The 72,089-nt window shown below is 36.8% G+C and overlaps 1 protein-coding gene across 1 annotated transcript; it reads left to right on the top strand.

Annotated features, from left to right (window-relative positions):
- Positions 1-63,441: 63,441 nt before the first annotated feature.
- On the top strand, positions 63,442-71,442 carry LOC112050404 (uncharacterized). The gene is made up of 6 exons (XM_024088667.2): positions 63,442-63,654; positions 65,404-65,564; positions 67,530-67,664; positions 68,533-68,740; positions 69,146-69,290; positions 69,709-71,442. Exons 1-6 carry the CDS (start codon positions 63,567-63,569, stop codon positions 69,872-69,874), a joined length of 903 nt encoding a protein of 300 aa, XP_023944435.2. The 5' UTR covers positions 63,442-63,566; the 3' UTR covers positions 69,875-71,442.
- Positions 71,443-72,089: the final 647 nt, after the last annotated feature.

Here is a 72,089-nt window from a genome sequence, read left to right as displayed (position 1 = left end):
ACCTCAGGTACCGGATGACATTTGTAATTTGTATCATAGTATGTGGATGACATTTTGTCAATTAATTTGTTTTGAATTTTGATGGGTTGATAATAAAAACCATAATAGGAAATAGGTCGAGTTTCACAAAACGTCACATAATTCAAAACGGGCATCGTAGCGCGACGTGGACATACCAACAAAACCCAAAGTGAACATATAAAGTGTAAAGTGCACCCTTCACTTGTCTCGTCGTAGTCGGTTTAAAGGCTGCCCTCTTATTGAATTCCTCAAAGGAAATTCCCGGGCGCAATAAAGACATTCCTCGGAAAATGCGATTCTAAACTGAGCTAGTCACATAAAGAGACTTATAATTTGAAATGGTAACCTTGGGCTTTATTATGATGTCAATTATGTGGATGTTTTGAAAGGAAAAGGAAAAAAATATGTATAAACTAATTAACATTCTACAAAGATGATATTATCATAATTTCGTCATTATCAGCTTATTTAAGGATCCCCAGGGCCTTCCTCTTTATAGAGGTCGGCCTCCGTGGCGAAGTGGTATGCGCAGTGAAATACAAGGTCCTGGGTTCGATACCCGGCTGGGCTGATTAAGGTTTTCTTAATTGGTCCAGGTCTGGCTGAGGGGAGACTGGCTAGTTACTACCCTACCGGCAAAGACGTACCGCCAAACGATTTAGCGTTCCGGTACGACGCCGTGTAGAAACCGAAAGGGGTGTGGATTTTCATTCTTTTCCTAACAAGTTAGCCCGCTTCCATTTTAGATTGCATCATCACTTACCATCAGGTGAGATTGTCGTCAAGGCCTAACTTGTAAAGAATAAAAAAGGAGATTGAGCTTGGACCCACCACGCTGTCCCTCATCAATTTTCAATAAAAAGACATCATTATCTGGTGATAAATATTTACTGCTGGACATAAGCCTTTTGCATCCATAAGAGTATATCCATCCAATCATATTACCCACGACTCCTTAGTGCCCCGAATTCTACGAACAGTGCGTGTTGTGTTGACGTATGGATCTGAAGACTTGGTCGCTAACTAATTGTCTCATTCGAAGGCTTGTAGTCACTCAGCGATCAATTCAGAAATGAGGGGATCCACAGCAGAAGAACCAAATTTACTGACATAGCTCAACGAGTCGCAAAGCTGAAGATGCAATGGACGTTGGAGTCCCAATTGTGCTGGTCGCTGGAATGGCGACCCCGCACAGGAAAGTACAGTGTTGGTCGATTCAGACTGAAGATGTACGGTAGCCGCTGGATACAGGCGGAGGCGTGGTATTTGCGACCATCAGTTCGGTGTGTCGTGACATTTTAATGTCGACCCCCCATTGTTCTGGGAGATCATCATTCTAGTACTTTTGGACCCCCACATCGTGTTCTTTGAACTATGTGTCTCGTGCTCGCCCATTGACACTTCAGATTCTGAAATTATTTATCCACTAGAACTATGCAGGAATAGCAGGCCCAGAGCTTAGCTAGTACTAGATAGATGATGTCATTTTTAGTGTTCTATAGTCCACAAGGAACCCTTATAGATTCGCCATGTTTGTCTGTCCGCGGCTTAGCGCACACTATTACTACTAGAAAGCTGTAGATTAGCATGAGTACTCGTATAAATATTTGAAATTATGGATGATTTTTTATCGTCAATCCCATGGTGTGAGGTATCGCTATCGGTATTTTTGTGCATTACATGAGGCATTAAAATGTTTGCTTAATCTACGGAACCCTACACGCACTTCCCGGTTTTATTTAATTATTATTATCGTTAAAGTATGTATAAAGAGGTCCCTCTTATTGAAATCCTTTCAGCAAATTCCTGAACGCAATAAAGACATTCTTCGACAATCGCGATTCCGGAGCTGACATAGTAGGAGCCAGAGTTTTTCTTTTTATCATTCTCATTCTGATTAATGTTTGTGATAATCAAATTCCATAATTTAACTTAATATCAAGTGAATTTGCTATGATGGAAGCATCAACATCTATACTAATATAATAAAGCTGAAGAGTTTGTTTGTTTGTTTGTTTGTTTGTTTGATTGAACGCGCTAATCTCTGGAACTACTGGTCCGATTTGCAAAATTCTTTTAGTGTTAGATAGCCCATTTATCGAGGAAGGCTATAGGCTATATATTATCCCTGTATTCCTACGGGAACGGGAACCACGCGGGTGAAAACGCGCGGCGTCAGCTAGTCAATTTATATAAATAATATTGAAATGCCGTGATTTCAAAACAAATGTATATCAAATGGTTATAGTTATTTACACGAAAAACAATCAAGCTTTTTAAAAAAAATTGTCTGTATATGTCTTTCTGTTTGTTCGGGCTAACCTTAGGAACGGCTGAACCGATTTCAACGGGACTTTTACTGGTAGGCAGAGGAGGTTAATGAGCAATATATAGGCTACTTTTTATACCGAAAAAACATAGTTCCCGTGCGATTTATGAAAAATTGAAGTTGCAGGCGTCCGCTAGTTAATATAGAAAAAAAGGCAGTATTACATTCATAAATCATAAAACCACGTCTACGATGATCATACAAAACATACTCGAATAATATACCGCAAACAGACATACAAAAATGAAGCGAATAAGTCAGGGAAAAAAAATTAGGCAACATAAAAAATAAGAGGATCATGATATTATGGTCCTAGATCCTAGAGAGATGGTCAGACAATAGGGTAGTTGACTCTTATCAAAATTAATATAAACAACTAGCTGAAGCCGCGTGGTTTCACCCGCTTGGTTCCCGTTCCCGTACGAATACGGGGATAATATATAGCCTTCCTTGATAAATGGGCTATCTAAGATTGAAAAAATTGATCAAATCGGACCAGTAGTTCCTGAGATTAGCGCGTTCAATCAAACAAACAAACAAACTCTTCAGCTTTATAATATTAGTATATATATTACTTTCGTGTAGTACATAGAATAAGAGTCCGATAATTTATCGATATCAATTAATAAAAATTAAGGATTTTGTGAAAAGCTTAATTTAAAAATTATGTATTTATTAGATTTTCCCGAACGCCAAAAACTTGATGTCGTTATAAGAATAAACGTCAAACTAATTAAAAACTTAAATTTTTGTCAAACGTTTAGTGGTTAGTATTAAGTAGGGTTTAGTGTTTACATGACGTCATGTAACAGTCAAATGGAAATGTTGATCGATGGCGTTTGGGCACGTACTGTGAAAAAAAAAAATTAAAAAAAAAAACATTTTTTTGTATGTCTAAAAAAAACTTTTTTTCAATATACTAGAACTCTGAGGCTGTTAAATTTTTCCCTATTTTGTGGTAAAAATTTATAATGTTAAAAGGAAAACAAAACGTGTACAGTTCATCACATTAAATGTTAACTTGTATGGTAAATAATAAAAACAGTGGGACCGGTTTTCTAGTGATTGCTAAGAGTCAGCAAGAAAATAAACTCTAAAAAATTTAAGACAAGGACAAATAAATAATAGATATAATAAGACGGTTATTATAAAACTTATCAACTAACAATCAAAAGAAATACATATTTACAATAATAATTTTATATATTCCATATAATTATATAATATTATTATTATAAATATGTATTTCAATCGCGTGCACAGTTATTATTATCTCGTCTTATTTCTCTAATTTTTATGTCTCTTAAAATTCAAGTATAAATAAGGCCATTTAATTGGTTTAATATCTTTTAAGAATGTGTTTTGAAGATAAAAATATTTTATTTAATCCTCTTGCTCAAACAAACAAGCAAACAAGTAGGTACACAAACAAACAAAAGACCAAACAAACACACGAAAACAAACAAATGTGCAAACAAACACACAAACAGACAAGAACGAACGAACTTATTATAATATAGCACGCCATTGTTATTTGTAAAATTTTAAAGCTTTAAGATTATTTTACACTTTCTTTATCTGCGCTGATTACCACAATTTTATTTCAACTTAATTGCCGGAACCTATGCCTACCTATTTAGTTGATTAATATTTTACATAAATAATAAATCCTTGAATTGAAATTAAAAGTAGGGAAAATCAAAACAATTACATTGGCAACACTTACAAAATGAAGTCATCGGTTTCTATGACAACTAAATTCACGTAAAAATTATTCATTATTTTAACATAAGAATATTTATTTGTGCTACTTACACGTGAAATGTGATCCTATTCAGTTTCTTTTTTTTTACCAACGGCATTTTTACACGAAGGAATAGCACAAGACGGCTTAATTTAATTAAATTTGTCACCTGTATAGCACGTCAAACAACACGACAAACACAGAGTGAGTAATCGTAAAATGTGTAGTTTAAATGGCTTCACTTCTTTGCGCTATCACTCCTTCTGGTGGTTTTCTGTATTCTGAGCCAAAAATAGATAGAAGAGCATAGGCAGACAAACTTTTAGCTTTAAATAGCAAAGGTCTAGCCATCGCAGGCTATTTATCTATTAGGATCAACAGCCTGCAATAATTGTCAACTGTCATAACATTGCCAATTACTTACACTAATTCAATTTATCTCTGTCCCCATAGTGCCAATGAGTGGTTGGCGGTAATTATGATTGAAGGCTGTCAGTGATTAATTAATAATTAATTATAAGCTGTCCCATAAAATAACACACGTTGCTTTTCAGTAATAATTTATTACAAAAATGCTAATTGCTTAATCAATGAAACCAAATTTTAATATTAAGTTTTCATACAGGTTTTCATACTTCTTAGAAGCAAAAATGCGCTGCATACCCTGAGGACTCCTTACAAACTCCTCCTTACTGTATTGCAGAAGGAAATTATCATATTGTGCATACCCTTGCTGAAAATCTGTGCACGCCACTGTAAATAGGGATACGGTTTCTCGTGATATCCTGTAGAAGTTGTAAGAAGTATCAAAAAAATAAGATTTATACTAGGACGATTGAGGGTCTGAACTCTGAACTCTTGAAATCTGCTATATTCCGAACCCACCACAGTCCTAAGACCTAACTCCATAATTATCTACCTTACAGATCCATTGTAGATAGGCAAACTGACAACCTTACTAAGTTTGCCTGGCTAACGTACTTAAATATAGGTCCAAATTCTTAAAGAAGAAAGAAGAAAAAAAAGTGTACGAATAAAGTTTACTCTTTCAGATCGACTTACATACACTATGTACGTCTCAATAAACTCCTGAAAAGTGAAAGGTGCGCAACCGAGGAGCAGCAGGCCGCGGTCAACCTTGAAAAAGGTAATTCAAGGTTGGAAAAGGAAGTCGCTGATTTGCTGTTATAGATATTTTCAGAATTTTTCAGACATTATGAATATCGCTCGTAGGCAAATTGTCTCGCCGAAATAATTTATTCTTGACAGCCTTGACGTCCACGTCCATAAATATGTCAACGTCAAATAAAGTAAATGCTCTCTGTATCAATAGATTTATGGGCTACTGTTAACACAAATTACAACTCGATGCTTTTGGCACACACTTTTACTCTATTAAGTATCCTTTATAAGTTGTTTTTGACGTTAAAAAGTCTATATATTTATGTAATAATTAGTATTTACTCTTCCTAAATACACAACTTGACATTGTAGACAATATTTAGGTATTATATGTGTAAATAACTCTCGTTGTTTAATATGCGAATAAATAAAATTAAGACTAAATAATTAAGATAATTATGCACATTTGCCCGCCTCAATTTTGATGCACTAGTGCCCTATCTCTAGTATTAAATGTCGTTTATTGTAATAGTTAGTGCTAATAATATGAATTAATAGAACTTAAAATAGTAGATTGTAAGACAAGGCGAGGTATTTTTAAGGCACGAGCCGTAAGGCGAGGGCCGCTAAATAGAAACCGAATTTGCCCCTAGTGGCTGAAATGCTTGTTTAGCCCCGCTGTGGAGTGGTAATATGGCAGTGTTTTTAAGCAAGAGTAGTGAAAAGCAGTTTTTTTAAGTGTTGGGAATTTTTTATTTGTTTAATTTTACAATAAAATTAAAACAATGTACCTATCTATATTAACTAGCTATAGCGATTATATTACCTACAAATTATAAAAATAAAAAAGGAAATATACTAAATTTAAATTATATCTAAAGACTCAGCCATCATAGAATTCGTCCGAATCAATATTCATTTCTAAACTGCCCAGAAGGCTGGCAGTATTGCCACGTTGTATGGCAATACTTGGAAAGTTCATTAGGATGATTTAATAAAACCAATTTTAAGTACTAAAAGTTCATTAATTTATCCAGTTCACTTATAAATACGTTGAAAAGTATAATAACTCTCACTCAGATAATGAAACTAAAATCTCAGCTATTTTTCAGTACCATTGGACCTCGTCAGCGGCCATTGTGCGATGCACTAGTTTAAAAAGTCACCTTTTAAAAAGAACGTGAAATCGGATTCGACGTCAATAGTTCATTACGACGCTTTCATTGTGCTTTAATAATGACTACCTTAGTGTGAAATCTCTATTCATTTCTTACGTTATCTTAATAAATACTTATGTGTAATAGAATAATATTTACAGCATAGTTTACAGAGGAAAATGTCAATAATTCTTTTTCTTTCCCGTAGGGAAAAGGCAAAGGTATTACTCCGTACAGCCATGACTTAAGTATCTTGTCCGATTTGGCAGGAAGGCATAAAGCCATGTCTTTGATGTTATATATTCTTATCTTAATTCACTGTAAGGCAAACGGCCATTTTTTCAGTATTTTGAAAACAATGTAGTATTCCAAGTGGATATAGACCGATAGAACCCATGAAGCAAAATATTATGTCTTAATACCTCATAGAAGAAAGCTAACCACTGGACCAAAGAGATACAATATATACGTTTGAGTTTGAATGCATTATAAAAAATCATTCGAAATTCAATTATTGGTAAAAATTATTGGTAAAAAAAAATCTTAATTTAGTTTTGAAATTTCGAACTTGTAAAATCGATTTTACAAGTTGGTTGATACCTAATCACTGAACCAAGGAGTATAATATGTATTCGTTCATCATTTAAAAAAAGAACAACACGTTCAAACTGAAACAGTTCATAAAAAAACATTCAAATTTCGAATTGATAGAATTTATTGATGCATAATTTGATAGTATACCAGTTGATCCACTAGGCTTATCTTTGACGTATGCTGGTTGACAAATATGAAATTAAGATTCTATGTACAATGTCATCCGGTGTTTACTGGTGGATATCACACAGTCTGTCGGTAAATGACATTTTTTCAATAGATTTGATGTTTACTTTAATAGGTTCTTAATAAACAGAAAAATAGTGAATAATTATAGAATAGTTGGTGGTACCTATAATCACGACCACTTTCATTCATCATTAAAAAAAAGAACACGGAGCTCAAACTGAAATAGTTCATAATAAAAAAAAAAACATTCCAAATTCGAAATTCAATTGCTGAAATTGATCGATTAGTTGGTAGTACCTATAACCACGACCACTTTCATTCATCATTAAAAAAAAGAACACGGAGCTTTAACTGAAATAGTTCATAATAAAAAAAAAAACATTCCAAATTCGAAATTCAATTGCTGAAATTGATCGATTAGTTGGTAGTACCTATAACCACGACCACTTTCATTCATCATTAAAAAAAAGAACACGGACCTCAAACTGAAATAGTTCATAATAAAAAAAAAAACATTCCAAATTCGAAATTCAATTGCTGAAACTGATCGATTAGTTGGTGGTACCTATAACCACGACCACTTTCATTCATCATTTAAAAAAAGAACACGGAGCTCAAACTGAAACAGTTCATAAAAAAAAACATTCCAAATTCGAAATTCAATTGCCGGAATTTAATTTCGCAAGTTGGTGGTACGGTTGGGCCGACACACTCTGGGACAGTTTTCTAAAGTGCCCCTCTTCAGCCGTTCACATTTACTTAGCTCCATACTATTTCAAATAGTTGGCAACACAGGTGCATACTTGACTCTCGAACTTGGCAACGGAGTAAAAGCATTCTGTCCACCTGTGATCCCATTCACGTATTACGATGCTACGCTATATAACACTACTTTGCTGAGTTCGCGCTTTAGTGTTCTAAAGTTTGTGAAATATCGGGATAACTATCAACATAATAGGAACTATATTTTGCCGCATCGTAAGATATTTTAATAGGCTACTCGCCTGCTGTATAAAACTAAGAACATTTTTTGCACATAGACAGTTTAGATGCCTAGAAACTCTAATCACATTTTTATTTGTGAAAATAATCTCGTAATTGAAATATTTTTATAAAACAAAATTGTATTTTTATCACGTCACCGCAAACGCCAATCATAAACTGTGACGTCATTCGATACAAGGCATCGGTTTGTGATTGGCGCTTACGGTGACGCTATATATCACATCACTGCAAACGACAATCACGCTGTTATCTCTATGAATGGCGTCACTTGCTAGTGTTGTGTTTCGGCGGCAAAAATTTTACGTAGATATTTTTTCATTTATATTAAATTTTTTACTGTTTATTATTGACGGGACAAAATGAAATATAGCTTATAATACTTCCATAATTCAGTTTAAACACTGTTTACAAAAGAGGCGAGAGTAGCCTATTGGCATAAGGCAAAGACAATTTTTTTTATGGAAGAGGGGATTTGAAGCTTTAACCCACACCTCTGCTCCAATGCAGGTAGTTGGGCTGGCGATGTTAATATCTGAACTTTTAACGAACACTAAGTATGGTGATAAAATACTGACTTGAGTTTGGCTTGGCTTTTGAATTCTTCGAAAAAAAAAACAAAAGGTATTGCATAAGCCGATGCCTGGCTTTGATCCCAGGACCTCGTGATTTGTAGCCATTTATGCTAATCACTTTTAAGTTATCACAATGTAGCATATTTTTGACGGCCTCCGTGGCGTAGTGGTATGCGCGGTGGATTTACAAGGCGTCCTGTGTTCGATCCCCGGCTGGGCCGATTGAAATTTCATTTATTTCAACTAGGCTTAGTTTACAAGCACTTATGTCATGATTTAATGGTGGTAATTAAAGTCGAAAACTTTAAATTAAAGTTACGAGGGTTCCAAAGCGCCTCGGTCTGAGAAGAGCCCACAACAAACTCAGCCAAGGGTTATTTTTTTGTTCACCACCATTTTACAAACTTCATTCATCATCATCATCAACCCATATTCGGCTCACTGCTGAACTCGAGTCTCCTCTCAGAATGAGAGGGGTTAGGCCAATAGTTCACCACGCTGGCCCAATGCGGATTGGCAGACTTCACATACAGAGAATCAAGGAAATTCTCTGGTATGCAGGTTTCCTCACGATGTTCCCCTCCACTGTTTGAGACACGTGATATTTAATTTCTTAAAATGCACACAACTGAAAAGTTGGAGGTGCATACTCCGGACCTGATTCGAACCCACACCTTCCGGAATTGGAGGCAGACGTCTTATCCACTGGGCTATCACTAAAAGAGGAGGGCGGCTGTAATAATGCCCTGGCCCATCCTCAATGAAAGGGGCCAGGGCGCTGGTAAAAATGTATGAGAAATATTAATTAAGTCTAAAAAATCTTTAATACCAAGGTTGTCTTACTTAGCGACATAGTCCGAAATGGACCAAGCTCCTCTGAATAAAGATTATAAAAAAACAGTCGAGAGTATGTGTGTTTTAGTAGAGATGATATCTATTACTATTATCATTGTTATCATTGATTTTCGCTACGATTTTCGGTTATCGAACTGTTCGTCAAAGCTACTGGTTGCTACTGTAGTCACGTATTACAGATACGATCTTATTATCACAATCATAGCTATTCGAATGTCTAATCATAATACAGTTACTTTACACTATACGATACGATAGAAGCAAATGAAACGTTGGCTGTAAAATTTCTACTAATAATACTTAGTTAAGTTCGATACTAAACAAAACGTCTGAACAATTCAAATTTACTTAACGCCATCAATTATTGTAATAATTAAAAAAATTTTGGTTGCTTGATCCCCGGTGAACAAAAATGCAACAATAATTTACGAGATCGAAGGGGAAAATCAATAGCAATTATGCAAAAAACATGACTTTTTATAACGTGCTATTAAAAAAATAGGATAACCTGCTAACAATAAATAATCTTATTGTGTTTATTTTTATCATCAGAAGAAGACAAAAAAATAATTCAATTTTATTAAAAAAAAACTGAAAGGTCTACTTTAAAATTTTCGAAAATATCGATAGCAGAAGTAACATGCATACATCAATAACAGCCGATGGACGTCCACTGGTGGACATAGGCCTCTTGCATGGACTTCCAAACAAAACGGTCTCGAGCCACCAGCATCCAGCGGCTCCTTGCGATCTGCTTGATATCTGCGGTCCACCTAGTGGGGGGTCGCCCAACACTACACTTTTCGGTGTGGGGTCACCATTTGAGCACCTTGGGAAACCAACGTCCATCGGCTCTTCGAACTATGTGGCCTGCCGATTGCCACATCAGCTTCGCGACTCGCTGAGCTATATATGACTTTGGTTCGTCTGCGGATCTCCTGATTTCTGATTCGATCACGCAAAGAAACTCCAATCATAGCTCACTCCATCGCCCGCTGAGTGACTTTGAGCCTTCTAATAAGGCCCATAGTTAGCGACATACATACAAATATTTAAAATTGTCGAGTAGTGCAAAGGCAATGAATCATCCCCAACAAAACATGACCTGATTTGAACTTTTTTTTTTTAATTTTAAAATCATTCTTGTGATTTTAATCATGAATCAACTGGAGATAGTACACCGCCGCTGATTACTGTGCACAAATTTATCATGATAATAAAATTCTTGTTTATATATGATAGTATCCGTTGTGTATTGTCCATTTTAATTGCTTCAATTGGAAACCATGATTGGAAAGATATTGTTGTTAGCTCTCTTCATTTGTGAAGGTTAGTATAAAAGTAATAAGTGGAATTGCAATATTTTGATTCAGCTTGCTGTAGCCTTTTAGTTGTACGTTTTTTATTTTATTCTTTACAAGTTAGCCCTGACTACAATCTCACCTGATGGTAAGTGAACATTCAATCTAAGATGGAAGCGGGCTAATTTGTTAGGAGGAGGATGAAAATCCACACTCCTTTCGGTTTCTACACGACATCGTATCGGAACGCTAAATCGTTTAGCGGTACGTCTTTGTCGGTAGGGTGGTAACAAACCACGGTCGAAGCCTCCTACCAGCCAGACCTGAACCAATTAAGAAAACCCCAACCGGCCAGCCGGGGATCGAACCCAGGACCTCCGTCTTGTAAATCCACCGCGCATACCACTGCGCCACGGAGGCCGTAAAAAATCATTGTTTTTAATTTAATTGTTTTACGTAATTATGATACACTTACCATTGTTGCATTTTTGTATTTTTCTTTAATCATTGCGAAAATAAGCTTAGAACACCGCGAACCATTTTTATCTTTGTTTAATGAATAACATGTATAAGATTTGGTGACATGTTTGGTCAAATACGAGTATAATATTAATCGAAACGTGCTAAGGGTGTTTCTTGAAATCATTAATTACTACCTTATTTATATCAATAATTGTCAGTAAAATCATCATCATCATCATCATTATCGGCTGATGGACGTACACTGCTGTACATAGGCCTCTTGCATGGACGTCCAAGCATAACGGTCTCGAGCCGCCAGCATCCAGCGGTTTCCTGCAATCCGCTTGATGTCCACGGTCCACCTAGTAGAGGGTCGACCAACACTGCGACATATGGGATGGGATAATATATAGCCTATAACCTTCCTCAATAAATGGGCGATCTAACAATGAAAGAAATTTTCTAATCGGACCAGTAGTTCCTGAGATTAGCGCGTTCAATCAAACAAACAAACAAACTCTTCAGCTTTATAATATTAGTATAGATTAAAATCTTTATCCACAGGTTATGCCGTCACAGAAACCAGACTACCTGATAGAAGTTTAACATACATTAGGCACACACACTTCGGTACCTCCATCGGTATAGCGACCCCCTTCTGGGATACCATGACCGACTGCTACCTCACGTATCCTAACAGAGTGAGGTACGAAGCCTTCCCAGTGAACCGTCTACCTCACGCTAACGTCTTCTTCATGGACTCTTCTGACCTCTTCAGGAGTTGCCAGATTGGGTTCAGGGACGTGGGTCCTGAATTCAGCGGCACCTATGAACTGATGGCTATTGCGGTGAATACCCGGGAAAATAACAGAATAACCATCACAAGGCAAAATTTCCACTTGACTGTAACTGAGTCTAACTTTGACTAACAATTTTCGCAAAAGGAATAGAAGCCAAGTTAATTATGTAGAAATCCATGATGTAAAAGTATATTAAATAAAAATTTAACACTTTATGTCATTAAGTATTTTATTACCACATTAGATATTGTATTTATTAAATATTGTATTTATTTTACTTTTTAACGGACTTTTAGATTAAAAGATTATTCACACGACAAATCTAAACAATCTATAGAAATATACAAACTGAACAAAAAGTTGATGTAAGCAAGTTAAAATTAAAAAATTTGGAAAATTCCCGAAGGTCATAAAATTAACTAGCTTAAAGACTTTTATTCCAGAAAATTCTTTCCATCCTATCAGAAAACATTAAATTGCAACATGTGAGCTGGATCAAATAAAATTATTTACTTACTGGCTTTGAAATGAAAAAAAATACATCAAAATCAGTCCATGCGTTTGAGTGCTATTATGCCATAGACAAACACAGATAGACATCAACGTCAAGCTTATAACACCCCCCTTTTCAAGATTTTATACTATAAAAAATATAAAATATAGTTCGTCAGGGGTTAAAAATATATCCGACGATACTATTTCTGCCTAGTGCCTCGTTGGTCTGGTGGTTAGCCTATGTGGTATCAGTAGGTTCCGGGTTCGAATCCTCGGTTGGGTTACGCAATATTGAGCTTATCTTTCTTCCAAAGCAGCTAAGCGCGGAGTTACGGAGATGGTGGCTCCATATTCCCTCTCCTATACAGAAAGTAGCCTGTGTATCATCATCATCATTAACAAACACAGTGATCTGCTCATTGCCACTTCAGCTTCATGGCTCACTGAGCTACGTCAGCGACTTTGGTCCTTCTGCAAATCTCCTCTAACTCGATCACGCAGAAAAGCTTTATAACTCGCTCCATCACTCGCTGAATGATCCCATAGTGGGCTGTTGAAATAGGCTGAATTGAAGGACCCTTTAGATTTCAGTCCAATCCCGTAATATTGAGCTTTAGAGTTGAAAAATACATACTAGTATATTTTTGATACATTAAGCTGTAAAGTGGCTAAAAGTGTTATTCTGCCGTTATATTTTATTGCAGCCATTGAATGCCAACTCTTCGTTTTAACTGCTAGAATATCTGAACTGGGTACTAACGCGTACCTTTTAGATGGCTATAAAAATAAAAAGCACTAATGTACCAGGCAACTATGACATCATGAGTGTTTTATAGACTTGCTCGTAATTTATGTCCTTCATACAAAGTCAAAATAAGTATCTACTGTGGATGTACGAGAGATATTATGACACAAAATAACTCTTTGTCTCCTATGGACTCCTAAATAGAAGTTCTCAGAAAATAACTTTAAAAAACTTGAAAACTAAAAAAACACGTTTTTAGCACGCACTAAAAATTACAAATATTGGATTTAAATCACGTGATTATTTTTTCATATTTCTGACAGCAAACCCTTTCATTTGATATTCATATCATGGGGTGAATTTCAAACAGCCAGTTCGCCATCTTAGGGAGGCCGCCATATTGGATTTGTAATGACGTTTCTTAGCTAGTCATGTATTGACATCAGAACTCAGAGCATGTGCAAAATTTCATTCTAATCGAAGACCGGGAAGTGTGTTAAATTAAGATTCCAAGATTTGATTTTCTTACATAGTTACAAGTGATTGGGGAGGCCGCCATATTGAATTTGTAATGACGTTTCATAACTAGTCATGTATTGTCATCAGAACTCAGAGCGTGTGCAAAATTTCATTCTAATCGAAGACTAGGAAGTGGGTCAAATTAAGATTCAAATATTGATTGCATACATAGTTACAAGTGAAGCTAATAAATAGTAGCACGTAAAAAGCGAGTTACAGATAAAACAAACATTACAGCCCTATAAAATATTGCTTGTGTATAAAAAAAAATTAAAGGCGGATTTACATTTACCTGACGTGACGTGACGTGACGCATCAGAACAGAATTTGTATCATACATTTTGTATGGCAACGTTTACACTTATGCGTTGTGACATGTCGTAATGGCTTGTGATGCGTCGCATACAAAATGTATGAAACCGATTCTGTTCTCACACACATCACAACACGACACGTCAGACAAATGTAAATCCGGCTTAACTTAAACAAATTTTTAGCAAATTCAAAAGGTCAATTACTTGAACAACCGGGCCACCGCATCGTGGTCTTGTTACTCGTAGCTGTGAAAAGCTAGTAGCAATTAAATTTAATGCGATACTACTGGTTACTGCTTTAAAATGAGGTTCAACAGTTCTATTCAGGTTTCGGTAGTTTTCAGTTCGCCTGTGCTTTGTTAATGTAGACATTTTCTGTGGAATTTACAAAAGCATTTTTATTTTCGCAGCGTGGTATGTATTAATTCAATGCTTGTTTTTATTCCCTGCCTAAATATTTTTGTGGAATTTAAACTTACTTTGTTATTGAAATATTTTCTTTTTTGTATCAAATTGCGTAATTTTGATGCCTCTATAGCACAACGGTAAGTAGCACACAAACCAGTGTCTAGGGTTCAAGTCTCGTAGGTTGAATTTCAATCAGAAATGGTTCAAACTACGCTTTTTGTATTATACCTTAAGCGGTTAATAGCTACCATAATCACAGTTTAGCTACCATAAACATAGTTATTCAAAAATCCCTCGGGAACCATGGTGTTTTCCGGGATGAAAAGTTGCCTATCCAGGGTAGTCTATTTCCATTCCGAATTTCAGCCAAATCAGTTTAGTAGTTGCGGCGTCATAGAGTAACAAACATCCAAACAAACATCCGTACAAACTTTTGCTCTTATAGCGCTTAGTAGGTAGCAACTTTGGTGTTGCCAGCAACTGTTTTATGTAGTCTTAAAGCACCAGTAAACATCATGTTTCCGTTGATACAAAAACATTGGGCACTTACTCCAATAGACTGTCAAAATAGTTGCAATCTATCAAAGTGTCGAGCTAACGTAACCGCATTGTCTCAGGGTTGCTTTGCTTAAACTTGGGGGGTTTCGGCGGTCCTGATGTATCGCGGTTCATTTGCGAAATATACGAATATATATTTTACCGAGAACGTCTTAGAAATTGATAATAAGAACTTCACAAAATATTTCTTTTGCTACGAGAAATCGAGTAAGAGAAAGCCAGAGATTAAAAAAAACACTGTAGTTTAAATCTAAAGCTATATTTTATGAGTGTCTTTATTTCTTTACTAGCTGACGCCTCGGTAAATGGGCTATTTAACACCGAAAGAATTTTTCAAATCGGACCAGTAAAAAGAGAACCACCATTACTACCATTTACTGATATTTTTTTAACTGTGTACTAATTCGTTAGTAAATATTGCGAGTTTATGGTAATATTTGAGACCTGGATACTGATTAGAATAGAGAAATGATTATTTTATACATTTTGATATTCTTTAGGTGTCCGTTGCTCGAGGTCTATTTTCTATGTTTTGCCGCTTCAGTAAAATAAACTAATTATCTCGCAATATATCGCAGCGCGTATAAACAGAATATTAAACAGTGTATTTCAAGTTCGATGTTTCAAGTTATGTGCTTAGAGCTTTGTTGTTGTTCGTGATGCTTATAGCGCCTTAGCCTCGTTAATCTTCATAAGACAAATTAGAATGTACACCAAGTTGTCCTAATTGCTTATACATACACAACATACGTACGTCGATAACCTTGGAGCAGTTAATAATGCTACGGGTTTCAATATAATGGTCCTGAGTTCCCAGATTTTTTTTCTACAACTTGACTTTGACTTGACTACAATCTACACCTGATGGTAAATAATGATGCAATCTAAGATGGAAGCGGAAGGAAATCCACACCCCTTTCGCTCTACACGACATCGTGCCGAAAACCTAAATCGCTATGCTATACGTCTTAGCCTAGGGTGAATAATCAATTTAGGATTTTATATTTTCTAAATTGTTTCAGTTCTGGTGGTAGACCCGTGGCTAGTTACCAGCTTACCGGTAAAGCTGTACCTCCTAGATCGTACCTCTAGACGAAATCGATAGTCAGTCAAGTTAATAGTAAGGGCTATTTCATCATTGAATAAAATAAAAAAAGAAAGTTTTAATAGTAGTAGTGTATTCATATTATAAAGGTACGTTTATATCTACAGACATTTAGCGTGCCAGACACGTGCCGTGGCAGACAATAATATTCTTCTATACAGTGTTTATTAACGTAGACATGAATAAAATATTTTTGCAATTGCACGTTGTAGAGTCAACATCTCCTGAGGATGCTCCGGTTTCGGGGTGAAACGTACGTAGAGAGTATTTTGTCGGACCTGGGTGACGTTGTCGCATGGGTTCGTCGACTTTTTGCGGATGATAGCAAAATAAATAAATTATTATATAGTAACGTAATACGTTAATATTGACAGACACGGGCCGCACCCGGTCATTATTCACGAATAGAATATTTTGTCTGTGCGATTCATGTCTTCTTTTCTTGAAACCTGAACAAAAATTGACAGCACCTTACACAAATGACAAGACCGCCATTACCAAATAATAATGAGCGCCATTAAGACATTAGCGCCGCGTCTGGGGGACTTCTTTCATGAAAAGGCGTTTAAGTGTCTGTAGCTACCTGTTGGGCAGTGTGAATAGACAGTGTCTGTGGGTGTCTGCCACGCTACTTGTCTGTGACGCACTGTGTCTGTATATATAAACGAACCTTTATTCGTATTCCAGACAGACGAAGTAACGAACATCCACTACTGATGAATTAATAAACAGTTAAAGTGCCTCTTAGTTCCACTGTGAATTTTCAAGTTATAGTATGCTCCAATATTATGAAGATATTTTAATAAAATTCATAATAGCTTCACTTATGTCTAGACCTTTTGTATGAAAAGTCTTTCACCAAATAATACCCACACTTAAGTGTGTAAGCACACAATTAACAAAGAAGTTTAAATTTAATGAACAAACTTATTAAAAAACAATGAACGATGGAGTAGGTAAGTGGCCTAATAGTGTTTGGAATAAACAAAAAGTGTGTGTCAGCTCCGAAGCACGAATGGAGTTTACTCTTTCAGATCGACTGTCTAAATAAATGTATGTTGCCCCGCAGCATACACTATGTAAGTCTCAATAGCCACGCCTGAAAAATAAAAGGTGCGCAACCGAGGAGCAGCAGGCCGCGACGTGCGCGCGCTTCTGTGAAAGGTGCGCAGAATAGGTTGCGCACAAAAAACGTAACGCTGTCATTCGTTCATCGAATTCTTGTCCATATTGTTTTCATACCGGGTGTTATATAAGAAAAATCGATTCTTAAGGAGTAAACTCCAAAAATATATTTTTAGCAGTAGGTAATCTCTTACGTATTTTTTTCTCTTCTCAACTATTCTTATTTCTCCTCTCCTTATTGTATCTCATAATGAGGAGATGTCCTAAGTTTCTTGTCGGGTTTTCTTAGCAGAACCTGCTGAATTGGTAGAAGAGTGAATAGAGACTCTTGTAGAAATAAGTAGTCAAACTTGACTATTGAATTTAAATATGCGATATTCGATTTTTGAGAGTTTTATCTCAGATCTGTGCAGCCCATGCGTTATAATTGGAATATTTCCTTTCTGTGAAATTAACATATTTTGTCTGTCAACATCATGAGGAAACCTGCATACCTGAGAATTTTCTTAATTATCTAGGTGTGTGAAGTCTGCCAATCTACATTGGGCCAGCATGGTGGACTAACACCTAACTTAATTCATTCTGAGAGGAAAAGCTAATGCTGCTGCAATAAACAGAAATAACGTAGATTGCCTTTTATAAAGAGGCTAAATTGGTCGTATTATAAGTGGGTTAATCTCTGGATCTACTGAACTGATTTTAAAAATTCTTTTACCACTAGAGAACCGCGATATTTTTGAGTATCGTAGGCTATATTTTATCCGCGTTTTAGCACGGGAACGGAATCTGCGCGGGTGAAATCGTCGGCCATCGGCTAGTCGGTAATATTGTAAAAACAAAAAGTTTGTAGTATTGTAAGGGTTAATCTCTAGATCTACTGAACCTATTTTGAAAATTCTTTTACCACTAGAAAACCACATTATTTGTGAGTGTCATAGGCTACATTAAATCCCCGAATTCTCACAGGAATGGGATTTGTGCGGGTGAAACCGTGGGGCTATTCACAAAAGGAATACAAAAATCTTACCGTTAACAGAATCCAGAAAGCACACGAAATTTACTGTACAGCATTTTTTCCAATCTCGTTTCGGATTCGTGCAATTAATTTTTATTTATGCGACTTATTACCGGTGGCGCGCCAGTAACTCGATATACCGAAATTGTTTGCTCCCGTTTTTTACAACAAATCGCCTAAGTTGCCGCCATTAACTACACGCTGTCTGTATTTATGGCTTTGTGTTAACATTTTTTGGTACTTCCTTTCAATAAAAATACTTATGCTGCACTTTAAGGAATATTTATTATTGTAGCTCGCACAATGTGTAGTCGACAACGTTGGTCTGTTATAATTTGCTGAAGCGTTAACTTCTTTCTACGTTCTGTGGTTATTATTACTAGATACATACTAAAAATTAATTAAAAGTTTGAATGGAGGAGAATGACATATTTGCCGACCACACTTAAGTGGGGCGATGATAATGATGGATTTATGTCGGACGACTTTCTACTTCAAGAACAGATTTTTTTTGAAATTTTCTCCTTGAGCTTACTATTGCTTAAAAAAAGGCTTGATTAGGCAATATTCATAAAATCAAAACCATGTATAAACACTTCAAATGATATTTAGTAACAAGATTTTCCTTTCGCCTTTTATACCCAACAAATAGCTAGAGCGAAGTTACTAACAAACTTCGTGCTCTTACAGTGCTAATTACACTATGGCGAAGTGGAGACTGCATCTGGTATCTCAAATGCCGCTGCAGTTAGTCTGTTACTAATAGATTTAATGGGATACCTTGAGATGTTTTTACTATCTATTTCCTTGCTTGAAGGCAATTAAGTTTATTGGATAGATTCGCGGCAATCTAGTTAATTGTTACGACGCCTTGGAAAAGTAACAAGAATACTGAATAACGAGATTTTTTTTTTATTCATACAAGTTTGACTACAATCTCACCTGATGGTGAGTGATGATGCAATCTAAAATAGAAGCGGAAGCTAACTTGTTAGGAGGATGAAATCTACACCCCATTCGCTTTCTACACGGCATCATACTGGAACGCTAAATCGTTTAGTGGTACGTCTTTGTCCGTAGGGTGGTAACTAGCATGGCCGAAGCACCAGCCTCACCTGGACCAATTAAGAAAACCTGAATTGGCCCAGCTGGCGATCGAAACCAGAACCTCCATCTTGTAAATCCACCGCGCATAGCACTGCGCCACGGAGGCCGTTAAATAAAATAGAAAATATAGATCCTAACCACCGAAACACCGTGGAGTATTTAAAATGATATTAACCTATATTTCTTTACTAGCAGTCGCCGCGCGGTTTTACCCGCGTGGTTCTCGTTCCCCTAGGAATACGAGGATATAAAATATAGCCTATAGAACTTGGGGTTAGTATAACTTCCAAACATTGAAAGAAGTTTTCAAATCAGTTCAGTAGTTTCAGAGCCTATTAAATGCAAACAAACAATCAAATCTTCCCTCTTTATAATATTGGTATAGATTCTATATCCTACCCGCTACTGCGACACAAGTTCTAACTATAGCTCTTGTAAAATGTTTCTGTCAGTTTGTCAGCAAAAAACCATTTCTTGTCCCTTTTACCTCCTTTCGGGTTGGTGGCGAGAGTCAATGAAGGGAACGATTTGGTTTACATCAAAGCGTAGATCACTTATGTATAGAAGTCACAGTTTTTTTTACATATTTTTTTTCGGTCATCCAAATTCCCGGGTTCTGTGTTATCTTTCATGCATGTACCAGTATTGGAATTTTCTTCAAGATAACGTACTAGACCAATTAATAAACTGTATTGCAGGTTTGAAGATTTTGTAAAAAATATTTCTTTACTAGCGGACGCTCGCAACTTCTTCCCCGTGAAACTCGGTGTAAACTTTTTACAACCCCTTCCTTATTCCTAACCTACCCTACCCTATCCGACCCTACCCCTACTCTACCCCTACCCTACCCCTAAGCAAACTCAAGCGAAGTGGACTGTAGACATCAAGCGAGTCACAGGGATTCGCTGAATGCAGGTGGCTCAGTATCGTGATGTTTGGAAGTCACTACAAAAGGTCTATGTCCTGCAGTGAACGTCCATCGGCTGATATGATGAACGTCCATCCCATGAATTTTATGCCCATTGTCACTTCTACTTTGCAACAAAACAAGAAGGCTCAGGGCCTAATGCCACCATATGCCACGTCGATTCTCGTTGTTCAATCAGAAAACGCTGCAAAAATTCAATAAATATATGGAAATGACATTCGCTATCAACAAATCATGAGTTATCGATCGGACCTGTCATTCTCATACATTTTTTTAATATTCGAAGCATTAGCGTTTGTAGAAAGAGAATCGAAGTACCACGTGGCTACAGACCCAGAGTCATCAGAGTCAACATTTTATGAACGTGGCTAATATGGATTTACATAAACAGGAGTCCCGTTTCATAATTTCCCAACTTGTCTCATTAGGACATAGTACAACAACTAGGAACCTCGTAAACCGTTATCTCTATGCCGTAGCTGCTCTACGTTCTGTAGTGTTGTTATTGTATTCTCCTCGCAGGTTCGGATAATGGGCTTGGAAATTGTTTTACGTGACGCGTTATAACGAACGGAGAGCTCTCCGCGACGTGAATCGCTAAGATTTCTCCACTTTTGAGGACTACGCCATTTAATTTAATATGTCACAACAGCCAACGTCGTGAATATGTTATTTCTTGTTGTACGTCGATGTTCGTTTTTGTTAGTGAGTACAGATCAACCTTGTTTCTACAACATTTATTTTTATTTTTAACCGATTTCAAAAAAAGGAGGAGGTTCTCCATTCGTCGGAATCTTTTATTTTTAATTATTATCTTACCTAACCTTACCTTAACAGCCGATAGACGTCCACTGCTGGACATAGGTCTCTTGCATGGACCTCCAAGCACAACGGTCTCGAGCCGCCAGCATCCAGCGGCTTCCTGCAACCCACTTGATATCCTCGGTCCACCTAGTGGGGGGTCGCCATTCCAGCACCTTAGGACCCCAACGTCCATGAGCTCTTCGAACTATGTGGCCTGCCCATTGCCACTTCAGCTTCGCGACTCGCTGAGCTATGTCAGTGACTTTAGTTCGTCTGCGGATCACCTCATTCCTGATTCGATCACGTAGAGAAACTCCAAGCATAGCTCGCTCCATAGCCTGCTGAGTGACTGTAAGCCTTCTAAAGGCCCATAGTCAGCGACCAAGTCTCGGATCTGTAGGTCATCAGTGGCAACACGCATTGTTCGAAGACTTTCGTCTTCAAGCACTGAGGAAACTCTGCTGAGGTCGTTGAGCATGGTACTAAGGCCACCCAGTGTCTCAGCCATACATACATGACTACATCGTCGGCAAACCATAGTTGAGTGATGCACTCACCATTGATGTTGATGCCAGGACCTACCTATCTTGTGATACCTAGATTGTGTTGTGTGTCTTAGGTATACTCGCTCGTGGATTGATGCCAGGACCTACCTAACTAGATTGTGTTGTGTGTTTTAGGTATACTCAAATATACTCGTGAATAATTTCGTGCCTGCCTATTTGAATAGAATCATCTCTGCTTCAAATTGTATTATTTGAAATTACAATAAAATTAGGTTACACACAAGTAGGTATGGACTTGGTAATGATTCAAAGAGCTTATCCGATTTCAATACACTGCACGGGCCGCTGGCTACGTAATTTCCTGCCATTCAGCCGTATGTAATACAGTGCCTAATGATAATTGCAGAGCAGTTCCAATACTTGCTGCTTGTCTGTGTTACAGTATTACGATTTACTGCAGAGAGATACGTCGTCAATCCGTCGCTTCATCGACGTGTGCCTTTATCTTTTAAATTATTTGTACACATGCATACCTGCATGTGTATTACTAAGGTAGAAGAAACGTTGGTCGCAGGGAGATAGGTCTTGACTGAGAAACATTAGAGAGTGGACTGGAACCTACTATCCACTAGAAGGACTATATCTATTGGAAGGACTCGATCCTAGCCTCTGAATAAATACTCTCTAGAATCTGGAGCCTTAAAATTATTTCACCTTGCGAAAAAAAAGTTGCGTCCTCAACCTTTGCTAATCAGAAGGCACTCGAAAAATTATAAGAATTGGTACTGCAGTGATGTGATTCGGCAAGATGGGTCTAATCGCACAATCCATTGTAAAGACGAGAACTAAACCTTCGTCGTTATCAACCCATATTCGGCTCACTGCTGAGCTCGAGTCTCCTCTCAGAATGAGAGGGGGTTAGGCCAATAGTCCACCACGCTGGCCCAATGCGGATTGGCAGACTTCACACACGCAGAGAATTAAGAAAATTCTCTGGTATGCAGGTTTCCTCACGATGTTTTTCCTTCACCGTTTGAGACACGTGATATATAATTTCTTAAAATGCACACAACTGAAACGTTGGAGGTGCATGCCCCGCACCGGATTCGAACCCACACCCTTCGGAATCGGAGGCAGAGGTCATATCCACTGAGCTATCACGGCACACTCTAGAATCTAGAGCCTTAAAATTATTTCGCCTTGAGAAAAAAAAATACGAAGTTACGTCCCAAACCTTTGCTAATCAGAGAGGCACTCGTAGAATTAGAAGAATTGGTACTGTAGATGTTATTCGGCAAGATGGGTTTAATCGCATAATCCTTTGTAAAGACGAGAATTAAACCTTCGTCGTTATCAACCCATATTCGGCTCACTGCTGAGCTCAAGTCTTCTCTCCGAATGAGAGGGGATTAGGCCAATTTTTGTGCAGATTGGCAGACTTCACACACACTGAGAATTAAGAAGGATGATGATGATGATGATGATTGGCCAATATAAAACAATACAGGCCTTGACACGTGACCACGTGATCCGCCAAATGCACCCGACTCTGCAATAATCAAATTAAATGCTTGCACGGGCAATAAGCTCGACCAACCGGATAAGTAATGTTGGGTGTTAAAGTTCATATATACACTTTTTGCTTTAATACATTTGTACACGAGTGTATTATTAACCGACTTCTAAAATAAGTGATCAATGTTCGGCTATAAGGCTCGGTTTTCACGAATAGATAGAGTGGTTCATGGAAAAGGTTTGGGTATATAGTAATTAGTCAAGGTTTTATATAAATCGGTTGAATTACGACGATAAATATGTTGGAAGTGGCGAATAAAACTGAAGTCGCTAGGACCATTCATGGAAAACAGTTCGTTATCCCTTCAAGATTTATCAAAACAATGGATTATGCGATATTTCTTTTTTTTAATCAATCAATTTATTTATTTGCAGATACATGCATGATATATATAATACAGGTGGTATATATATCATTTATCTATTATAGATCTACAAAAAGCCCCGAATCGTCTTAAAGGATAACTCGTACTACTCGTATAACGTTTTTATCTTCTAATGAAATGGTCACGTATCTAATTAAATTTAACCTATTTTTGCGCCGATGTATTCACGGGTGTTTGTTAACTAGTTAGCCCTTGACTACTATCTCCCCTTATGGTAAGTGATGGAACAATCTAAGATGTCAGATTTGTCAGGAGAAGAAATCCACACCACACCCCTTTCGGTTTCTACACGACGTCGTACCGTAACGCTTAATCGCTTGACGGTACGTCTTTGCCGGTAGGGTGGTAACTAGCCACGGCCAAAGCCTCCCACCAGCCAGATCTGGACCAATTAAGAACACTTCAATCGGCTCAGCCGGGGATCTCCGTCTTGTAAATCCACTGCGCATACCACTGCGCCACAAAGGCCGTCGAAATTACTAAAACTCCTATTAATACCTTCATAATAATCTTCTTCTTCTTATAGTGCCATCTCCTATCGGAGGTTATTAAGGCTAATTTCACTTTGTTCACTGCTGCCCGAAAGAGTGATCTATACTATGCACAAAAATTAAGGGAGCAGAAAAAAAATCCAAATTTTTGGGGGATTTTCAACAGGCTGTAACTTATACAAAAATGGTCGTACAGCAAAAAAAAAAAAACCAAAATTGTAGCTCTAAGTGTGTAGTTTTTGGATCTGAGTTTGAAAATTTTTTTTTGAAAATATTTTTCGAGTAATCATAAGAAAACCACCGAAAAAAAATTTTTGAAATTTTTTTGGTTTTTTTTTTTAAATCTACGGACGTGGAAAAAATTTTTTCGACTCAACCTCCATATGGACCGGATAGCTTGTTTATTCAGATGTAATTTTGTTTTTTTTAAATCTCGATACGAGCATTTCTCGCTGAGATATCGATGTTTGAATGGAAAAAGATCATTTTGTCTTTGATTACCAATATCTCAGCAACCAATGATCGCACAGAAATTTTGAGGTTGGTTTTATAAACTTGAATAAATTTTCTACAAGGATTAGCAATTGAATTTTGAAAAAAAAATTTTTTTTCAATCATTACATGAATTTGAAAAAGCATCCAAAAAAGGGCTTTTTGTCGTTTTTTAGAAAATCAAGCGCCCAATCAAAAATATTGCGGAAACCACTGACGTTAAGTGTGCCTTTTACTGTTCAATATACCCACAAAAACCCTACAAAGTTTCAATTCAATCCAGCCAACCGTTTTTTTTTCCCACTTGATCGAATTTTTGAAAAAATTAAAGGAGCAAGAATTTCGCTCTGAAAATGTCATAATTTTTATAATGCGGGCTGTTATCAGGAGCAGAGGTGGCAATACGCGGTATTAGCACAACACACACACACACACACACACACACACGCACACACACATCTTCGGAGAGTGAGTTTGGAGTCACAAAATACTGTGGAAGTGACGAACCACAGTGTCTCAATCTCTGATAAAACCACACACATACACGTGCGCAAGCACAAAACCGTAAATTCGCCGTGCAACCTCCACGTGGTACGCTTTGGGTAACGCTAATGTCGGCGGTAATTTTTTTTAATTTTTATCAAAAATGAAAAAAAAAAATTTTTTTTTCATTTTTCTCTCAATTCTGTATTAGTGACTTGAAAAATTTAAGAAAAATAAAATCGAAAATTTTTGAGAAACAAAAAAAAAAAATTTTATTTTTTTTTCAATTGGCCCAAATCAAAAAAAAATTACCGCCGACATTAGCGTTACCCAAAGCGTACCACGTGGAGGTTGCACGGCGAATTTACGGTTTTGTGCTTGCGCACGTGTATGTGTGTGGTTTTATCAGAGATTGAGACACTGTGGTTCGTCACTTCCACAGTATTTTGTGACTCCAAACTCACTCTCCAAAGATGTGTGTGTGCGTGTGTGTGTGTGTGTGTGTGTGTGTGTGTGTGTGTGCGTGTGTGTGTGTGTGTGTGTGTGTGTGTGTGTTGTGCTAATACCGCTTATTGCCACCTCTGCTCCTGATAACAGCCCGCATTATAAAAATTATGACATTTTCAGAGCGAAATTCTTGCTCCTTTAATTTTTTCAAAAATTCGATCAAGTGGGAAAAAAAAACGGTTGGCTGGATTGAATTGAAACTTTGTAGGGTTTTTGTGGGTATATTGAACAGTAAAAGGCACACTTAACGTCAGTGGTTTCCGCAATATTTTTGATTGGGCGCTTGATTTTCTAAAAAACGACAAAAAGCCCTTTTTTGGATGCTTTTTCAAATTCATGTAATGATTGAAAAAAAATTTTTTTTTCAAAATTCAATTGCTAATCCTTGTAGAAAATTTATTCAAGTTTTTAAAACCAACCTCAAAATTTCTGTGCGATCATTGGTTGCTGAGATATTGGTAATCAAAGACAAAATGATCTTTTTCCATTCAAACATCGATATCTCAGCGAGAAATGCTCGTATCGAGATTTAAAAAAAACAAAATTACATCTGAATAAATAAGCTATCCGGTCCATATGGAGGTTGAGTCGAAAAAATTTTTTCCACGTCCGTAGATTTAAAAAAAAACCAAAAAAATTTCAAAAATTTTTTTTCGGTGGTTTTCTTATGATTACTCGAAAAATATTTTCAAAAAAAAATTTTCAAACTCAGATCCAAAAACTACACACTTAGAGCTACAATTTTGGTTTTTTTTTTTTGCTGTACGACCATTTTTGTATAAGTTACAGCCTGTTGAAAATCCCCCAAAAATTTGGATTTTTTTTCTGCTCCCTTAATTTTTGTGCATAGTGTAGTACTCATATTGGCGTCTTTTCTTAAGCCAAGATGTACGTCTATGACCAGGCCTCCGTTTCCCCTTTATCTTTCCCTGGATGATAAGCTGGAGCAGGCGGTATTTAAAGTTTCGCATTATATGATCCAGGTATTCGAGCTTCAACAAGTCCAAAGTCCAAGTTCATATTAATCACAGAGTAAAATTGTATTGATTTTCATAAATGAGATAAGTTGAATAGCAAATACGACCGCTGCTAGACCCCACTCCACATTCGTCTTCGTTGCCAACAATAGCTGTAGCTCGTAGCTAACCGCGCTCCTCAATTAGCGAGATTTACTACTGTGAATTACTGTATGCAGCTTAGGTAATAGGTTTCTAAATCTTGCTCGCACTGTGTACGACTGTGTTAGATGAATGTATGTTTTCAGTGAATATGAACGTAACTAGACTACTCTTTATAAGGATCTTTCTCATTTATCTTACCTTACCTTATTATCAGCCGATAGACGTCCACTGCTGGACATAGGCCTCTTGCATAGACCTCCAAGCACAACGATCTCGAGCCGCCAGCATCCAGCGGCTCCCTGCAACCCGCTTGATATCCTCGGTCCACCTAGTGGGGAGTCGCCCAACACTGCGCTTTCCGGTGCGGGGTCGCCATTCCAGCACCTTGGGATCCCAACGTCCATCGGCTCTTCGAACTATGTGGCCCGCCCATTGCCACTTCAGCTTCGCGACTCGCTGAGCTATGTCAGTGACTTTGGTTCGTCTGCGGATCTCCTCATTCCTGATTCGTTCACGCAGAGAAACTCCAAGCATTTATTGTTCCGATATTTTAACTCAACGATTATAGTTTCGATATTCGTTACAATGAATGGTCATATAGCAAAAAGCTTCGACCAAAGACTTCGACTGGTTGGATCAAGGGTAGAATCCTTGAGACGGCGTGTGTTATAAGGAGGTTCCTCACTCTGAAGCCCTGACCGCCGGTTGTTTAAGAACAAAAAGGAGCAAGTTTTTTTATAATTTAAAAGAAGAATTTATTTATAATATTATTAGAAAATAACTACCTAAATGAGTTTTAGATAATTAGGTATCTACGTTTTATTCTAATTAGGTCCAATGGATCAGACTAATCATCTGCATGTTATTATGTTATAGGTTTAGCAAAGTACACTTGCGCACTCTCTGTTCTCTAAAATTCTCAGTTCAATTCATTGTGATTATAGCAGTATAAGCTAGAATAACATAACTTCCTTGCCTCACATCTTCAATGAACCTCACGAGTACACTCGACAGTAAGAACACACGCGTTAAGTACTCAACTACATTTAACGCAAACTAAAGACACTTGAAATTAACTTACGCTAACCACACTACTTACTAAGTTGTTATTTTGTCTTCAAAATTAAATGCTGTCTTACATAGATATAACAGAAATTTACAGGACTATTAATAAAATTATTTTTATGAGTGATTTCATTTATCATAATCACCATTATCATCATCATCATCATTGGGTGTGGATTTTCATTCTACCCTTAACAAGCCCACTTCCATCTCAGATTGCTTCATCAATTACCATCAGGTGAGATTATAGTCAAGTGCTAACTTGTAAAGAATAAAACAAAAGTCATCATTATCATTATCATCATCATCATCATCATCATTATTGGCTGACCGACGTTTACTGCTAACATAGGCCTCTTGAAGACTTCCAAACACAACGGTTCCGCGCAGTAAGCACCTAGCAGCTCTCTGTTACCCACTTGATGTCATCGGTCTACCTAAGGGAACGACCAACACTGCGCTTTCCAGTGCGGCGTCTTCATTCTAGCACCTTGGGACCCCAACGACCATCGGCTCTTCAAACTATTTCCGCCTATTGCTACTTCAGTTTCGCCAATTGTTGAACTTTATCGGAGACATTGGTTCTATCGGATCTCCACATTTAATTCACGCAGAGATACTCCAAGCATAGCTCGCGTCATCACTGAGTGACTTATAGTCTGGTAAGTTTGTTGATAATACTCCCATGATATGCGGGGGACGGGCGGAAAAACGACGGGGGCATAGGCGTATATAGCGGGTGGGCCGGGCCCACCCGAGAATGGTCCAGTGCCCACCCTAGGGTACTGAGCTACCGATTTGAAATTCTATGATGGACACGGAAATACAAAAAATATCGTTATTAAATATCAAATAATAACCATTACAACTTTTAATAAAGAAAATCCGATAAAAAAAAATTTATGACCTTTTCGAATATAAAGAATAAATAAAAAAATAAGTCGAGTCGTAGCAGAGTTCTGCGTAAACAAATATTGTTAACGAAATTTTTATATTGAGTATCGACTCTGTTCAGTAATATGTGGGCCCACCCCAGCCCATCCCAGGAAGTAATCCTAGGTACGCCAATGGACGCGGGTGTGAAATCGTGCGTGCGGGGGGCGTGCATCAGTAGTGGGTTTTTCATTAATCGCTACACGTCCCCCGCCCCGCGCGCAACATTGGAAGTGTTACGAACGAAGTTGCCAAGCTATAGTGACTTTAGTGAGTTAATAATAGGGATGAAAAGATGCAATCTGGTGTAAAAACTTTAAGAACACCGTGTCTATGAATAGGTCCGCTAATTTGTAGTGCTTTAAATTTAAAATTAATTATTACGTCCTTTCATCGCCCGCTTGACGTAATTTACTATAATGAGTTGAGTTTCGAAAGGAACACTTAGTTTTCTATTCATTCGTGAAAATTTTAATAATAATAATAATAATAATAATAAAGCCTTTATTTCCAATAATATACAAGTAATTTCAAAAACAGTATTCATCATAAATCTAATATTATTTTTTTAAGCAAACATGTCAATTCTAAATAAAAATTTTTATAGATGTTTTATGTCAGAAAAGTTCTTCGTCATTGTTAGTAAGTATTTGTTTAGTCCAATTTAGTCAAAGAAAATTAGTTCTATAAGTTTACGTCACTGCTTGCTGTCAATTAATTATTATTGGAACGCCCATTTTTGGGCATAGGCCTCCTCCATCCTTCTCCATTTATCTCTGTCTCTCGTCAACCTTGTCCAGGTAGTCCCCGCTGCATCGACGATGTCGTCGCGCCAGCGTCGTCGCGGCCGGCCTCGCGACCGGCGCTCGTCACGTGGGTACCAGTGCAGTACCTTCTCTGTCCACCGCCCGTCCGTTGTTCTGGCTATGTGAAAATTTTACGACTACGTAATTACAGTGTAATGCTACTTATAAATTCAGTAACATTTTATATTAATTTTTAATGACAATTAACTTCTTGACAGCAACTTCACCAGCAGGCTACTTCACTAACTTTGACGTATGTTAGTTGACATGCACGAAGTTGAGATTCTATGTAACAAATGTCATGCGATGCCTACTGACAACCCTTCGTGGAAATCATACAGTAGGTACATGACATTTCTCAGTTGATTTGATGATTAATTTATCGTTAACAAAGACCAAATTAGTGAATAGGCCTGCAGGTGTTAAGTGTCACTGTGGACGAAGTCAGCAGGCTAACCTAATAGAGGTATAAGTTTGTTCCTAATAGAGGAACCAACCAACCACGTTCAACCGTCATTATAAAGAACGCATTGTGTCCAAAAATTGTGCCTTACACAACATGGCTTAGACACTGTGTTTAATTGCTTGTTTGTGAAATTATACCAAATAAAAAATAAAAAGACAGTGGCGTATTAATTAAAGCCGTTTGTTAAAGAACCACGGAATAGAACCGTCTGAAAATCCTAAAACTTTATGATTTAAACCGCTTGAGTTTAATTTATCACTGATACTGAGCATACTTTCGGATTGGTCCCATTTCAAAAATCGGTTTAGTAATTTTGTGTTAAAATAAAAATTTAACTGAAATACTTCTTAGAAGCCGTGATAGCTCAGTAAATATGACCTCTGCCTCCGATTCCGGAGGGTTCGGATCCGGTCCGGGGCATGCACCTCCAACTTTGCATTTTAAGAAATTAAATATCACGTGTCTCAAACAGTGAAGGAAAACATCGTGAGGAAACCTGCATACCAGAGAATTTTCTTAATTCTATGCGTGTGTGAAGTCTGCCAATCCGCATTGGGTCAGCGTGGTGGACTATTGGCCTAACCCCTCTCATTCGGAGACGAGACTCGAGCTCAGCAATGAGCCGAATATGGGTTGATAACGACGACTTCTTAGAATTCGGTTCAATTTTTATGTTAAAAAGATTATTGGGAAATCATAACATCAAAGCGGACGAAGTCACGGGCGTCTGCTAGTAGAAACATAAACACATTACAGAAAGTATTAAAACGTAAGCTCCGCTGACCATAATTCCGCAATGAACTGACTGAACCATGAAACTTTGAGTGTACATTTTCATTTTACACTCAATTTAAATCCGCAGCCATTTAAAAATGGCGTTGAATTTTTTAAATTTTAACACATGAAAGGGTGTAACACTACGAGCTCATTAGTTAAACGTGAAGGCTTAAGCGTAAAAAGTATTAAAAATTTATTATAATCAAAATAATGTTCCTCGGTTTACCGCGTAATTATTGACAACGGCGGTAATTTCAAGTATCCTATTTACTATACCAATAATAAACCACTTGTTCCAAATTTCATCTGAACCTGTTTAATATTTCTAACTAGCGGACGCCCGCGACTTCGTTCGCGTGAAACCCTACCTACTACTACCCTACCCTACTCCCACTCGACAGCTACCATACCATACAGGGGATAAGTAGGGACTCAACCCTACCCCAACCTTACCCCTAATTTTACTCCTACCCTACCCCTACCAAACCCCTACCCTGCCCCTACCCTACTCATACCATACGCCTATTCTACCACGCGACTGAAAAAATGGAGTAACTTTTCCCGTTTTCCCAACATTTCCCTTCACTGCTCTGCTCCTATTAATCGTAGCGTGATGCAAAGTATACTAAAACCTGCCTAGGAGTATGAAGAATAATTGTACCAAGTTTCGTTAAAATCCGTCGAGTAGTTTTTGTTTCTATGAAGAACATACAGACAGACAGACAGACAAAAATTTTACTTATTGCATTTTTGGCATCAGAATCGATCACTAATCACCCCCTGATAGTTAGTTTGAAAATATATTTCATGTACAGAATTGACCTCTCTACAGATTTATTATAAGTATAGATATCACATGTCCTTCTAAACTTTCTCATAATAAGTAACATTCCGGTACGATGTTGTGTAAAAACCGAAAGGAGTGTGGATTTTTATCCTACTACTAAGGTACTCCTAGGTAGTCGTATCATCACTTTACTTACTATCAGGTGAGATTGTAGTCAAGAGCTAACTTGTAAAGAATAAAAAAAAAATACGTAAATTTTTTTTTATTAAAGAACTTTCGTCTTATGTTTTTTAAGAGACCAATATTCCCATTCCCCTCCAACTAGTCGTGAAAGACTGTACCTACTAGTACAGTCTTTCCCGACTAGTTGGAGTTATCCACGTTGGTCTATTGTCGTAGCCACTCCTAGAAGACCAACGCGGCGGGAATTGAACCACCAGCCTCAACGTTGAGTCTGACCGCTCTTACCGTTAAGCTATTGAGGCTATGAGGCTATATAATATATACAAGTCGAGTATGGATTTATAATTTATTACCTATAATATACGAGTCGTATCGTCTATGAGTAACATTGATCTTTTTTTATTCTGATTTTCCAGCTCCATATTTTGAAAAGTAGACCTGATAGCCATTCTTGGGCGCTCATTAGGAGCAATTGATCATTCTGAGCAAAAAAATGTTCACTTCAACATATTACCTAATCTTCAAATCCAGGTTGCTACTGAGAACTAATTGTAACCTGTTGGTTGCTTAACGGCAACCAAACCATAGACGACAGTGTTTTCTGATTGTGTGAAGTGTCCTAGACTCCTTAATAGGATCTCAGCGGTGTCACCGGGGGTTTTGGGCGAGCGCAGAAGCATTGCCTAATGGGGCCAGAAGGCAAAAGCCGAAGAAATAAGCGGAACGACATCTACGGGCATCTCCTCTGCGGCTCCGTGCCGTAGTGGCTAGTGACTGCGAAAAAAAAAACAAATCAAACAACCACAAGACAAGCTAAAGTATTAAAGTTGACTCGAAAAAAAAACATTTCTTGATTTCAATTCCACCGCTGCAATATTTTTCCGTGCGCTTTTTCCCGACACTCGAAACGGGAAAGTAATATAATTTTCGCGACAAGCTCCAGTTTTATAACGACACACTTGGACTCAGAATAGTCATTACTGGGAACTGAGGAAAAGGGTGCTGCTTTTAAAATGCTTAACTTCAAAAGATTTCCAAAAAAAGGAAAGCTTTGTCCTGACTGTTTGTAACCGAGCTTTTATTCAAGTTTCAAAAAATTATAAATTCGTTTATATACCTAGTATAAAACGTATACCTATCTCTAACATACGGTTTTCATTCGCTTGAGAGTTTTTTTAACGGTCGTTAAAAAATACATTAAAATCTAGTTTAAAGTTAAATAAAGGTATATTTACAACGCCCTGATGAGGGCTTAACTAATCAAAATTTCAATCAAGATCATTAGAAAAAACTGCACAGTTAAATAGTCCGTGTGTTATATACCTGTGCAGTTATATAGCTGATTATTATTAACTGTACAGTTAAAACTGAAGGTCTGTAGCTCCTAAAAGTAATTAAACCTTTCTTTTTTGTTGACGTTTTGTTTTTTTGTTTTCTTTACATCATTCACGCCAATTCGTTAGTAGTTTAACTTGTTTAGTGAAAAAATCCATTACTCCCGCGGGATATATGAGAAACAGAATTTCATGGGGAAAAAGTCGCAAGCATCCACTAATTAATATATAATATCAATAAATAAATAAAACACACGTGCATAATATTCTATTTGAAACAGTAATTATATTCACACGTGGGCTTCCTTGGCTTCCTCACTAAAGCGGAAACCATGAATGTAACACACAAACCATTTTAACTCTGCACACTAAAAAGTAACCTCATTTCAAATATAGACTCTATTGTGTAAGCAATACGTCGTTGTAAGAAATATGAGATACAATTTCAATTGCTGTTAGAATTAATGCTGTCTTCTAAGCTTATTTTCGAACATACCCCTTATGAACAAATTGAAGCGAATTCTTGCAAAGCTACGTTTCATATTTTAATGGAATCCCGCTGTTGTCGTCACTCGGGTGTAATTTGAAATGTAACTGTGGAAATTTAATAAGGAAAATGACAACAATCCCACAGACCTTGGAATGTTTGAAATATAAATGAAAAGATGTAATAATTTTGCATACAACTTTACATAATTAATTGTAGAAAACACAGTAAGTATACATACACATTATAATATATCTCTGTTTTAAATCTAACTTTTGTGAGGAAGAATACAATATGGAACTTAAGGTAACTTATCCTAATAACTATACAAATCATGCCCACGTGGAATGGTGGCAAGAATACTGGCTGCATTTCCGCGCTGGACAGCCAGGCTGATCCAGCCCTTCTGTCACCAGTCGAGGCAACTAGCCGCGGTGAACTGATACGGTAAAATACTTTTGTGGCTTTAGAATTAAAGTCTGCATTACTTAAACATCTCCATGGTAAAGGAGCCCAACTCAACAACTCGGATCAAGGGTTTCCCGCCCGTTGAACTAATTATTCTCCAAAGAGTAAAAAAATCTTTTGTAGGTTTGGGTGTACTCTTCTATAATAAGATCCCCAAGACTGTGATGGACCTGCCAATGCATAGCTTTAAGCAATGTGTTAAAAAACATTTACTTAGTCGAGGGTACTACAACATTGATGAGTTCCTTAATGATAAAGATGCTTGGAGGCCGTTGGATCAGCTTCCACCTTCACACAGAAAGTAAAACTATAAGAAATGTAAACAGTAATTGTTATTAATTGTAAATTATAATACTGTATGACTTTTTCAAAAGAGCAACTGTTGAGTTTCTTGCCGGTATCTTCTCAGCAGAACCTGCCTTCCGAACCGGTGGTAGAATCTCTACAAATAGTCAACTGACGTGTCAAAAGTGCTTGTAAACTGAGCCTACTTGAAATAAATGATTTTTGATTTTGATATTATAGTTGTACGTATATACTCGTAGCTTGCCTGGCAAGTTAGTTGATGACACTGTGTGACGACGGTGTGAACGGTCGTACGCGCGGGGCTGAGAGAAGGAGTGTGCGGGTATGAAGTCGTGCGCGCGGGGCATCTCTACCCCTCCCGACCCGCGCGGACCACGGTCGGGAGTGTTACGAACGATTTTGCCAAGTTATATTCACACAAATTTTTCCGACTAATTGGAGGGGAACGTGAATATTCGTACTATTTAAAATAAATGCAAATATTAAAAAAAATAAAGCGTGTGCCTTTACATAGACGGTAGAAATACTATAATAATGTAATAAATAACATAATAAAACTTATGCAATTGAACTTAGATATTTTCGAGCCTTAGTTTCGATGTCAAGTTATAACAAGCTTCGATGTCAATTTGAAACAGAATATTTGATGTTAAGCTTATAGCTAGAGGGTAGTTTAATAATATGACTGCGCCAATACTTGCTGTCAGCCGTCGCTTCAATGTTTGTGTTTCAACGCGCGGTCATTTTAGAATAGTTCGTCGTGTAGAATCCGAGCCACGATAAAAGTCACGCGGCTAAAACCTAAACTAAAATTGATATTGCCTTACACAAATGATAATAAGACCGCCATTATTAGCGCCATTAAGACATTTGCGCAGTCTAATTAAGGGACTTGTTTTGTGGCGCGGAATAATTTGTAGCTGAATTTTAGATATGACGTTGGCGTAGGTGACTAAAAAAACCTTATTTATAAAGAAAAACCAAATTCAACCCTTTTTTAAAGATGGCGGAAAATGTACATAGGAAATCGTGGTAGAGAATTTGAAGATCTCGTTTCATTTGCACTTCTAAGCCGAATTTTCAAACTTACTGACTGTACAAACACAGCCGCCGAACTATTCCAAAATGGCCGAATTCCAAAAGTATATACCAACTGGACTATATTGCAAAAACTTATTGCACTGACCGTACTTCGGGAAACATTTTCTTGTAAAGTACTTTATAGCAGTAGTTTCTTTGTACAAAAGACGTCTAGTTTGTCGCTGACATAATCCTGACTAGAAAGTTGTACCAAGGAACCTATCACCGTAGTGTTAGCTTGGGGACATTTGGAAGGAAAACGATTATATGTTAGTGCAATAAAAAAAAATGAGCCTGAAACATCAACATTTTTTTTTTAAATAAATAAATACACTTAAACAATACACATCACTATCTAGCCTCAAAGTAAGCATACAGAATAGCTTGTGTTATGGGTGCTAAGATAGTTGATATTATAATATTAATATACAATTATATAAATACATACATATAAATACTTATATAATGTATAAATACACACAGACACTGGAAAACACTCAGGCTCATCACACAAATATTTTCCAGTTGTGGGAATCGAACCACGGCCGTGGATGCAGAAAGCAGAGTCACTACCCACTGCGCCACGCGGCCGTTAAATTTTGTAAATTGACTTAATAGATGAGTGGATATACCATCATATAGGTCGACGCGTCGCCACGGCATGCGTCGCCACGCAATCGGTTTTACGTGCGGCTATAGATGTTTCACATAAAAAATCCATATGCTTGTAAGTTGTGTAAACTCAGCTGTGTAAAAACTGCACCCGCACACAATTGAGCAAAACACCTGTATTGTAAGAGTCAAGATGACAACAGTCAAGACAGAGATTAGACTGCATTTTGGATCAACATATCTATACTTGCCAAGCTCAAGGGTAAATAAAACATGGCTTTCTACCATCTGTAGACATCTTGCTCTGTTAAACCAAAACCCCCAATGTCAGTAACAACCTAAATCTAGGTGAAATGTCCTTATAAACACATATTAATCAAATCCAATCACAAGATAGCTACTGTTCATAACCCAAAAGGTTTGTTGCTACTCGAGGCTCTTACGATTTTTGAAAGTTCCTCGATTTCTCCAGGATCCCATCATCAGATCCTGACATGATGAAAATGGGACCATCTCAGGAGTATAGCCTTTCAAACAAAAAAAGAATTATTCAAATAGGTCCCGGCGTCTTTGAGTAATCAGGTTACATACATACAAAAAAAACATACACTCGAATTGAGAGCCTCCTCCTTTTTTTGAAGTCGGTTGAAAATCAACAAATTTGAATTGATAAATTTTTTTTTACATAATCTCAGGAGTACTAACACCAATCAATCTACACAGTTAGTGAAACCCCACGCACATTTTCCCGCTGCGTAATGCGTCGCAGGGAAATGGGAAAAGTTTGATTGGCGAAAAGCTTCAGAAATTCATTAGTAAGCGGCAAGTGATATTAGTAACCTTCATAAAAAGTTGGAGAACTGAAGGAATTTCTATGACTTTTTTTTCGAAAACATTTTCTAGATATTCGTAAGTATAGTTTTTTATTAGTTATAGTTATAGTCCGTGCCAAACTTTTAGTTTAGTTAAAGTTAACTTAGTTTTAGTTAAGAATTTTAAAAATCATGAAAATATTATTTTTTATTTTTATTTATTTCGGACAGAAAACATTTACATATTAGAGGTTAGTAAGGCTAGAATTACCATGCAAAGGGGTTAATAAATATGTAAACAACAACACTATCCACGAATTACACAAATTAAGAATAAGAGCGTCACAAAACATACCTACAAATGACATTTACAATACAAACAAGGATAGTGGTTAACATAAAGCAGTCGAATCAAAAGGTAGTACACAAAAGACAATAAAAATAATAAATTACAATAACATAAATAAAAACAAAGAATTTATACTACTTATTAAAATATACCAATTAACAATAATATATGTTATTTAATAAAATTAAAAATGAAAAAAAAAACTAATAAATAAATGTGAGATCTATAACAGTTACAACACACTACATAACAACATATTAATAACTTTTCTGTTTCTCTATCAGTAGGTACGTACATTTTCCTTTTTATTTGTATAAAATATGAATGTCCGAAACTACATCATCATCATCATCATCAACCCATATTCGGCTGACTGCTGAGCTCGAGTCTCCGATATGTATGCAGGTTTCCTCACGATGTTTTTTCTTCACCGTTTTGAGACACGTGATATTTACGTGGTGCATGCCCCGGACCGGATTCGAACCCACACCCTCCGGAATCGGAGGCAGAGGCCACTGGGCTATCACGGCTCTACCACCAGACCATGCTTGATCCAATTTATAATATAAATTTGGAAAATCCAATTCTCCGGTTCTTTTCCTAATTAAGCTTCTGAAAAAATAAGACTCGATCAGTGAAGTCTTTCAGTCGTTATCGTGACCACGTAAGGATCCGCACAGACAGACAAACCAAACGGATGTAAAAAATAGTTTTTTAATTAGATTAAATAACAAAAATGGCATTAAAAATCATCATGATTGTTAAAAATCCCAATGAAACTCACCTCAACACTTCGCAGTGTGTAATATAAAATCCTAAATACATCCTCACTCCTACACTATAGGCCTCATAAGAAGGCTCAGAGTCACACGGCGGCCGATGAAACGTGCTGTGCGCGGAGTATCTCTGCGTAATCGAATGAGAAATGAGGAGAGAGGAGATCCGCAGAAGAACCAAAGTCACCGACATAGCTCAACGATTCGCGTTGCTGAAGTGGCAATGGGCGGGGCACATAGTTCGAAGAGCCGATGGACGTTGGGGTTCCAAGGTGCTGGAATGGCGACCCCGCACTACAAAACGCAACGTTGGTCGACACCCTACCAGGTGGACTGACGACATCAAGCGAGTCGCAGGGATTCGCTGGATGCAGGCGGCTCAGTATCGTGATGTTTGGAAGTCCCTACAAAAGGCCTATGTCATGCAGTAGACGGCTAATATGATGATCACTACATTTCTGTAATAACTACGCCGAAAAGTCACCAAAAACACCTACCAGTAGGTATTTCTTTTCTGAACCATAGAAATCCACGTAGACATTGTCACAGCAAAAGCTAGTGTTCAGAATAAGTGTACAAAAATATAAGTGCCTCCGTCAACATAAAGCAACCATTACCTTTTAGCTAAAGTAGCCGTCATAAAAATTGGGGTCCACAGTCCACATCGCATTTATTCGCCTACTCAATGACAAGTGCCAACGTAAAAGGCAACCCTTTTCGGAAGTCGCAAAAAGTAAAGGGATCTTATATTATGACGAAATTGTATTGAATTTTTTACACTAACTTTTATGACGAGCCAAATGCTTGTAACGTAGTGGGATGTTTCTTTGTGAGAGATCCATTCTGATAAATGTAGTATGTGTTGATATTATGTATTGGACGAAATGTTGGCTGGTTGGCTTCGGCCGTGGATAGTTACCACCCTACCGGCAAAGACGTACCGCCCAGCGGTTTAGTGTTCCGGTACGACGTCGTGTAGGAACCGAAAGGTGTGTGGATTTTCATCCTCCTCCTAACAAGTTAGCCCGCTTCCATCTTAGATTGCATCATCAAGTGAGATTGGACCTATATGGACAAAGCCAAACAATTGAAGATAATGCTACGAAATGTTTTTGTGTTCTTATAGGTTATCGGTATTTTTGTGCATAAGTGAAGTGATAATTTCATCCACGGAACCCTATAATGCCCGTAGCCCGACACGCACTTGGCGGGTTTTTTAAATAGTAGTTAAAGTAGTTTTAATAAGTAGGTATTTTACAAGTACCTAGTAGCGGCGAAGAGTTCATGCAAGCCGATTCCCTGCGGGTTACCTTTAAAAATTCACGCATATTCATTGTTGTACTGTATCTAGATATATGAGCAACCGGAGTTTGTATCACGCTATATGAATTTCCTTTTATTAGGGACGGCTTACCTCCATCTTAATTCCATCCTTCGCCACTGGTACCCAGCTTATGCTCGCTCATCCCCTTTAGAGCAGTGTGACGGCCTCCGTGGCGCAGTGGTATGCGCGGTGGATTTACAAGACGGAGGTCCTGGGTTCGATCCCCGGCTGGGCCGATTGAGGTTTTCTTAATTGGTCCAGGTCTGGCTGGTGGGAGGCTTCGGCCAAGCGATTTAGCGTTCCGGTACGATGTCGTGTAGAAACCGATAGTGGTGTGGATTTTCATCCTCCTCCTAACAAGTTAGCCCGCTTCCATCATAAATTGCATCATCACTTACCAACGGGTGAGATTGTAATCAAGAGCTAAGTTGTAAAGAATTTAAAAAAAAGCGTTGTAAGACTAACTTCTCCTTCAATATCCCGTCTCTCTCTATAGTAGGCCAGGCTCCATGCTTATATTTATTGCTAACTAATGGATTTTTCCAATTAATTTAGTTACCCTTGATTCGATACGTAAACCGTATAAATAAAACAAGCCACGGCCGACGTATTTTTAAACAAAACGTTCCCAAACGTAGTCCAATTTACAATATTTGCCTTAATTTGACGTCCACGTCCAACAATATAAATAAGATTAGAATAAAATCTGAAGGAAATCAAATTAAGCGATTACGCTTTTAAGGTCAAACTAATTAAGGTTGTCCCAAAACAATGTTGACCTTAATTGGACCAAATTTAGCAATTTTTAACCCCCAAATCAAACAAGGGGTGTTAAGAGTTCACAGGGTGTATACAGTAGGTACTAGCAGACGGCCCCTGTGGTGCAGTGCTATGCGCATTGGAGTTACAAGACGAAGGTCCTAGGTTCGATCCCGGCTGGGCTGATTGAGGTTTTCTTAATTGATCCAGGTCTACCATTCTACTGGCAAAGACGTACCGCCAAGTGATTTAGCGTTCCGGTACGATGTCGTCTAGAAACCGAAATGGGTGTGGATTTTCATCCTACACCTATCAAGTTAGATCGCTTCCATCTTAGATTGTATCATCACTTATCATCAGGTGAGATTGTAGTCAAGGGCTAACTTGTAACGATAAAAATATACCAGCAGAGCCTCACGTTTTCACGTAGTTATCATTTCCGTGGGAATCCAGTGATAAAATATAGCCTATGCTACCCCTTAATAATGCTTTCAATTAGTGAAAGAATTTTTCAAATCGGTCCGTTAGTTATTGAGTTCACTCGGTTTTCCATTTACCGTCAGGTGGTGAGTCAATACAATAAATATATAAACGGTCTTGATATACCGACGGACAGACGTTATAAGGATTCAATTGTCTTCCTTTTGAAAAAGAAAGAAAGAAAAATGCGTAAATTTCGAAATTATGCCACACATCACAATACAATTTTGACATATGGATCCCTAAAAACGTGAGTTGAACATCCTATAGACAAATCGAAAAATAATAATGATGATTAAAACTAATGGTTTTCCAAAATTTTTAATTTCTATAATTTCTAATTACCGTAAAACACCGTACGCACGCGGTTCGTGAAGGAATAAAACTTTTACGATTCCACGCTCTAAGGATTTTCTTACCGTTTTCTTATGAAGGAGGAATCACACTTTTTTTTAAGCTTTGTTGGAAAGATTACATATCTTTCGTAATAATTAAAAAGTTACAAGCAAAGTAACTATATGTCAAGCTCAATGCTTCTACTTCTTTATTTATTCACTAGCCCCGTTTCACCCATATTGTACCCGTTCTCCGTAAGAATACGGGTATAAAATGTAGCCTAAAATATAAATAATTTCAAACATAGGCTTTCTATTGTTAAAAGAATTTTTAAAATCGATTTAGTGGATCTAGAGATTACTACAGACAGTAGTACACTATACAACTTCACAAACTTTACCTCTTTATTTAATATTAGCTGACGCTTCGCGGTTTTACCCGTGTTACCGTTCCCGTAGAAAAACGGGGATAATTTATAGCCTATAGCCTTCCTCTATAAATGGGCTATCTAATACTGAAAGAATTTTTCAAATCGGACCAGGAGTTCCTGAGATTTATATATTGGTATAGATATAGATTACTATTAGTATAGATAATTATCTATATGTATATATAAAAATCAATGCCTCTTTTCGTTGTAATTTTATAACTCAAAAACGGGCTCACCTATCCAAACCTAATACTTTACCTAAGGCTTTGTTCGGAATATTTAGCAGATGGTTTATGTGAAGTTTGCACAAAATCGGTCGAGCGGTTCATTTATCACATTTTTTGTAACAAATTAATTCAGGGTAGGGGTAGGGTGGGGGTAGGGTATAAATAAATATAAATATACTTAACTAAGTTACTGCAGTCTAAGATGGAAGCGGGCTAACTTATTAGGAGGAGGATGAAAATTCACACTCCTTTCGGTTTCTACACGACATCGTACCGGAACGCTAAATCGCTTAGCGGTACGTCTTTGCCGTCAAAATCCCTAATATTAAAACCTAATATTTAGGCTTTGTTTGGAATATTTAGCAGATGGTTTATGTGAAGTTTGCACAAAATCGGTCGAGCGGTTCCTCATTTATCACATTTTTTGTAACAAATTAATTCAGGGGTAAGGTAGGGGTAGGGTGGGGGTAGGGTAGAGATAGGGAAGAAGTGCACATAAGTCAAAGCGAAGTTTGACCGGGTCCGTAAGTACAATTATGTTATCCATTATCTTTGTATATATTTTGATACTGTTTCTAATGTCTGTTTGTTGTGGAATATTTGATTCCATCGTTATTTATTGAAAAATACTACTTACTGCCATTTTCACATATTTACTACTTTTTAAAGTAAATTTTTAAAATAAATATATTTAAGTGTGTATCTATCTTAAAACAAAACCTGTTCACATTGTCCCCGCGTCGGACATTTCAAACGTTTATTTAGGTCGCGACGTTCGTTGAAATGCGGATTAAGTGGAGTTGATTTTTAATGAGGAATTTAAGGGTCCGCTGGGTTTAGGTGGAGGTCACCTATAATTCTGATGATTGCCCTGGCACGGTGGTGGAAAAGTGTATACGTACCTACTACTACGTATACGTAGTACCTAAATTCATTGAATGAAAAAAAAAATACTTGGTAAAAAACTTTTTCCTAGTGTTCAATTCAAATTCTTTTAAAAACTGCTATTTTGGGACTTGTTATCTATTATAAGCAAGCCATAAGTACCACTTATTGTAAATACAAATACAAATGTATGTTTTTACCTATTCATTTCTTAGTAAGACAGCAGAGCCTATAGGCAGAAAACTCTTTAGGCAATTTGTTTCAAATAACTGGCTGGTGAGAGGCTTCGGCCGTGGCTAATTACTACTCCACCGCAAAGACGTACCGCAAAACTATTTAGCGTTCCGGTACTATGTCGTGTAGCAGCCGAAAGAGGTGTGGATTTTCGTCCTTCTCTTCACAAGCTAGCCCGCTTCCATCTTAGGTTGCATCATCACTTATCGTACCATAAGGTGAGATTCTGCTTTAAAAGAATTAAGAAAACGAAAACTATAATAGTAAGTTAAGGTTTTATTAGCATTTATACATTATTTAGGCCTTAAAAAGGCCTATGTCCTGCAGTGGATGTCCATCGGCTTATAAGATGATGATGATGATGATGATACATTATTTAGTAAAAGGATTTCTATGGGTGTCACATTTCCTTGAATCGATAAAGTTTATTTGAGTCACGTAGTTTGGTTACTTTTGCCACTGATTGGTGCAAATATTTACATTCCTCTTCTGATGTATCATACGAGTACCTGCTACAGCCTGGTGTGGATTCAACCATGATTGGGTTATTATTTTACATATAATGTTTTACTTCTTTTTTATTCTTTACAAGATAGCCCTTGACTACAATCCCATCTGATGGTAAGTAATATAAGATGGAAGCGGAACTTGCTAGGAGTAGGATGAAAATCCTCACCAGTTTCAGTTTCTATACAACATTGTAACGGAACGCTAAATCGCTTGGCGGTACGTCTTTGACGCTAGGGTGGTAATCAGCCATAGCCACCAGCCAGATCTAGACCAATTATAAAAACCTCAATCGTCCCAGCCGGGAATCAAACCCAGAAACTCCACGAAAACTTTCACCTTTTTTTCCTGTTTGGCTCTTTCCATGTACATTTTTTCATTCATTTTACTTGTTGCTGTTACACTCTCTACCAGTTTTTTTTTCAAAAATGATATCCTTTTTTTTCGTGTTGAGTAAGTGCCGATGGCTCCATGTGGGACTACTACGGCGTCACCGGGGGGTTTGGGCGAGCGCAGAAGCATCGCCTGATGAGACCCGAAGGCTGAAATAAAGATAGAGGACGGAATGACTCTAAGGGCGTCTCCTATGAGACTCGGACTTAGAGGGCCATTCGGGAAGGTGTAACCGTGATCTGAGTGAATTAGTCCGGACGCCCCCGAGATCGTGAGTTAGAAAACCCACGTCCGGGTGACGTTAGATATCGGGGACCTCGTCTTCGCCGGTGAATAAATGATATCCAACTAAAACAATTTACAAGTAGCCAAGCGTAAATCTGTTATCAAATAAAAAGAACAGTATGTTCACTCCGCACCAAAACATATTTCGCAGTACCGTACCGAGCAATTTATGCTACGGGATATATAACATCAAAAAATCATATCCTCGATGTGATAAATTACAGCTAAACGAAATTTATATCCAAGTACAGGTAGGAGGCGGTTTTTCATCATAGTTCGCCGGGGTTCCGTTTACACTGGTCGCAGAGGATTCTCGACTTTGTGTTTATGAAAATAAGGTAAATTTTGTATATGTCTATGGAAAAACCAGCGTGAGATACGTTCCAGTAGTGATTTATAGCTTTTGTCAGCCTTCAGACCCTTCTAGACCTTTTCTTTGATAACATTAAGCTACTAAACTTATCGTGTAATATCGTCAGAGTTTGGTGAAATGGGGGTAAATGCAATTTTACTGTTGAAATTTATGTTTTGAATAATTTAACTCTAGTCTAAAGTGTTTAACCCATAATACTAATAGCTCTTTGTAATTAACGATGAACCAATTTGGTTGCTGGTTTTTTTTTGTTTGAAAACTGAATTTCTAGCGTGGATTCTAAAATAATTTTCACCAAAATCGGTTCAGCCTACAAAGTTCACAAGGTATTGGGGCTAAATGTGTAGAAAACCAATCGAATTATATTAAAATAGTACGGTAGGTAAATAATAATAAAATCATTTCACATTCAGCAAAAATATAACTTTATATCGCATAAAACACAGTCAAACTATAAAACAAACTACCTCCCTTTTAAATATCAATCACACACATATTAAGGCGAAAGATTGTGTGTGTGTGTGTTTTTCCTCCTTTGCGCTGCGGATACTGATGCGATTTGGCTGAAATTTGGGACGGAAATAGATTTTACACTGGATTAGACACATAGGTTACTTTTCATCCCGGAAGATCCATGGTTCCCGCGGGGTTTGTGAAAAACTGAATTCCACGCGGACGAAGTCACGGATGTTCGCTGGTCGAAAACAAAAGCCAAATTAACTTTTATACCCATAGTGGCTCTCAAAGTCGTTAGTAAAGATTTTTATTCAAACCCTTTTGTCGCAGTACTTTCGACAACTCATTCCTTATTCATCGAGTTGAAGAAATATAACCCAGGAGCTGGATACAAGAGAGATCAATTGACTTATTATCATAATGTAGAGAAAGAAGACGTACACTCAATTTGAATAAAACACGATGCGATTTTCAGTGTGAAAGTGATTTTTGAAAACCTAAGCTACGAGTTGTTCCTTTAGAAAAACGGAGATAAAATATAGCATATGAAACTCGCTGATAATGTAGCTCTCCATTGATGAAAGAAATTTTAATATCGGGTTAGTGGTTTAGGTGTGAAAGCGTAATATACAAACAACTTCGCATGGATTTGGATTTGGGTGAAAAGTAACTTATGTGATGGACCCGGCACCTGCACGATGAATCAATGCTAAGATATTCGTCTCATCCAGAAAATAAGTACTGCTGTCAGAGAATGATTTTTACTTTTATTAACTATACAATGTACATGGAGCCGCAAGCAAAAGCTAGTATTAAATGCTACTCTAAAACTACATAAGTCTCTTCGCTTTGATCAGAGCAGGATAAATAAAAGAACAAATACTATTGCATTGCGTATGGTTACTTCTAAAACAGTATTTGCAGCGACACAATATAAAAAACAGTCATGTCTTTTATACAGTAAGATAAACAAACAAATAAATATTTATCCATTAAACTTGCATGACTGTAAAAATAAAGTAAGTTCGTATTTGCAAGAGCTTAACTATGATCAAAGCGAAGATCTCCTAAAAATTCGTAAATAAATTTACATACATATATTAAGTACAACATCTGATACAATTTCACACACACACACACACACACGCACGCACATAAACCAGAGTTTATTGCATGTTGCATGTTAAGTTAAGTTTAAATTTGTTATTAAGGAAGAGCGAGACCTTCTAATACAGGTTTTAACTTAAAAGAAGGTCTCAGCCACATCAGAGACTGTAAAACTATAAAATAATAAAATTTCATTTCATTTCATTTCATTTCATTTCAGTATTAATATAATGAAGGGCGTGTCGTCGTAAAGGCGTAGAGCGACAAACAAAAGACATTAAGGCATTGTGTACACATGGGTAATTAATGTCAAGACAACAATGTGAATTTCATTTGTTGAAGGCTTGTTGAGACTTGTGGGGCTTTCATATTTTAATTACGCCCGAGTATTAGGAGTTTCTGCGACCGGAATACCGACTAGTATAGAGTCTATTTTAATACTCGTAGTGTGAAGCCGTGATAGCCCAGTGGATATGACCTCTGCCTCCGATTCCGGAGGGTGTGGGCTCGAATCCGGTCCGAGGCATGCACCTCCAACTTTTCAGCTGTGTGCATTTTAAGAAATTAAATATCACTCTCAACGGTGAAGGAAAACGTGACGAAACCTGCATATTAGAGAATTTTCTTAATTCTCTGTGTGTGTGTCTGTCAATCCGCATTGGGCCAGCGTGGTGGACTATTGGCCTAACCCTCTCATTCTAAGAGGAGACTCGAGCTCAGGAGTGAGCCGAACATGGGTTGATAACGACGATTTACGAGTAAACTTAATTAAACTTCTTACAAACTCAAAGAAAGTTTATTTTTATTTATTTATTTATTTATTTATTTTAATACTTTATTGCACACAAATAAGATACAAAAAAGAGAAGAAAAAAAAAGAATAGATAAGTAAGATGCGCAAAGGCGGTCTTATCGCTAAAAGCGATCTCCTCCAGACAACCTTAAATAAAATATTTAAAGAAAGGAAAGCGGATAGTGCAATATAACATACCTATAATAATTAAACTATTAAAATAATATACTAAATTAAACTACATATACAATTACATACTAAATATACATAAATAATAAAAAAAATAATATGAGTACACCTAAATACATAATAAATATATAAATATGATACATAATTATACATAATAAATAAACATAACTACTTAAATAATAATTATTATAGTATAGTAGATAAGTAGTACTTTTTAACACGATCTTTGAAGATGCTTATAGACGCGGACTGTCTTATGTCACTCGGTAGCTCATTCCACAGACTGACTGTTTTAACTGTAAATGATTTTTGATACTTCACTGAATGGCAGACTGTATATTGTAAACGGTTTTCATCCCTGGCCCGTAAATTGCACTCAACATTTCTACCAACAAAGTTGAATCGTTCTTTCAAGTAAGGTGGCGTTCGAGGATTATATAAAACAGAATATAAGAGCGAAAGTGCGTGTAAGTTTCTACGGGATCGGATTGGCAGCCATTGTAATTGAGCACGATACTGAGACACGTGATCAAATTTACGTAGACCAAAGATGAACCGTATACACAAGTTTTGTAGCCTTTCCAATTTATTTAGCAAAGTCTCAGACAAGTCTAAATAGCAGACATCCGCGTAATCTAAAATTGGTAACAACAAAGTATTAGCTAACAAAAGTTTAGTTTTAATTGGTAAAAAGTTTTTCCATCGTCTAAGACATCCGACAGCTGAAAAAATTTTGCGACTAACTTCTGTTACTTGCGGTACCCAAGACATGTTGTTATCTATAATTAAACCTAAATTTCTGACTGTACTGCTAAAAGGTATTGTTGCACCATCAATTGAAACTGGTGGTAACGTATCAAAGGATATAGAAGAAAAGAAATAAGAAGAACCTATAATAGCCACTTGAGACTTACTTGCATTCACTTGAACCCCAAATGACCGACACCAAGCGCTAACTTTATTTAACTCAGTATTCAGAACATTTATAGAATTATTTAGATCATCCATAGGAACAGATAAATACACTTGTAAGTCATCAGCGTACAGATGATGAGACGATGATAAGACTGATGTAACAGAATTTATGTAGACGGAAAATAGAAGAGGAGAAAGAATACCACCTTGGGGCACGCCAGAATTAAGATTAATAAACGAAGATAGCCTATTATCTAAACGCACACATTGTTGACGATTATATAAATAAGTTTGAAACCAATTGACCACAAATTGAGACATACCACAAATTCTCAATAAAGTTAAAAGTAAATCAAAGTCTACGGTGTTAAATGCGTTGCTAAAATCTAAAAGTGCAATAATGGTAAGGAATTTTTTATCAATAGCTAAGCGAATATCATCACAGACTTTAACTAAGGCTGTAGTTGTGCTATGCCCATACCGAAAACCTGATTGAACGGGGCTTAAAATATCATGTCTAATTAAATAAAGACTAAGTTGTTCATGTACAATACGCTCAAGAACTTTAGAAAGAAAAGGTAAGATAGAAATAGGACGATAATTAGAAGGAGTTAAAGGTTTATTGATTTTAGGAATAGGAACCACATAGGCTTTACACCATGAGCAGGGAAATGTAGCAGAAGAAAGCGAGAAATTTAGTATATGACACAAAACTGGCAGAATACAGTCAAGCGAAGTAATTATCATTTTTTTACTAATGCCATCACTGCCAATTGCATCTGAGTTGATGGCAAAGATATGTTTTTTCACCTCCTCCGCAGTAGCAAGAGTGAACTCAAACTCAGGACCACCATGCGTAGGCAAAGACCTCAGGTGATTAAGCGTACCAAGTTTAGTCAGCACATCAAAAGGAATAGTAGTAGCAAAATGTTTGTTTATACTGTCCAAATCAGTGATACGCAAATCCTGAAGGCACTGCCGACCTATTCCAAGCGAAGCTAAAAACTGCCAAGTCTTACCGGAATTATTTTGGTCCACGGAAGAATGGATATATTCTCGCTGTGCATCACGACACACTCTGTTACATTGGTTACGAAGTTTTTTATATTTTTCCCAATTGTTATCATTTGGGTGAAATTTATATTTACGTTTAGCAACATTACGTCTAAACATTAACAACTTAATATCAGAAGTAAGCCATGGGGCAGGTAGATGTTTAATTTTAATTGGTCTTATTGGAGCGTGAACGTCGAACAGATCGGTCAATAAAGAATTAAAAATGTTCAGTTTCTCGTCTACAGTTGAAGCATCAAGAATAGGGTCCCAATCGATGTTACCGAGATCCTCCATAAACTTGTCATTGTCAAAATTTCGAAAGCTACGTCGCATAACTATACTTGGCTTTACCTTAGGTGGACGTATTCTGAAGGACAGATAAATCAAATCGTGGTAAGAGAAAGCCTCAGCAGGGAGTTGTCCATGACTGGCAATAAGGTTGGAAGAAGAAACAATCATAAGGTCTAATTGGGAAGGAATACAGTTGGGAAAGAAATGAGTAGCATGTGTAGGGAGAAAGGCTAGATTACAACTATTAACTATCGACATTAAGCGTTTAGAGCGATGATCATTTTTAATGAGACAAGTGTTAAAATCACCCATAATGATAGTATGGTCAACAGTAGACGAATATAATTCCAGTAAATTTTCAAAGCTGCTGAAATAATTAATATGCAGAGAAGGACAGTAAAAAACACCAAGAAGAAGCTTTTTAGAACTAAACTGTACTTCAATAAATAAATGCTCAGATGATTCAGAGTATGCCGATGGAGATTTATCTAAAATACTAAATGGGATATGACTACGCAGATAAATACACACACCACCGCCACCCTTTCCTGTACGATCATTCCTAATGAGGTGAAAGCCAGGCAAACTATAAGAAGTAGAAGGTAGACAAGGTTTTAGAAAAGATTCTGATACTAAAATTGCATGAATATCCGTACTTTCAAATGAAGTCAATAAATCAGAATAATGCGAGGGAATGCTTTGCGCATTAATATGTACTACATTAAAATTTTTGCGAAAAGATGAAAATGTAACATCCAGAGCAGAATTAAGCGGCATAGCCGCACTGTGAAAGCTGTCGCTACAGCCAGACTGCGACGAGTCTGACACATAAACATCTTCATTACCCGAGCTACTTTCATTCAGATCAAAGTTATATTGGTTCATACTATAACAATATATTATTCAGTTAAATGATAATAATAGATATACTAAAAATATAGTAATATAAATATAATAAATTATAAAATAAGAATATATGTTAAAAATATTAAATAATATGTATATATAATTAACTAAGACTAAAGGTTTAATGGTATTTCTCCTCCACCTACCAACAAATTCTGTAGGAAATCGCTTTGCTTAAATCATAAACAATTATAAATACAAATTATATTCATGTACAAAGCTATTTATGAAAATAATCTACTTAAATAGGCAAACAAAGGGTATATAACTAGTTTAAAATATCATTGAAAAGATGTATTATGCTGGACACAAAGAAAAAACAAAGTATTTATACATCAATATACTATTGAGCCTACCAAACATCAATAGTCAGTTAATAAATAAGATTAAGTTATTCCACGTAAAACATACCTACAGATTCATATGATCATACTTGGAATACTTATTTGCTCAGAATACAAAGCTTATATTTTATATACTGTAAACTTCAGCTGATCTAAATTTTAGAATAACACAACAATTAAACAACAAACGTTAAATGTGTTTAATTATTAGTATAGTTGTATAATTTACTATACTAATATTTAAACTAATTTAGGTCTTTAGACAATTAGAACTACACACTTAGTGAAGTAATAAGAACTACAAGTTACAACATAATTAAAGAAAAAAAATATATATATATATATATATATACAATAATAATAAACGTTCAAAATTGCTCGATCCCAGAACTGAGAAATTTGTTAGCAAAATTAAAAGTTATAGGTATTAGACAATGTAGACAATTATTTGACAGTTGACAGATGACTTTGACAATTGACCGATGAATAACAAATGACATTGACAATCATGACAAGTGACACATCTGATAGGTGAATTTAAAATAATGTAAACAAATTGTAAAGAAAAAGTTTCACTAATAGCTATTTCTCAGTACCTACCACCTACAAAATTTACCAAATACATGCTTAAACAACAAGCTGAGCCTATTATATGACCAAAGCTTTACCAATGTTGTAACTACATTACATATTATGTATTGTATTTGTCTACAGAAGTTCTTAAACCAATGTCTTTTAACATATTAATATATTAAGAATATGTTATCTGAATGCAATATGAATTACATGAAATACATGAAAGAAAAAGGATTTCACAAGCCAAGCAAAGGGGCATTATCTCCGTGCAGATCTCTTATGTTTATCGGTCTGGGGCTTCGTTGACTTTGACACAGGCACCGCGATGTGAGACTGCCCACCACCAGACTGTACAGCTCCAACTTGACTAGCGGCACCAGAAGTAGATGCTATCGGGGAGTCACCTGTCTTGGATCCGATCAACCTGACCTCTGCCACAGTGTGAATTGTGTGACGTTTGCCATCCAACCCGAGCACTGTGATGGCTCCATCCGATGTCCAACACCGAGAAACACCAAACTTTTGTCTGGCTAACTGGAACGCATCGTGTCTATCTTTAGTTAGGAATTCAGAAAGAGTAATCCCAGTGCCCTTTAAGCCTATTTTCTTGAACCAAACTTTGTTTCGTTGATTGAGATTATAAAATTTTAATAAAATTGGCCGTGGCTTACTGTTCTTCGATTTACCCAAACGTTTGCAAAAACTGAGATCTGTATCTGTGAGCTCTGGGACATCTAAATGATCTGTAAGCGCCTGAACCACCACAGATTGCAATGTTTCTTTCTGAGCCTCCGGAACACCATGCAGCAGCAGCATCTTCCTCCGGCTTCTTGTTTCCATCACATCACACTGCCTAGACAGCACCTGCACTTGCATCTGTAAGCTTTCGAGTGCTGCCAGGACAAACACTCTAAATGAACCAAACTGTGCAGCAATGTTTGATGTGGGACTGGAGGCAGGAGCAGAAGTCTGAAGAACTCTTTGAAACTCTGACATACGTTCATTGAAATGCTCCGTTAAAGTGGATATTGAGTGCTCAATAGTTTTTATGTCAGTCATTGTTGCTTGCTTTGTTAAGTAGATATTAAGTGATTTCAAACTGAACTCAAATGTGAAAGTTTCGAAAATGTTATATTTGGAACACTTGTTGGTATTATGAAGATGTAAGATTACATCATTTTTAACACTGTATCACTATTAAATATAATAAAAACTTAGTTTTAAAAAATATAACTTTAGAAACACAATTTTATTTACATAGATTTTATTTACATAGATCGTTATTTATATAGCAGATGCCCTGTTTTTATTTAGATAGTCCCTGTTCCTGTGGGAAAAAATATACTCACTCATTGAGTATGAGTGTTTTTTTTCTAATATTGCAATATGGGTATCAAATTCAAGGACTCATCTTGAGGATTTCAAAATAGTATATCATGGCCGTATTAAAAAAAAAAACTAAAATTAGAAGAACGTTATGTATGTAAGTCTACGGGTAAGGCCAACGAAGTTGCAGGCGTCCGCTAGTGCAAATATAAAAGTTTGTTAGGCGTATTGTGATGTGAGGGAGTTACAAATGTGTTTCCGGCACAAGGGCAGAAAACACAATGTAGCGAAACGTTAATCCAATCAATGTTCACCGGCTAACAAGCGAGAGGCAAATGTTTACGCTAATCAGACGGCAAAAAGTTATCGCGCTACGTGTTCCAAATAAACCACAACGGGCCTATCGGGAAACGAATTTTCGTGAGAAAATTATTTCGTAGAATTCGAGTAAGATTCCTGTTATTTCAGGTTTTCATGCCCTTTTACGCCGGTACCATACGTTGGCCCTAAATTATCTGGCACACTATGCCACGATACGATATGTCCGAAATATTTCCACGAATACTCGTGGCAGAACGCGTGACGTGGCCACATAACTTCCCTGATCGCTTTCCTCGTTACTTCCCACGTCAATCATGTGTGGCAGTAGCATAATAAGATCTTGAACAAAACACGTTGTCCCAATGTCAGGAAGTTGGTGGAGCGAACGTTGGAAATTGGCAGCTGCAAGTCGGATTCATTCAAGTTCAAAATCAAATTATTTATCTACATCAAAACATGCGTAAAACAGAATACATAATGGTTAGGAGCGCCCAGACTTTCCACAAGGATATCAGCAAATCATTCAGGGAGGCAACAGGCGATCCTCGAGCAGGCAGCTTTCTCTAACGAATTTCTATCGCAATACAACGCGTGTTGGAACTGCCTATGTGATGGCCACCCTACCAAAGGCGGCAAATTTTGTTAAGTATGTTCAAGTATTAGTTTAATTTTAATTTAATTTATTTTAATTTTATAGATTTAGTTAATTTATATTAATGCATGCATATTTTAACCGACTTAAAAAAGTTGGAGCTGGTTATCATTTCATCGGAATCTTTTTTTTTCTATTTTATATTAGTGGTACCTTTTGTGATATAATAAAACATTATTTTCATCTTAATAGCTCGTATCAATAGTTAGTTTGCCGTGATAGCCCCGTGGATATGACCTCTAGCACAGATTCTGGAGGGTGTGGGTTTGAATCCGGTCCGGGGCATGCATGCATGAAATGCATTTTATGAAATTAAATATCACGTGTCTCAAACGGTGAAGAAAAACATCGTATGAAAACTGCATACCAGAGAATTCTCTGCGTGTGTGAAGTCTGTCAATCCGTATTGGGCCAGCGTGGTGGACCATTGGCCTAACCCCTCTCATCTGAGAGGAGACTAAAGCTCACTGCTGAGAGCCGACTATGGGTTGATAATGATGATGATGATGAGTTTTTTTCATCAAAATAATACGCACAGCAACGTTTGTCATTAATTCTGCTAGTTTGTTTTCTTGCGCTACCTATAGGAGCGCATACGTATATCGAAAGGCAAGATGCCTTTGTCCACGACTAAAAAGGCGTGAATTCGTAATAACTCTAAAACACCTTAAAAATACATAAAATATTATTATTAATCGTACTAATTTTTAGCAGCCCTTGCTTTTCATGACGTCGAAAAGGGTTTCCTTTGATCCATCTATTCCATCCATCCATTGAAATAGTGACGTTATTTGTGACATTTACGCTTTGCGATCCCTATTTTTACGAGGGTCATATTATTGCGGAAATACAATTGAGCTACTATTGTTACACGAAGTCGAAAGTGACGGAAAATTCACTGAAAGAGGATGTAAAAATATATAGTTCTATTCTGTGAATACAAAATACATTAGAATCACCTTTGATAGTTTAACAACTAAAGAATACCTAATTTATTAATACAGGACCAAATTTCAGTACTCCCTTATTGCACTATTCTTATAACTATCACATGTTGCACCTATACGACAGCCTACTTTAGCACTTCTGAGTTCGTCTATCAGGTCATTGACATGTAGACTAAAAAGGTCCGGAGACCTCAGCCTACCTTGACGCACGCCACACTCTAATCTAAAATCTACTAGTTTACCTACATTGCTTAGTTGAAGAAGAAAAGTAGTAGCTGGTCACAAGCGCAAAGCGTCACACTATAAACAAGTAGAGGCAGGTTGAAAAAAAAACAAAACTCGGGCTGGTCGAAGAAGGTCATTAGAAGATGGAAAGCGTAATGGAAAGAAGAACACAAGACGGTAAAAGACGCCGGGACGAAGCAGCTCAAGATAAGCTAAAGATATAATACACAATGCGCCAAAAAAGGGACAGATCGAAGAAGAGCATTATACGCCATAATAATTACTAGGTACTTACTGATCATTTGTGTAAATATCGTTTTTACGTAAAGTTAACAAAATTATCGTGTTATTCAATCATAGTTTAAAGATTTCCATTGAAATTTATTTAAGAGTTAATAAAGTCTTTACGAAAAACAAACAAAAATTCTATAAACAGTCATGTTATGGCATGATAATATATATGTCACTTAAACTTTGCCATCTATTTTGAAATCACAGATCGTTTTATTTCTTGGTGTCGATATTATCATTTATCAATGTCCGTATCGTATTCTCATATCCAATAATAATAGTTCAAAACTCTGATGACGTCAAAGGATGATATTGATATATTAGACAAATAGCATGCGCAGCCAGATACACCTCATTTTAAGTAAGCTGTCAGCAACTGGAACTACTTACACTTACACGGAATTGATATGCGTCAGCTTATGTTTGTTAGCATAATGTTAGTAATATGCTCTTATCATAGGTAAATAATATGTATGGTAGCCAATTATGGACTTTGGACTGTGATGGCTTTTATGGTAGCCCTGCTTCAACCGTCTAAGTTTAGTGTTGTTTTTTAAATTACTCATACAGGTGGGCAATAATTAGTATCCCTTTAACACAAAATTCATTGCATTATATGTGTCTATATATAAGACAGGGAACAGTTTTAATAAGGATTTGATACATCTAATCAAATTATGATAACAAAGACATCTCATTTATTCATTGACTTTGACAGTGACAGCCTGCGTTTGTAAAGACAACTGAGAACTGACTATAAGTGAAATACGCATCAAAGTGGATACACTACGATCGGTGTGAAAATAATGAAATCAGCATATTTTCCCTGTTAACGAATATTATTTCGACTAAGACTCTACTGTAATCTGGTAAAATTTCAAGATTTTCATTAGGTAAATTTTTAGGGTTCCGTAGCCAAATGGCAAAAACGGAACCCTTATAGATTCGTCATGTCTGTCCGTCCGTATGTCACAGTTACTTTTTTCAGAAATTATAAGTGCTATACTGTTGAAACTTAGTGAGTAGATTCCGTGAACCGCATTAAGATTTTCATACAAAAATAAAGAAAAATTATGGGGTCTCCCATAACTCCCAAACTGAATAGTTTTGCTAGAGACGCTTCCAAAGTGGAAAAATGTGTGTGCCCCCCTCCCCCCCCCCGTAACTTCAAAAATAAGAGAATGATAAAATTAAAAAAAATATATGATGTACATTACCATGCAAACTTCCACCGAAATGTGGTTTGAACGAGATATATGTATAATGTGTATATATGAGCATGAAATTGATGAGCAAGAAGTATATGTTACTTGCTGCTACGGAACCCTTCGTAGGCGAGTGCGACTCGCACTTGGCCGACTTTTTCATTTCTGTATCGTTCTGAAAAGCGGGGAGGCCCACTTTTCACCTAACATGAGGAATATCTGGTCTTCACAGGCTCTCAGACCATATGAAACATATAAATCAATCTATGTACGGTTATGTGAAACCCACGCACGAACTAGCAACTCCGAATGAAATACGTCATCGCAAACGAGTAAACTTTTGCTAAAGTTGATCGATGCCAAAGCTTATGAAATTCATTAGAGCCTAATCTCCAACCTCCAAGGTTAGCCATTTTTCATACTGATAAATTCAATCCAACGTTTTTAGATTATGTATTATACTATATATAAATATGAAAGGTCATTTCATCACGAAATGTCGAAATTCGTTTGAAAGACAGGGTAGTAGTTCATAGTAAACGTCCGCTATGAACGAATTTTGCGACATGATGTCTAAGGGCAGACGAAGTCGCGGGTCTCTCTCTGTTAGTTATTTCTATTTATTTTATTAAGCTACCGTTACACATGCTTATTTCAAGCACGGAAGCATGCTACTATTGAACAGTTGCTACTTATTAGCATGTGTATCGCAACATTGCTATTGAGCATGCTTATTTCGAGCTTGCTCAAGAATCAATAGTCGTGCGATTTATGAGCATGCTACTTGCTGCGCGGGTGGAAGGGGGCGTACTTTTAGCTCGTCTAAACAGGTTTGCTTATTAAGTATGCTAGTCGATCAGCATTGCTATTCTGTATTCTCTTCACCTTCATCTCTCCCTGTCTAACACGATACTATAGACAGAGAGCAATAGATACAAATTGGCATGTGTAATTTTAATAATAATAATAATAATCTTTATTTTAAGAAAATTACTCATTATAAATGAAACAATAGCCTTATTACTAAAAGTAACTTAAACCGTCTAAGTTTAAAGTGTTGTTTTTTATATTTTCTTCCACATAATATGAGAAATCAAGTTCTCAATCGCCAATGTAAAATCTCATAATTAAAAATAGCATGCTTATTGCTAGCAAATGTAAAATGCCATTTTAGAGCATGTCTAATAGTACCTTTGTGTATGTGTTGACGTTGTGGTTTTTGTTTAGCCAAAGTAATTCTAAGTTCTCACAACATTACATAAATACGTTGAACATTTATAATTACAAAATAAACTATTTTTTTATTTCCAATAAAAAATAATATCTAATCTAAAAAATATTTACTGGTTACACGAGAGAATCCCATTGGTTAACCAGGGATCATCTTAGCTTTTGATTCCTATTAGAAAGTTACTCTATTATTTATTAGAACAAATAAACAGTCATCTGTTTAATACAGATATTTTTGACGTGACAACGTCTTATAATTCGATGAAGCCACATGCAAGCTCAAAAAGATGACGTCATGCGTCGTTCCCTCGCTCTAGGGTTGCCAACTTCTTTTACAAGAAATAAAGTAAATCTCGCTCTAGGGTTGCCAACTTCTTTTACAAGAAATAAAATATATTCTAGAAATAAACGAACAATATTTTATTGGAGCGAAAGTTCCTTATCCGTTGCGAAACCTAGAGAAAAAATTAAGACCAAAAAGTTGTAACGACACTTTTTGCTATACTTAGTACTTAGTTGTAAGCCAGGGCCTGTTCCAAACCATTCCATCAGTATTTTCTGACGTTGTCACGTTCAACTATCGTCAGTAAACTGTCTTTACAGATACCCGATCTCTTTGTTTGACAAAAAGGCTACTCTAGTTACAGTAAAACATCTTAATTTATTATAAGTAAGCACATTTTTTGCCGCATCACTCTCCAAACCTCGTTTATATTCGCGCTGTAAGTCAGAAGCTTCAGAAGAAATATAAACCAGATCAGAGTACAGGAGAGATCAATTGGCTCATTACCATAATGTACCGTCTTCCTTTACACTCGATTTGAATAAAACACGGAAAGCTTTTCAGTATAATCGCCTTGGATGACATTAATAATACTGAATATTTTTTGTTATTATTATCTTAAAGTGAATCTGGGTGATGGTAAATCCTTTTTTTTTATTTTAGGAGTTTATTGGAGTATCGGTAGTTTATCGGTATAAAAAAAATATGGGCAGTAAAATTCGATGAACGAATGACAGGGTTGCGTTTTTTGTGCGCAACCTATTCTGCGCACCTTTCACCGTTTTGCGCACTTCGCGGCCTGCTGCTCCTCGATTGGGCACAGATCGATCTGCTTCAGACCAGCTGCATTAGACTTGATTGTAAACACCAAAACTAACAAGGTTAGATCTGAAACAAGTACCTTACTGCAAAGGTCGTAAATGAAGCAGGGCCTATAGCCAAGTAGCACATCTATTCTCTTTCTACAAACGCTAAAGCTTCGAAAACTAGAAACATGTATGGGAATGACATTTGCTATCGACAGATCACGTGATCAAGTTGTCGATCGGTTCTGTCATTCCCATACATTTTTCTAATTTTCGAAGCGTTAGCGTTTGTAGAAAGAGAATCGCAGCCATTTGGCTACAGGCCCAGATTTATTGCAGCAGGAAGCCTTAAAATTATTTATAAACAAAACGAAAACAAAATGTGCCTGTCGAGAATCGTTAGGCGTTGTAACTTTCGTATGTTGTAACTTTCAAAAACATTGGCTTAACTTTTTTTATACGCCATGGCTATCGTAAGTACTTGATTATAAATCAAGCCTTTGTTTTATTAACTAGTTTTGAATTATTTTCGATCGCGACAAAAAGCTTACGTCAGCCACCAACGATCAAGTAATTTCACATGTCTACAGCGCTAACGACTTGAAATGGTGTGTTGGTCGCGAACGGTATGATGTCATGCGCATCGCGACAAACACACGATCCGTTTTATCGGACGTCAAACTGGTAGCAACGTCCATCAGCTCATTGAACTTTTTCTTAGAAAAAAAAATCGAGGGACTTTGAATACTGAAAAAAAAATTCTCGTGTTAAAATATGCGCTGAGCTTCAGATTATTATTTCGATATTACATTGTCGACAAAGTTTGGGAACTAATTTGGTTCTTTGCTCAAAGTGACAATTTCCAGGGCGAAACTGATTTTCGCTTGTAACTGCGACGATTCGTTTTTCGCTGCTGTCTACAGTAAAAGTTTAATATCTTGACGGCAAAGAAAATTTGTCTCCTCGTTGTTCCCCTAATTGCTAAAGTTCAGTCTCCGTTGAACTCACTATCATATTAAAGGCGAAGTTTAAATTTTCATTATAAACGATACTTTTTGAAAAACTACGATAATCCGTGAAGTATTGTTTGTACACCGTTCTAAATTTATATCTTTACTAAACTAGATTTTGAAAATTCTTTTTTCTCTAGAAAGCTGCTTACATTTAAATAAATTTTAAGAGAGGGAGGCTTTATAATATCAGTCAACGACCAATAGCGAATAAAAAATAAAGCATTGTTCCTCTTAAAGTTATAAAAAAACCTTAATTTAAAAACGCTGTCTCTACTTTGTGACGTCACGATGATACTTGATTTCATATAAAGAAATGAACGTCAACCTAATATTTTTTGTCAAACCCTTAGTGGTTAAGGTTTAGTGTTAACGTGACGTCATGAAACAAATAAAATATAGCCATCATGGCGGATAGCGTTTTGGCTCGTACTGTAAAAAAATATTTAGTTTTTATGTACCTATTCATGTCTCAGAAAAATATAATATATTTTTTTAATTTAGCAGAATACTAATGTAAATGTAAGACCTTTTTAAAAAAAGTGTCAACTAGCCTATTAATTATTATACGAGTACTTAACATTATAAACAGGTAAAGCGTGAGGTTGTAGGACGTCAGTAATCTATGGATCTACTGAACCGACTTTGAAAACTCTTTTACCAATAGAAAGCCATGGTATTTGTTAGTGTCATATATATATTATCCCCTTATTCCCACGGGAACGGGAACTACGCGGGCGAAACCGCGGGGTATTGTCTAGTGCTGCAATATCATCATGCTATACAGATTATCCACGCAATCCGGAAACTAATATAGTTAAGTATACGATAATGGTTATCACTTATCATAAAGTGTAAACACAGATAACAGTGCATTTAATTGAAACTTCTGTAAATTATGACGATGGTCGATGCTGAAGTAGGTACTCTGAAGATAATATTGGTTGATCATTATCAGCATATTGTAATGGCCTAACGACCCAGGTCTCCCTTCAAATAGGAAAGGGGATATGGAGTTAAGACCCACCACGCCGTTGCAATGCGGATTGGTGAGCTTATAGTGATAGTGTTAAATTATTTAACGACTATTAAACTTTAATGTTTCATTTTAAGAAATTAAATATCACGTATCTCAAATGGTGAAGGAATCGTGAGGAAACCCGCATACCAGAGATTTTTTTCAATTATTTGCGTGTGTGAAGTTTGAATACTAAGCGAGACCGACAGCTTTACTTGCTCTCCGAGTCACGAACCCACGCCTTCTGAATCAAAGGCCGATGTCATCTGGGCTATCTAACTGTATTACTATATTGCAAACATAGACAATGTAATAAATAATTTTACCCTGCATAAGTAAGAATATAAGAAGGCTCAGTCACAGCGGGCGATGGAACGAGCTATGTTAGGAGTACCTCTGCGTGATCGAATCAGAAATGAGGAGATCCGCAGAAGAACCAAAGTCACCGACATAGCTCAACGAATTGCGAAAGTGAAGTGGCAATGGGCGGGCACATAGTCTGAAGAGCCGATGGACGTTGGGGTCCCAAAGTGCTGGAATGGCGACCCCACACTAGTAAGCGCAGTGTTGGTCGACCACACACTAGGTGGACCGAGGATATCAAGCGGGTTGCAGGGTGCCGTTGGATGCTGGCGACTCGAGACCGTTGGAGGTCCATGCATGAGGCCTATGTCTAGCAGTGGACGTTCATCGGCTGATTATGATGATGGTAAAACATTATTACAATTGTCATGTTTTTTATAATCGTTTCTTCATTATTTAACTTATATACCTATTTGGATTCGCTTATCTTATCCTTATCTTCCTTCAATATTCGGTTTCTAACCTAGATTATTAACAGTTTTGTAGTCCATAATATAATACTTTTATCTGTTTGTGCGTCATTATCACTGACCTTTTCCCACCTTCGTGGAAGGTCAATTCTATAGATATTTTTGTTTCTTTTCCATCCATTCTCCAGAAATGAATTAGCATAATTAGCGTGATTTGGCCAGTAATTGTCTTAGCATTGTTTTTACTGTTCTAAAGTAAAAAACACGTGATGGTTTAATTCGATTTAATTTAGTTTATTTCGTTCCAGTATTAATCAACTTTACTTCCTTTTATAGCATGGTGAGCGAAAAAATATTTATCCAGATGGTTTTTAGTGTTCCGTAGTCAACGAGAAATCCTAGTTTCGCCACGTCTGTCCGTGTGTTCGCGGTTTAGCTCAAAGACTATTAGTATACGTCCTAGAAAGCTGCAATTTAGCTTCGCTAAGTTGCTTTAAGTTGCAAGTTAGCTTTAAAGATGCTTGGAGGCCGTTGGATCAGCTTCCACCTTCACACAGGAAGTAAAACTATAAGAAATGGAAACAGTAATTGTTATCAATTGTAAATTATAATACTGTATGACTTTTTCAAAAGAGCAACTGTTGAGTTTCTTGCCGGTATCTTCTCAGCAGAACCTGCCTTCCGAACCGGTGGTAGAATCTTTACGAATAGTCAACTGACCTGTCAAGAGTGCTTGTAAACTGAGCCTACTTGAAATAAATGATTTTTGATTTTTTTTTATTTTTGATTTCGCTATATAAGTAGGTATATTAGGCACGCCAACTAGGTTTTAAAAGTAAATTTTAATATTATGTAAGGGGAGGATTTTACTATTTCATTTCATTTAAAAATAAAACAAGTATTGTGGATGTGTGTTATTATCATTTTTCGCTTTCACTGTTAATTAGTGTCCCGACTCCCTCCTGCCAGCTAAAGATTGTTATGGATTCGTGAAAATATTTACAGAAGTAGTACATGTACGGAAATTAAAAGAAAAACTACCAGAGCTAAAGACGGATTAAAATCTAAAGAGTACCTGCTCGATTAAATTAGTGACTTTCAACTACGGAACCTTACACTGCGTGTGACCAAACACGCACTTGACCGGTATTTTTCATCATTAGGTTTTGATTGTGTTAAAGAAGTTATACTTTCCATATCTAAATTTTAAGAAAGAAGTTATACGTGTAAAATAAGTCATCATCATCATCATTATCAACCCATATTCAGCTCACTGTTGAGCTCGAGTCTCCTCTCAGATTGAGAGGGGTTAGGCCAATAGTCCACCACGCTGGCCCAATGCGGATTGGCAGATTTCACACACGCAGAGAATTGTAAAAATTCTCAGGTATGCAGGTTTCCTCACGATGTTTTCCTTCACCGTTTGATATTTAATTTCTTAAAATGCACACAACTGAAAAGTTGGAGGTGCATGCCCCGGACCGGATTCGAACTCACACCCTCCGGAATCGGAGGCAGAGGTCATATCCACTGGGCTACCACGGCTCAAGTAGAGAAGTAAAATAAGTAGAGAAAATAAATGTTATTTTTTAGTGGCAGCGTACTATTATATCAAAACATAATAAACTAGCTCCAGCGAATTGGAGGGTAAAATGGATACGTAATGTGACAGGAGACACTGACATTTAGGAGTGTACCGTCACTCCCTGGGGCTATGACTCATTACAACTGTAGCAAGGTCGTCTCTATGGCGTCCAGACCCATTGCGATCAATATGCGGTTGGGTTTCCATTGTCTTGACAAATACGTATTTTATACGTTTATTTTTGCAAGTTAGTCCTTGACTACAATCTCACCTGATGGTAAATGATGATGCAATCTAAGCTGGAAGCGGGGTAACTTTTTAGGAGAAAGATGAAAATCCACACCCCTTTCGGTTTCTACACGACATCGGAACGCTAAATCGCTTGGCGGTACGTCTTTTATCGGTAGGGCGGTAAGCACAAACTTTTACTTTACTTACTTACTCAATTAACGGCAAAATTATAGTAGTAAATTATGTAATTGAGGAAAAATTGTCTCACTTATTTATAAGTTAGGTAATGTAAAAAATAAAAATAATTTAATAATATTTTAAGTTCCATAAAATTTACTTATTACTTATAAAAAAAAAAATATTTTAATTGTGGAACATTGCGAAATTCAAAACCGGTAACGCGATGACGTCATACGTGACACGTTATTTCCAAAACAAAAACCGTCTGGCAGTGGAAACGACAAATAAATACGCGATCCACGAAACTCCGCAGTTGTAAATTCAGTCTTATGATCTTAGTAATAAAGTTCAATAAATAAAGATAGGGCTATTGTATGTACATATATTTAGGTCGAAGTCGACTCTAGCGCAGTATTCACGCATGCTAGTGTAAGAGTGCACGTGTTTTATAATTATCACTCAACTTGAATTATTGGTAATCACTCAACTCGAATTATTAGTAATCACTCAAATCGAAATATAGTGAAGTGATAGTGATAATATGGAACCTGTAAACTTATTAGAACTTAGCGAGGCTGATTTGAAGAAATTCTTAAGTTCCTTCGACCATGTGTTCTCAGATTGTGATGGTAAAATTATTTTGACTTTTCTATCTTTTTTTAGGGATTCAATAGTCCGAAGCTAATTAGTTCTTAGTTACTAACTTCAAGTGATATTAATTAATGAAATATTTTGCAATGTCTATGTATCTTTTCCTTGTTTTAGTGGTTCAAGGATTATTAATGTTGAATTGGCGTATTTAGTTACGAGTATGAATTGATTTTTATTGCAAGCGTAGGTTGTTATCTCAGGGTTATTAATTATAACATTCGTTTTTTTAGTAAGTAGGTAATGTAATATTATATTATTTATGAGCATTTTATGTACATTGCTTTACAGGTAAATGAATATCACGTCCGTGACTATCTCTGATAGATTATTATTTTTTTCAAGTACTTGCAGGAACTGTTTGTTTTAGGGCATAAAAACTATTATGTGCCCTTCTCTAAAATGTAATGTACCTAACCCTATTCCAAATTTTATTAAAATCGGTGCAGTCGGGAATAGGTAGGTATGCTCTATTTCCTACAAACAAACATCATAAATGAATTTATTATACCAACTTGTAATTCAGAAAACACTTCTTTCATTAGATAACTAATGACCATGATATAATTTGGGATATTGGACTATTTTATAAAGCAGAAGAACCCTGTCAAAATACTAGTCATAAGGCTTGAGTAGCAACTATAATAAAGGTAGGGTACAGTAGCGAAGACTGAAATTTTCTCGTAGCTAACTCGTTCTTGTGGTTTTTTTAGTCTGAATGTGTTTTGGCTGAGTACATTAAATTATTAATGCCCGTAAAACTTGTGGATTATTAAAAGGTAACCCGATAGGAATCGGGTTGTCCACTTAGAACCGCTATGCTATACGTACGCTTAGGGCAGGCGCACACTAGACGAGGCCCCGCGAAGCCTTCTTCGTTATAATAGACAACGTCATGTTGCCTTTAAAATGAAATTGAAAATAAATGAACACTACAATATCCCCAAGAGGCAAAAAAACTATACCTAGTTGCTAAATAATATTCGACAAACGTCAATCTAGCAATAATACACACAATTTCAATAATATCTTGTAACAAACGTCCCTTTTTGTTATCTCGTAAAGTGTGCATGTGCCCTAAGAGTATAAGACTAGCGGACCTAAGTGGACACCAGGTTTTACATTACATCATGACACAGCAAATTGTTAATTCACATAAATGATGGAATTTCAAACGGTACGAGGAAAATGGTGTCGATGACGTCACTTCTCACTCTACATAACGACCGTGACAAATCTATCTATACAGAGGTCCTAGTGACAGTTTCATACTGTGACGATCGCGTTAACGTAAACGCGAATTTCTAAGGAATTGAAACAGCGCCATCTTGTGGCACAACTGTTTAAATTCCATAAAAATTCGCGTTTACGTTAACGCGATAGTAACAGTATGAAAATATTGAAAACTCCCACTAGGCACACCGATTACTGAATTCTGACGCAATTGTTTTCTTATACCTTATGAAAATAACTTCTCAATTTTATCGGCCAGTAAAATTGCTATTTTTATTATCTTTTAGTAGAGGAAACCAGCCACTCCGTTAGAATTTCTGTTTTTCACAACCACGTGGAAATTATGGATTTTTCCAGGATAAATAGTAACAATGTCTCCTCCAACTTTCAATACACTAGCTCCAGAGAGTACGCTTTCACCAAAGGTTTCTTAAAGAGATTACTTTAGGAATAAGACTATCTTTACACACTTTTGTATACATATATTTTTCTTAAAGGTGTTGTTTGGGAAACAAGGAACCCCATGCCGGGCGCGGGGAAGTTCTTCGAGCTGATGAAAAGGCTGGGGAAGACTGTTCACTTCGTCTCCAATAATAGCTTAAGAACAAAAGCCGATTACGAAGCGAAGTTCAAATCAGCCGACATTAAAGAGGGCTATGTATGTATTATACTTTTTTTTTTCTTTACAAGGTAACCCTTGACTTGCCTTTATATCGGAACGCTAAATCGCTTGGCGGTACGTCTTTGCCGGTAGGGTGGTAACTAGCCACGGCCGAAGCCTCCCACCAGCCAGACCTGGACAAATTAAGAAAATCTCAATCTGCCCAGCCGGGGATCGAACCCAGGACCTCCGTCTTCTAAATCCACCGCGCATACCACTGCGCCACGGAGGCCGCCAAACAGAGAAACTTGTAACAGAGAGTACCTAAACGTAAACTTTTCACTATTTCTTTATTTTTAACTAGCTGACGCCGCGTGGTTTTACTCGCGTGGTTCCCGTTCCCGTAGGAAAACGGGGATAATATAGCCTATAGCCTATAGCCTTCCTTGATTAATGGGCTATCTAACACTGAAAGAATTTTTCAAATCGGACCAGTAGTTCCTGAGATTAGAGCGTCCAATCAAACAAACAAACAAACAATATTAGTATAGATGCTGTTTAACATGAGCAAACTATTTTTTACGTAGACAAAGAAGTAAATAGACAAATAAATAACATTGATCGCATTACCATTAAAAAAAGATACAATTTATTCGCAGAGAAACGAGACGCAGTGATTCGATAACTAATAAAATAATTCAATGTTAAGACGAGTGCTCTTTTTTAACAAGTTTAATAAAACAAGTTTAATAATAGCTTATTTAGTACCTATATTAAAGTTAGTATCAATATATAATGAGCGTAAGCTTAAGCTTGTTAAATAAATATCCAGTCTAGAACTAAATATATTAAGAACAAAATGTGTCAGTGTATAAAGAGTGTCATGATGTCTAAATCACGTCAAAATCTAAAATATTTTGACCTATTCGGTAACGGCATATAACTGCAGATGTCTATTTCATTCTCCATCAACGAATTTTTACATAATTATATCCCAATTCTCACGCAACAAAATAACATTATTGTTTATGACGGTATTGTCTTCCATAGACCAAATAAAAGAGTTCCAATCGAGGATTGAAGCATTGATTGATCAGTCAAATTTAGGCCTCGACGAGCCTTTGTATTGAAGATACATTACGTTATCAGAAAGTATATCATTATTGTTCGTAGGTCCTTTGTGTTTTGATTACCAGTTACATCATCACAATTACTTGTTATTTCTGAAATAATATACAGTATTCCTATATCTTATGGAACACACAATAAAAATAACGTACTCATATATCCTATAATTACGTTATAATCGAAATGGTTCTAATAATAATATCTTTGCCAACTCAATTTCGGCTACATCTCATGTTGAGTGTACGTAAACATAAGTAGGTATCAACGTCGAAGAGATCATGGAAGCCGATGTATATTCATTGTTGTACTGTAAGATATATGAGAAACCGGCGTTTGTATCACACTATATGAATTTTCCTTTTCCTTGGGAAGGCTTACCTTCATCTAAATTCCATCCCTCGCCACTAGTAGGTATACCTAAGTTTACGCACACCTATTCAAAAACAACCCTTGGTCAGAGCTTTTCATTGGCCTGTCCCGAGATTTGAACCATAACATCCACGCACCAACAAGGCTTCCTGACCTACTCCTCTTTACCATAGAATTAACCAAGCAGTCTGTGTTAGGAGCTACTAGCTACTACAGTAGTCTCATTACAAACATGGGGTTCTAGTTACTCACGTCCTATGGTTCGGTTTTCAATCCTAATTGGAACGAAATATTTATTTACTAACTGCCGAGTTGGCCCTTCACTGTGGTCTCACCTGATGTTAAGACGATGCCGTCTGAGATGGATCCAGGCTCGAAAGAGGTACAATATACCTGTCACTGACGTTTTCTACATTGCTAACGGAAATCCCTTGGTACGTCTTTGTCGGTAGAGCAGTAACTAGCCGAGCTTGGAATAAATAAATCAACAGGCTCGTTTAATATAATATGTTTATATGTTCACAGGAGAACCTCACTATACCATCTACCGCCATCGCTGAGTACCTCAAATCGTTGCACTTCGACAAAGCTGTGTACTGCGTGTCATGTCCTGAAACCGTTGCAGTGCTGACGTCACATGGATTCGAGTGTAAAGAAGGGGTGAGTTGAATTTTATAGAGAGCGGGCAGTAGCTACACATACCACATTTTATAAAGGTTGAAAAACTTTGAAGCCATGAAGATTCCCTTAGGTAACCTTCATGGCTTCGTGGCAACCCTTCGTTAGAGTTTCTCTGTATTTTCGGTGTCTTTTAAAGTATTCCCGGAAAACTAGCGAAGTAGGACCAAAAAAGTTTCTTTTTGCATAATTTCATATAAAACCGTATTAATGGGTTTCCTAATTAGCAGATGTTTTATTTTTACGCGCGACGCAAAAAAAGGAATATATAAGTTTGGCTATTTCAATTTAGTTTTTTTTTTGTATTAAAGGTACTTATGTACGTGTGTTCTTAGACATGGTTAATGAAAATCGTTTGTGACGTTAAAAGTTGTGGGAGGCTACTTAATTGGGGAAGCATTGCAAATATACCCGAGTGGAGTCAGAAATGAAAGCGCACTGAAAGATAATATAGATGACTTGATCGAAAGTGTTCTTAGCTTCGTTTGATGGGAAAATTGGTGGTGGGAAAATTTGGTAATGGAAATTCCATTATTTATAAACAATTTTATTTGATCCAGCTTACATATTGAACTTTTCTGTTATGATAGAAAGAATTTTGGGCATAAAAGTCTATAACAGAAGTCTAATTAATTTCATGACCTTCGGGGAATTTACTAATTTTTAATTTTATATTATTAGATATTGTATCTAATAATATATATAATCTAATGCATGAGATCAAACAAAGTAGAGTATAACGAGTAGAGCACAGGAGTATAGGGGATAACACTCTTTATCACAAAACTCACTTAGCTCGTTTTATAAAATTCACTCGTATTCGTTTAGTAATCAACTGTTTCCCTTGCAGCCTGAAGTAGGCACGTACTACTATAGCGACTACATCGAGTACCTAACCGACGACGAAGAGATAGGTGCGGTGGTTTTCGACAGCGACTTCAAAGTGAACCTGCCCAAGCTATACAAAGCACTCACCTACCTGAGGCGCCCAGAAGTGCTCTTTATCAACGGCGCTACTGACAGATACGTGCCTTTGAAAGCGGGCGTCTTGACCTTAGGTGGGTACTGGCTTTACTTATACCTTATAAGGATACAGAGAGACTCTTGAGGTTTACTGTGCGAATTACTATGCTACCTGGTTTTTTATAAAAACTGTACTTGGTCATAAGAATTCATAAATCCCTAAACGCACTGGCTACTGGGATATCATAACGAACCTATATTGGAGAAGTTTCCATTTTATATAGAGGAAGGTCTGACCCTAGTACGTCGTAAATCTTGGTCGAGAACTTGAAGTTAAGCTTTCTCAGTTCATTTGTATATCTAAGTTGAATTTTCCGAGATAACGACTGTAGTATTAGTATTGTGTAAACAACTATAAGTATTTGAGAAAACAGTAATTTGAAATTCCAGACATACACTAATTCTATTTATACGTATTGATAAAGTAATTTTTGGTACAGGCACAGGAGTGTTCAGTGACATAGCTAGCGAAGAATCAAAACGCAAACCAGTATTGCTCGGGAAACCGGGTAAAATGTTCGGTGAATTTGCCATGAGACGTGCAGGAGTTTCGGACCCTAGCCGTGTGCTGTTTATCGGGGACATGTAAGTTTTTTGTAAAAAAAAAAATAATAAAAATGTAAGTGTGTTAGTATGTTTGGTTCTCCTTTACGCTGCGGCTACTAAAGCGATGTGGCTTATTCCATTCGGAATGGAAATAGATTTTACTCTGGATTAACTCTTATGCTTTAGTAGCCCACTTTTCATCCCGGAAAAATCCATGGTTCCTGTGGGATTTGTTACAAAAATTTATTCCACGCAGACGAAGTCGCGGGCTTTCGCTAGTTTAGAAAAAAAACCTGCATGGTGTTAGATTTCAGAGTGTTTTTAACACGAAAGCTATCACTTTAAAAGTTAAACAAATAATTTGATTGTGTGTTTTCAATTACTTCTAAATTTCAGCTTTCAGTGATTATGGATATATATCATACAATACTAATATGATGATTGTCCTCGTTTCCAGGATAGAACAAGACGTGGGATTAGGAAGAGCTGTAGGCTTCAACACATTACTCGTGTTAACCAACAAAACAAAAGAAGAAATGATGTCTCACGAAACACTCAAACCAGATTACTACGCTGATAATCTTGGCAGTATAGTTCCTATTTTAGAACCGCTAGTCAAATAAATGATAGTTAAATTAAAATATTTTAGTTCCTTTTCTAATAATTATATTTATTTGAAGGGCGCAACAGAGTTTATGTTTTCTGTGATTGTACTAAAATTTCGTAGATAGATAAGTCTATAGACAAATAGAAAACAGGCATTGCAATCGCTCTAAAACGAGGAAACTTAAGCGCCAAGAAACAAGACAATGTGATTTAGTATTTAGTGGAATGACACGTGTTGTTTTTATATTTAAACTGAACAATGATGAAATTTTTAAGTGTTTGGGATGTAAAAATCGGTTGAATAAAACAAAAAGAAGTTGGTTTATCTTTTGGTTTACAGCGACAATCCAGACAGCACTGTCTATTTACTTTTCTGTCTACGTAAAATGTCCTTTGCTAAGTTGAACATCAATGAGATTGTCGTATCAACGATAAAGAATGCTTATAATGCCACAAACTTATCTGACCCGGTGTGGGTGTCGCTGTTGTCGCGCTTTTAGTTGTTGCTTTAGCCCGCATTTGCACGTGAGTTTTTTTAACGGACGTTAAAAAAGCGTTTAAAGTTAAGTTTTACGTATGGAGTTACATGAAGGTCTATACAGGTTCCAACGCCCAAAAAATGCAACACTGCTCGGAAAAACACGTCGTGTTTTAAAAACGCTATCGTATGAACATATACTTGGGAATGTATTTGTTGTATTTAACGGTTTTTTAACTTCCGTTAAAAAACTCTCGTGCGAATGCGGGCTTAGTTTTGTTGATGTGCAGATCTTTTCTTCACGTGGAATAGGCGAAGGTACGGGCCTCGAGACTGAGCCTCCTTGCCCGGGTAAGGCGTGGGGATTTTGCTCCCCCAGTCATTTTCTTCCAGCCCTTTTCGGTGCTGAGGCCTTGTAGCCTATGGGCATTGATCTAGGATTATTTACTAGGAGGGGGGGGGGGAGGCTGGCCCCCGGCATTTGTATCGTAATAGAATTCCATATTGGTAGCCAGTCGGGTGGGCACAGGTCCATTCTAGGATGGGCATTTTAGACTGAACATGCTTATTTTATTATAATAGATTGTGATGCATTTTTAAATGAAACTCTGAAGTTCCTTCACGTTTAAAAGACATTCATCTCAACCTCCGACTTTACAAATAGACAAACAAAGTTTTGTCCATTATGAAACCAAATTTAACTAAATACTTTCATTGTCATCATTAACAACCCATATTCGGCTTACTGTCAAGGACGAGGCTCCTCTCAGAATGAGAGGGATTAGGCTAGTAGTCCACCACGCTTGCCCTATGCAACTTGGCAGACTTTACACACGAAGAGAATCAAGAAAATTCTCATAAAATAGGTATTATATTTCCTGTGCACTGGACCGAATTCGAACCAACGCCCTCCGAATCAAAGACAAAGGTCACATCCACTGGGCTATCACGGCTTCATATTATACTTATAGGAATACTTAATTAGTATCGTATCATTATATTTTAAGTGCTTTTTATGTTAAATGTATAAAAAATAAAATTAAGGTGATATTTCCAAATTGTTGTTACCAATTCGAATATGATAAATTAAAATACGTAACAAAAACATTTTCTTTTATTATTTTAAACTAGCTAACTAGCGGACCTGGTGAAGATTCTCTTTGACTTATATGCACTTCTTCCCTATCCCTTCCCTACCCTAAAAACAAACCCTAATCTACCCCTCTTTTAAGTATTAGGTATTACGAATCGTTTGTATGGGACTAGGGGGACATGGTCTGAAATGGCATACATTTGAAATCATCGTGTATTAAAGTACACAAATTGAAATTGAAATAATACCAGCAATATAGATTATTGATGGTATTAGTTAAAACTATTTGACAAAACTTTTTTACGCAACAGAATTTTATACAAACTGATGTACTTTCCTTTTGATTTCCATGATCGCGGGGGGCATTTATGTTTGTGTATGTTGATGTCAATCGTTAGCGAATCACAGAATAATAGCGACTATGCCATCTCATACCATGTTCCCCTACCTATAGAAAAATGTTGTTTTAATATATTTTTAATACTAGACAAACTTTGTTCCAACAATAACGAATACATAAAACCAAGAATCATACAAATTGGTCAAGTCGTTCGTTAGTTATGGGTATTCATACATTTCGAAGATCCATTTTTACTTATATAGATAACCTTCAAGGCGCCAGCTTGAGAAGCGACCCACTATAGGGTCTTTTAACGGCCTA

The sequence above is a fragment of the Bicyclus anynana genome, chromosome 13 (assembly GCF_947172395.1).
Source record: "Bicyclus anynana chromosome 13, ilBicAnyn1.1, whole genome shotgun sequence".
In the NCBI taxonomy this organism is placed as follows: domain Eukaryota; kingdom Metazoa; phylum Arthropoda; class Insecta; order Lepidoptera; family Nymphalidae; genus Bicyclus; species Bicyclus anynana.
The sequence above is the reverse complement of the archived record's forward strand: the minus strand, read 5'-3'. Positions and strand labels throughout refer to the sequence as shown.

Bases quoted from the DNA above. Each gene is read 5' to 3' on its own strand.
- LOC112050404 (XM_024088667.2), top strand. From the start codon at position 63,567: ATGGAACCTGTAAACTTATTAGAACTTAGCGAGGCTGATTTGAAGAAA. The intron at 67,665-68,532 runs GTGAGTTGAATT...TTTCCCTTGCAG, and splicing joins GATTCGAGTGTAAAGAAGGG to CCTGAAGTAGGCACGTACTA. The intron at 69,291-69,708 runs GTAAGTTTTTTG...CCTCGTTTCCAG, and splicing joins GTGCTGTTTATCGGGGACAT to GATAGAACAAGACGTGGGAT.